Here is a 72,089-nt window from a genome sequence, read left to right on the forward strand (position 1 = left end):
TTATGTCGGTCAGGACTGGGTGAATGAGGGACAACCGAGTTTTGAGTGTCCGTTTCATGAGTAGCTCTGCGGGCGGGACCCCCGTGAGCGAGTGCGGTTGGGATCGATAGGCCAGCAGGAGACGCGATAGGCGGCATTGTAGGGAGGGTCCTTGAATCCTGAGCATACCTTGCTTAATGATTTGGACCGCACGTTCCACCTGGCCATTGGAGGCCGGCTTGAACGGCGCAGTCCTGACGTGGTTGATGCCATTGCCCGACATAAACTCTCGGAATTCGTAGCTTGTGAAACATGGGCCATTATCACTAATCAGGATGTCCGGCAAGCCATGGGTTGCAAAGATCGCACGTGGGCTTTCCACGGTGGTGGATGACGTGCATGAATTCAGAATGATGCACTCGATTCATTTTGAGTGCGCATCTACCACAATAAGGAACATCTTTCCTATGAACGGGCCCACGTAGTCAAAATGAATGTGTGACCATGGCCTGGTGGGCCAGAGCCATGGGCTGAGCGGGGCCTCCCTGGGGGTATTACCCAGCTGGGCACACGTCGTGCACCTGCGAACACAGTGTTCCAGGTCTAAATCAATTCCAGGCCACCAAACGTGTGACCGGGCAATGGCCTTCATCAGCACAATGCCTGGGTGCTTGCTGTGGAGTTCCCTGATGAATGCCTCCCTGCCCTTCTGGGGCATAACTACCCGGCTGCCCCATAGTAGGCAGTCGGCTTGGATGGAGAGCTCACCCATCCGTCTGTAGAACGGTCTGACCTCCTCAGGGCATGCTCTGTGTGCGGGTGCCCAATCCACAGTCAGGACACATTTCTTAATTAGGGATAGGAGAGGATCTCTGTCCAGATTTTGATCTGGCGGGCTGTGATGGGGGAGCCTGCGCTGTCAAAGGCATCGACAGCCATGACCATCTCGGCGCTTTGCTCCGCTGCCCCCTCAGTGGTGGCCAGTGGAAGCCTGCTGAGCACGTCAGCGCCATTTTCAGTGCCGAGCCGGTGCCGGATGGAGTAGTCAGAAGCAGCCAGTGTGAGAGCCCATCGCTGTATGCGAGCTGATGCGTTGGCATTGATATCCTTGCTGTCTGACAACAGGGATGTTAATGGCTTGTGGTCCGTCTCTAATTCCAACTTCCTACCAAAGAGGTACTGATGCATTTTTTTTACACCATAGACACATGCAAGCGCTTCCTTCTCGACCATCCCATATCCCCGTTCTGCTTGAGCCACAGGTTGTAGTTAACCCTCAGCATTGCCCTGCTGCAACATGCAACCAATCACATAGGACGATGCATCACATGTCAGAACCAATTTTTTACAGGGGTCGTACAGGGTCAACAACTTGTTTGAACAAAGTAGGTTTCGCGCCCGATCTAAGCCCATTCCTGACAGTCCCCCCAAAACCAATCGCAACCCTTATGCAGGAGCACATGTAGTGTCTCCAACAACGTGCTCAAGTTCGGCAGAAAGTTCCCGAAATAGTTCAACAATCCCAGGAATGAACGCAATTCCAATGTGCTGCAGGGCCTGGGTGCTCGTCGAATCGCCGCTGTTTTGGATTCGGTGGGCCGAATCCCATCTGCAGCTACCCTCCTTCCCGCTTTCCATGTTTCGTTGAAAAATCGCGGACGCTGATCGAATGCCAAACGGGCACCTGTTATAAACGAACAGTTCCTTGTGCGTGGTGATGGTGGTCAGTAGTTTAGATTCGTCGGCCAGTTCCTGGGTCATATAGGCTGAAGTGAGGTCCAACTTGGTGAACAGCTTGCCGCCTGCCAGCATGGCGAAGAGGTCCTCCGCTCTCGGGCGCGGGTATTGATCTTGTACGGACACCCGATTGATGGTGGCCACAGATCCTGACAGAGCTATCCGCTTTTAGGACGGGAACGATGGGGCTCGCCCAGTCGCTGAATTCAACAGGCGAGATGATGTCCTCTCTCAACAACTGGTCCAATTCGCTCTCGATCTTTTCCCGCATCACATACGCCACCGCTCTTGCTTTGTGGTGCACTGGCCTGGTGTCTGGGGTGATGTGTATCACTGCTTTAGTGCCTTCGAAAGTCCCGACGCCAGGATGGAATAGTGAATCGAATTGTTGTAGGACTTGTGAGCACGAACTTCGCTCCACAGATGACATTGCATGAACATCCCCCCATTTCCAGTTCATCTCGGCTAACCAGCTCCTCCCCAACAGTGCGGGACCATTGCCTGGGACAATCCAGATCAGTAGCCGATTCACTAACCCATTGTGTGTGACAGCCAACATTGCACTGCCAAGCACCAGAATGATTTCTTTAGTGTAAGTCCGTAATTGTGTCTCAATACGTGCTAATTTGGGTCTACTGGCTTTAAGTGGCCATAGCTTCTCAAATTGCTGAATGCTCATGAGTGACTGGCTGGTCCCAGTGTTCAGTTCCATGCGTACTGGGATACCATTTAATAAAACCCTGATCATCATTGGTGGCATTTTGGTGTATGAACTGTGAATGTTCGCCATGGACCCGCTGCACCTCGGCATCCATCGATTTGCCCCAAAAGTCATCCTGCCTCAAAGAACCCTCTTCTGGTCCATCTGTCTCATATATTAGTCTGGTTGCAGACTTCCTGCACATTCAAGCTAAGTGGCCATTGAGATTGCAGTTCCTGCAGACAAACTGTTGAAATCTGCAAGATCTAGCTGAGTGTTTTCCCCCACACCTCCAGCATGAGTTAAAGTTTCTATTGTTGGGAACAAAGGGACTATGACCAGGCATTCTGCGCTGACTGTCCCTTTGACTGCTCTTAAGTACCCTATTAGTGGGTGTCAATGGCCCCATCCTGGGCCGCATTGTCCACTGTGATGGTGTGAATGTCCGTTCAGCCTGCCATTGTTGAAGTCCTACTCTGGGGTCTATTGCTGCCTGGGGAGTGTCGGATTGCCCCTGCCTGCCTGCGGGGCTCTGAGTCGCATTGATGATGTTGACTCCCTGATCCATCGCCACGTTAGAGGCAGAATTGCGCACGTAAATCATTTTCGTCTCTTCCTCCCCCGCCATGAAAGTTTGAGCTATCAACGCCACCGCTTCCAAGTTCAAATCCTTGGTCTCAATTAATTTGCGGAAAATTCCCGCATGACCGATGCCCTCGATAAAGAAGTCCCTTAGCATCTCCCCCCTGCAGGCGTCTGTGAACTTACAGAGGCTGGCCAAACGCCGGAGGTCCACTACAAAGTCCGGTATGCTCTGTCCTTCACGACGTCGGTGGGTGTAGAATCTGTGTCGGGCCATGTGTATGCTACTCGCCGGTTTGAGGTGCTCCCCGATCAATTTGCTAAGTTCTTGAAAGGTTTTGTCCGCCGTCTTTTCGGGTGCTAGTAAGTCCTTCATGAGCGCGTAAGTCTTTGGTCCCCATCTGGTCAAAAGATGAGCCCTTTGCTTGTCGGCCGCTGCATCCCCCAGCCATTTTGTCGTAACGAAGCTTTGCTGAAGCCTCTCGACAAAATCGTCCCAGTCTTCCCCAACACAGTACCGTTCCTCTGTGCTACCGGTGGCCATTCTTGTGAGTCGTGAATTCCCGTTTCTCGTCGCCAATGTAAAGTCCTTACTCTACAGTATGAAACCACACGAGGCACATTCTGGGGACAAGGTCACTCTGTGACCTTAACTCTTTATTCACAGGACTCCAAAGACGATGACCCTGCATGGGACCTCCCTTTTTATACCTGTGTGATCACGTAAGAAGTGTCTCCCAAAAGTTCACCCCTTGTGGTCAAGGTGTGCATCTAGGTTGAGTGTATACAGTAATACAGTGGTGTTACATTGTGGTTACATACATGACAGCAGCCAAGGTCACTATGTTCAAGACCAGAGGATTGGTCTTTTCAGAGGTAAATAAAAGTCCTGTCAATCAACGATTGACACACCCTGGCTGTACATTACCAACACCATTTCTTCTTCATCCTGCTCCTCCTTTCTCTGCCAAGGCTAGAAGCTGCCCCTCTTGCTACACTTGCTGCATGGCAACATTGTGGCATATATACAGCATACACAGATCAATTTGAATTTGCTAGGACTATCGAGCACTACCCTTTGACACGTCCTAACCATGCAAACTCTAAATATGCTCATTGCATGTTTCACTGGAGCTTGGGAGGAGTCGTGGAGTTCATTGTATCTGCATTCTGCTTGTGTTCAGAGTTGCTCAATGGGAGGGGCGTTAGTTAGGGCTGCAATGAGTATACTTGGTTCTCTAGCCACCAGCTTGTCAGTCTACCTACTCTATCCAATAATTGTAGCATGGTAGATTGGCACAAAATGAGGGCAATGTGGCTGCTGCTAAGTATCAAGCATTTACTTGCATTACTCGCTTCCTGTGGTGCAACACTACCTGCACATTAAATAGAGCTTTACCTATTCATATAAGCCATGGGGCTCTGATGGCCACATGTGTGCCACCAATGATACCCTGTACATGTGGAAAGCCTAACACCTGGAAAATTTGCTGTGCCTTTTCATGCTGTTACCTCCTTTCCACAAGAAAGTTGATAAAATTGTTTATTCTGGCGAACAAGGCTCCTATCACCTGTTTTCTGCATCTGTGAACTGAAGACTAATTGATGTAACAAACGTCATTGGCAGTCACTTGAAAGGATCCAGTTGCATAAAAACATAATGCTGTGGTAACCTTCACAGCCACAGGCATTGCTGTCCTGTGGCAGATCTTGTCTAGAGATCAGGCTCAAGGAGACAGCATAACTGTGACAGCCTCCCTCATGAAAGCTCGGATGGTGATGGAAGGTCTCTTCAGATTTCCCTAAGTGGGTGTGCCTAGGTCTGAGGGCTCAGCTGAGGCCAGATGTGCACCAAATGCCTGAGATGCCATTACAGCTGCCTTTATTCCCTGTGCATGAATTTCTCTTCCTCCTCCAAATTCAGCACTGCCATTGGAATGCCCCATGGAATACCTCCTGCTCCACACTGCTTGCTGCTAATGCAGCAGCACTTTTCAGAGACAGTGCTCTGAGAAAAGGTATCCAAAAAAGGAGTCTTGCAATGCAAAAAGTGAGCTGAAAGTAGCAGCAGCAAGTAATGCACCAAAGATAATACATATTCAGCTATGTGACAAACACAACAAAAACCATCAATGTACACTGAACTATCAATGAGCCAGAGCAGGAAATCTCAGCTGTGTCTATTTAATATGGGCAAGCAGTACTTGAAAGATTGGGCTGGTGAAATAAGTCAGTAATTTCGCTATTGCACTAATTTCCAAAGGGTTGCCTAAAATTAAGAGATGGAGGAGAGCTTCTGCAAGAGCAATTGCAGTCTTCAGGGGAAGCAGGGTTAGAAGGAAGTGGAATGTGGGATCTTATATATATATATATATGTATGCATGTATTTAGTCCCCATTTTAAAATCGTAGAACAATATCAAAGAGATCATGCTAGAAGTTTATAGATCACTGGTTAGGTCTCAGCAAGAGTTTTGCAGACAATTCTGGGCACCAGGCGTCAGGAAAAATGTAAAGGCCTTAGAAAGGTTACAGAGGAGGTTTCCCAGGATGTTATCAGGGATGAGGGATTTCAGTTATAAAGAGAGGTTGGAAAAGTTAGTTTTATTTCTTTGGAACAGAGAAAGTTAAGAGCTGATCAAATAGAGGTTTTCAAGATGATGAAAGGTTTTGATAGAGTAGATAGAGAAAAATTATTCCCTCTGGCGAGTGGGTCAATAATCAAAGGTCATAGATTTAAAATCATTTGGAAAAGGATCTAGAGGGGAGATAGGGTGATTTTTTTTTCATTCATTGAGTTGTCGGGATCAGGAATACTCTACCTGAAAAAGGTGGTGGAAGCTGACTCCATTAATAATTTTAAAAGTGAGTTGGACAGGTACTTGAGGATGAGGAACTTACAGGGTTCCGAACAAAAAGCAGGGATGTGGGAATAAGCACAACTTCCTACTATAGACTGGGAAAATTACATTGTAAAGGGCAAAGAGGGGGAGAATTCATGAAATTTGTATAAGTGCACTTCCTTATTCAGTATGTTTCCAGCCCAATGACGAAGGAAGAAAAACTGACGAAAGGTCATTGACCTGAAACAATGGCCCTGAAATTCCGATGTCCCGGGTCTGTACGAAGTTTCTACGGTCCGGAAAGGCATTGGAGAAGCCGGGTTTCAGCGCGCAATGTACATGCACTGAAAACCGGATTTTCAGATCTGTCATGTTTCTGGCTTGACAGATTTCGCGCATATCGGGAGCGAGGGCACTTGCAGGGCAAGATTTCCGATATTTACGAATATCTTGCCCTGCAAATGTCCTTTAAAATCTTGCGCCTGAAAAGGCAAGCGTATAGCCTATTTTTACAGGCGCAAGTGTTTAAAAATACACAGAAACATTTAAAAATAAAGTTATAAAAACACATTTTATTTTACAAACCCTCCCTACTATGGTGTTTATTTTAAGGCTTAATTAAAAAAACTTAAAAAGTCGGGAAAATATTTTTCTTAGAAGAACTTTAATTTAAATGAATGTTAAATTTGTATTTTCTTTTCTTTTTTTTTTGTGTTTTGGGTGTTTGGGGCAGGGGAAGGTTCTCATTCATAGTAATAGGAGTTCCAGACTTACGGAACTCCTATTACTATGAATGAAAATCTATAAGTTACCTGATTGGCTGCTGTCTCCAGATCCCGGCCTGCACATGTTCCCACGTGCACGTACTGCGACGCGCAGTCACGGGAGGCCTTAGGCTCGGAAGTTCGAATGAGCGCAGCAGCAACAGATAAATGCGCATCTTTTTTCTCTTTTTCTGTCGTTTGCCTGCGGGAAGAGCTCAAATGGAATATCAGGGCCATTAACTCTGTTTCTCTCTCCACCGATACTTGCTCAGTATTTCCAGCATTTTCTTTTTTTATTTCAGATTTCTAGTATCTGCAATATTTGGCTTTGTATATGAAGGATACAATGCTGGATCTGGTTCTGAGGAATCAAGTGGAGCATGTTTCAATGGTGGAGCATTTGGGAAATAGTGATCAGAATATCATTAGGTTTAGAGTAGTTATGGAAAAGGACAAGGAACAATCAAAACTGAAAATTCGCAACTGGAGGAGAGTTATTTTCAGTGAGTTGAAAGGAGATCTGGCCAAGGTGGATTGGAATCAAAGATTGGTTGGTACAACATTAAATGAGCCTCTGAGGCCTTCAAGGTTAGATAGTTTGGTGCAGACTAGACACATCCCCACAAGGAAGACAGGAAGGGCATCTGAAGCTAAAGTTCCCTGGATGACTAAAGATATATAGAGATTGAAATTAAACTGAAAAAAAGAGGCTTATGATAAATGTTAGGCTCATAAGGCAGTAGAGAACCAAGCTGAATATAGAAAGTACAGAGGATAACTGAAAAAAAAAATGGGGCAAAGAGGGTGTATGGGACTAGATTAGTAGGTAACATAAAAGGGAACCCAAAATTATTTTATAAGGATATAACAAGTAAGAGGGTAGTCAAAGAAAGAGTGGGACTGATTAGGGTCCAAAAAGGAGAACTTCTTGTGGAGGCAGAGGGCATGGCTAAGGTACTAAATGAGTACTTTGCATCTGTCTTCGCTAAAGATGAGAAAGTCACAATAAAGGAGAAGATAGTAGAGATATTGGATAGGATCAACATAGATAAAGAGGAGTATTAAAAGGTTAACAGCACTCAAAATAGAAAAGTTACCTGGTCCAGATGGGATATATCCTAGGTTGCAGAGGGAAGTAAGGGTGGAGATAACAGATGCTCAGGCCACAATCTTCCAATCCTCCTTAATTATGGGGGTAGTGCTAGAGGACTGGGGGATTGTAAATGTTACATCCCTGTTCAAAAAAGTGGAGGTGGCTAAAGTTGGCAATGACAGACCAGTCAGTTAGGTGATGGGGAAACTTTTGGATGCAATAATCCGAGACAAAATTAATTGTCACTTGGAACAATATGGTTTTTTAAATGGCAGCCAGCACAAATTTGTTAAGGACATATTGGGTTTAATTAACTTTATTGAGTCCTTTGATGAAGTAACAGAGGGTTGATGTTGTGCATATGGACCTTCAAAAAGCATTTGATAAAGTACCACATATTAGGCTTGTTAGCAAAATTGAAGCCCATGGGATTAAAGGGGCAGTGATAGAATGGATACAAAATTGGCTATGGGACATAAAGCAGAGAGTAGTGATGAATGGTTGCTTTTCAAACTGGAAGTAAGTATTCAGTGGTATCCCTCAGGGGTCAGCATTAGGACCACTGTTCTTTTTGATGTATATTAATGACCTGGGTATACTGAGCATAATTTCAAAGTTTGCAGATGACACGAGACTCAGAAGAGTAGTAAACAGTAAGGATAGTAGCAGACTTCAAGAGGAAATAGACAGATTGGTGAAATGGCCAGACACGTGGCAGATGAAGTTTAACTTAGAGAAGTGTGAAACCATGCATTTTTTGGGAGGCAATATAAACTAAATGGTACAATTTTAAAGGGGGTGCAGGAACAGAGAGAGCTGGGGGTGTATGTACACAAATCTTTGAATATGGAAGGACAAGTTTTGAAGGCTGTTAAAAATGCAAACGGTATCCTTGGCTTTACAAACAGAGGCATACTGTACAAAAGCAAGGAAGTTATGCTAAACATTTATAAATCTCTGGTTCGGCTCCAGCTGGAGTATTGTATCTAATTCTGGGCACCACTCTTTAGGAAGGATGTCAGGGCCTAAGAGAGGGTGCATCGATTTACTAGAATGGTACCAGAGATGCGAGACTTCAGTTACACTGGGAGACTAGAGAAGCTGTGGCTGTTCTTCATAGAGCAGAGAAGAATAAGGGGTGAGTTAATATAGGCGTTTAAATTCATGAAGGGTTTTGATAGACTAAATAAGGATAAACATTTTTCAGTGGCAGATGGGTCGGTAAGCAGAGGACGCAGATTGAAGGTAATTGGCAGAAGAACCCAAGGCAAGATGAGAAGAATTTCTTTTATACAGTGAGTTTTTATGATCTGAAATGCATTGCCTGAAAGGGAGGTGGCTGCAGATTCAACAGTAATTTCCAAACAGAATTGGATAAATACTTGAAAAGGAAAAATTTGAGGAAGGAGCAGGGGAGTGGAACTAATTGGATGTCTCTTTCATAGAGCCAGCACCGACACAATGGGCCGAATGGCCTTCTGTGCTGTATCAATATATGATTCTGTATTCTTTCCTTATTTAAATATATTTGATTGTAATATTATTTATAGTAAATTGCAATCCTGGACAATTTGGTAGGAAGCAGAGTTGGATAGAATAACTCTGCAGTACAGGGAGGAACTGAGATGCAAAACTGAGATGCTACAGCACCACCACTGGTAGGAGAGTGTATTTACAACATGACAAATTGACATAGGAAGATTCCAGTCACAATGTGGATGTAGGAATTTATAATTGGTATGTTGACACAAAAGTTTTAGCAGAAATGTGACTGGAGGAAATACATTTTTGTAGGCAACAAAAGTACACACGTATACAATTTTAGTAAAATATATAACGGGAGATTTTCCTGGTTTTGCACCCAGGCACACTGGATCGACTGGGCTCAGTGAATTTGAGAATTGGGTCATTCAGAACATATGCCTGTAAAGGAACGAATCCACTTTTACTTCCATTAATTTGGCATAAACAAATTTGCTGCTTGTTGCTTATAAAAAATGGATGCAAACAGCCAGAGTAAGAGGCTGGCTGGTTGACAGGCAGGTAGGCCTTTGACACCAGGCCACAGCAAGGGAGCAGAGAGGATGGAGGTAGAGACAGGAAGTCAGGGTGGGGTGACCAGCGATGGGAGGCCAGGAGAGATCAGGGTTGGATGGGACATCGTTGGGAGGGCCAGAGATATTGGAGGTCAGGGATAACTTTGCTGAGGGTGGGGGGAGGGGGCAGAGAGATCAGGGAGGAGGGGAGAAGATAGTGGAAGGGGCCAGAGAGATAGGGGAGAAGGTGAGTAGATTATGGAAGCGGTTGGAGAGATCGAGAGGGAACAGGTGATGATTACAGAGGGCTGGGTGGATAAGGTGGAGGAGGGGATAAGATCATCGAAGGGGCCGGAGAGATTGGGGGGAGGAGTGATCGGGCGGGGCTGAGGAGATCAGGAGAGGAGAGATGAAGGTCACAAGAGCTTGTAGAGATCAGGGGAGGAGGGGTGAAGATCACAGAAGAGGTCAGCGCAATCGAGGGAAGAGGCGTGAAGATCACGAGGGGCTGGAGAGATTGAGGGAGGAGGGCAGAAGATCACAGGTGGGCCTGGAGAGATTGGGGGAGTGGGCAGGGGTGAAGATGGTGAGGAGCTGGAGAGGTCAGGGCAGATGGGGAAAAGATCGCAGAAGGGACCAAAGAGATCGGAGAGGAGGAGTGAAGATCATAGCGGGCCTATGGAGGATATGGGGGGGGTGAAAGGGAACAAATCATGGGGTGGTTACAGATTTGCTTGGTGGACTGGACGGAAGTACTCCTGCTCCTCCTGGCCTACAAGCAGTGCTGGAAAACCTGTTCCATGCAGCAATCCTCACCTCCCTTTAGCTGCCAGGTTTCCCAAGGCCCAGGAAACCTGGTCGGCCAGCTGGAACAGAGAAAAGAATCTGAGACATGGAGTCTCAGTAAAATATTTAAATGAGTGATCCGCCTCCTGGGAGTGGGTTGGTTGCCTTCCCCCAGTCTCATCTCCGTTAAAAACGTAAATGGACGGGTTTGAGACATTATAATTTTTACTTCCCACAAAACCCAAACCCACCCATTTTGGGAGGTTAAAATTCCCCCCTAAAAGTCAACCATATGATAAGGTCATGTGTAGAATCAAAAAATTGTACAGTGCAGAAGGAGGCCAATCAGCCCCTTTGAAAGTTAATATTGAATCTGTGGCCACCACCCTTTCAGGCAGGGCACTCCATATCATAACTACTCACTGTATAAAAAACATTCTCCTCATCTCACCTTTGGTTCTTTTATCAATTACCTTAAATCTGTGTCTTTTGGTTACCGACTCTCCTGCCATTGGAAACCAGGACTAGAAATTCGGTATCGCCCATTTTGAAGCAGTAGTCCTGACTGGTTGGAAAATGTAGGGCCTTGTGAAAGTTATTGCCATCTACCACAAAATGTGGTTTCAGCACCCCACGAGGGGAATGGATCGGTAAATCAGTTGTTGCAAATTCTCTTAGGGTGGTAAAGCAGAAAATCGTTGCGATAAATTCCCAGAGCGAATGTGGATGAGGCAATGGTCCTCAGACATTCCAGCACCAGCCTCTTCTTAAAGGGGATGTAAATGACTCTGTGCAGGTGCAGTTTGGTCAGAGCAGCAACATGGCTGAGGATGGAGCTCGGCAGCATGCCCACCGCTTTTCAAACGCGGCCCTGGAGGCTTTAATAGAGGCTGTGGAGAGGCAAAGGGATGTCCTGCAGGCGGAGAGTGGCAGGAGGCCACTGCCTAGAGTTTTTAGATGTCTGTGGAGGGAGGTGGCACAGGACGTGTCGGCAAGGAGCACAGTGCCCAGAATTACGACACAATGTCACAAGAAATTGAATGATCTCACTTGGCCATCAGGGTGAATATCCTTTCCATTGACTTTACAATGCCATAATGTGAACCTCACTGTCTCACATAATGTACAGTCTGCAGTACCCGCTCCTTCGGTATGTGTACCAGCCCATGGGTTTCGTGCTGAAGAGAGCTGGAAAGTTCTGCCTCAGTTCAGCAGCCACAGCCTGGGCCTTCATGCGTAGCTCTCTTTCTTGGTCCCTACTCAGCCCCACCACTCCTCTTATTACCTTTTCACTCTTTATATGCGTTTGCAAAACTTTAGCCTTACCCTTAATCTTAGCTGGTTGCCACCAAATCCCACCGTTCACACAACCACTCTGCACAGCAACTGAGAGTCAAATGGACATTGGCACATTTACATACAGTAGCAGCTATACAACTGTGCAAGGCACATGTGACAGACAATTAGCTGCACACTTACTCACACCTTCTTCTGTTTGTCATTGCAGACGAAACTTGCCCACAACAGGCGCCAACAAATGCAGACTAGAGGAGGGGAGCCTGACTTCCACACCCTCACAGAGGTGGAAGAGTGAGTGGCCGCCCTCATGGGGCACACAAGTGGGTGCGATAGCGGTTGGGGAAGCCGAGCCCCCTGGGGACAATGACGGTATGTTCACCTCTTTTCCCTCTTCTATGAGACCATTTACCCCTGAAACCACATGCCTTACCCACTTTACATATAAATGTCCTATGTCATCTCCTTCTTCCTTTCCTGCCCCTCCCCCTGCTGCCAACCACACTCTGTCACTCTGTGCTTACAGATAATGAGCCAGAACGCAACAGCCTCTCCATGAGGTCTCCACCTCTGATGACAGGGGAGACGAGGAGGAAGGTGATGACAGTTCTGTGCCACTCCGGCAGGATCCATCTGCTGCAGACAGTGGGGACAGGACCTCGGTGGACGAGCCGATCTTCCTGGGGTTTGACGAGCCTGAGATTCCTGGACCCAGTGGCCTGCAGCAACGGCCAGAACGAAGGGAAGGTCAGGGTCCAACTCCCTGGAGGGTGAGTCCCGTCTGAGTCCTGCTGAGCCTGATTCAGATGTGAACCTGGATTTGGAGGGTATGGTGAGAGAGTCTCAGCGGATGCACTGTGAGCTTATGGGTGCATTGGCAAGGGTCCCGCAGAGCATGGATGCACTTGCTGTGAGGTTGGGGGAGGCCGCTTCAAGCATTGCCCGTGCCTCAGAGCATTCCAGCGAGCCCATCCTTGGCAATAACCAAAGGATGTTGGAGTCGACGAGCGACTGTGGAGACCCAGAGGTGATGGCGCGTGCCATGGCTGACGTGGCAGCAACTATCGCAGCACAGGCCGAAGCCATGCAAGGCCTTTGTGATGTGATGCAGTCACTGGTTGTTGGCATCAACTCTCAGTCTGCTCTCATGCAAACACAGATTGATGCCATGCAAGCACTGACTACTGCCATTCTCTCTTGATTCCCCACAGTCCAACAGGGAAATAACAGTGCTGAAGCAGGCCAGCAATCTCTGCTCCAGCAGATTGCTCCGGATGCTGAGGCTCCGCCCCGGGGGAGTGGCAGTGTGTCGATGGAAATGAAAGGTGCTGTCCCCTCACAAGATGACAGCATCCAGCTCCTACCACTGCCACTCCACCTTTGCAGCTGTCGCGTAGTAGTCAGGGAAGCTGAAGCCCCTGGGATCTGCACCCCATCATCCCAGATGCTGCCGCCTATGCTGAGGTAGTGCAGTCCACAGCTGGGCCTTCCAGGCCCAGAGCTAGGCCAGGGCATCCTGCTGGGCCATCTGCAGTCTCTGGCTCACAGACACAGCAACTTTCAAGCAGCCTTGCTGCAGGCACTGCGGACATATTACGGAGGAGCACTAGGCGTGGGAGGGGGGAAAAGGGAGGGGTGAGAAATATGTGAGTAAGTCCCAATAAGAACTTTTTCAGCCAGATGGCCACATCTTGTAAATATAATTGCACATATTTTGTTGCTGATGTTTAACGCCTGTTATTTGTGGGAGGGTCTTGGCATAATATGGTTCGTGGGAGCTAGTCTTGCAATCAAGATGGGAGGGGCGTTTGTACATATAGTCATAAGGTTGCTTGTATGTTAAGCTGTTTCAAGGGGCATTTGTTGCATTCTTTATTAGTTGCTGGTGAAGGGTTATTGGTGTGCTGCTTGAGGGCACACCCTTATTAGCGATAACAAAATGTTGATTTGACCATTTACATTACCGTCATGTATATTAATTGAGAATTTCACGGAGCTGGGCTATGAGCCTTGCACATAGTGATGTGAATATGAGATCCAGTTGTCATTTGTTGGTTGATTAATCGGAATCGATGCAGGATGAGGCTCTGACATGCGGCCCTTGCAGCAGCAGCAACATTGCCACGATGCTTCCTCCGTGGCTGCTGATCCTCCTCCTCGTCTGCCTCGTCACGCTCCTCTTCCTCTTCCTCCTCCTAAGGTGGCACTGTAATCCCCAGTGGCAATGCCTGGGCCCTCGTTATGGCCAGGTTGTGCAGCATACAGCAGCCACAATGATGAGACTTGATGAGGGGAGTACTGAAGGCTGCCTCCAGGGCGGCCAAGGCAGTGGAAACGCTGCTTTAACACCCCGATTGTCTGCCCTATGATGTTCCGGATGGCCGCATGGCTGTTGTTGTAATGAAGCTCAGCACGGGTGTTGAGGTTGCGGAAGGTTGTCATGAGCCAGGTGGCTAGACCATAACCTTTGTCGCCGAGCAGCCTGCTGCAACCTTCATGTGGTGGCTCGAACAGTCGTGGCACAGTACTCTCTCGCGCTGCCAGGATAGCGGGCATTCACAGTGAGGATGTGCTGCATGTGGTCACACACTAACTGTACATTGAGAGAGTGGTAGCCCTTGTGGTTGCGATACAGCTCCGCATTCTGGTGTGGTGCTCGCATTGCTACATGGGTGCACTCAATGGCGCCCTGAACCATCGGAAAGCCCGCTATCCTGGCGAACCCACATGACCGTTCCTCCTGTGTCTCCCTCGTCATGGGAAAGATTATGTAGTCCATTCTCCTGCGGTAGAGAGCGTCTGTGACCTTGCGGATGCAACAATGAGCGGCAAATTGCGAGACGCTGCAGATGTCCCCTGCTGCAGCCTGGAAGGAGCCAGAGGCATAGAAACTGAGCACCACCGTGACCTTTACTGCGACATACAGTGAAGTCCTAGTCCCGATATCAGCCTGTAGGTCTGGCTGCAGGAGATGGCATAGCTCGGTGACGAACTCCTTACGGAACCACAGCCTTCTAACGCACTGCTCCTCAGACATGATGAATGCTCCCAATAAACCCATGGGCGGTAAGGCCTCATGCTCCGACATCCACGGGATCTCCTCATTCATGGCCCCACATTCCCAAGCTCCCTTTTCTGTAGCCGCCGCCTACCAATTGCTTGGAGGAGGCGAGGGCGGCGTTTTCGCACTGCACCCATCTAAATGCACATCTGAAATCACTACTTAACTGTAACTTTGAAGGCAATCTGCCGCAGCAATCCCAGAGATACACGCACTGTGCTATGTGGAAACATCGTACTCACTGTGACCTCTGAGTAACCCGGTTGCTCATCCCTTTAAATACCCTCCCGGCATCACCCAAAGAGCTGGGACTGCCTGCTTTCTCTGGAGTGTTCAGCGGCTGTCGGTAAGTGAGGTGCACAAACCGAAGTTCGAGTCTGCGGTGCCAGCTGGGCATTGCATGCATACTGACATCATGATTTGGCTGCCGTTAGACGGCGAGGCGATAACTGTCAGCACCGCCGGTAAAAGTCAACCGAAGTTTCTGGCACCGCTAAGATCTCCGCGGCCAGACGTTAAGCCATGAGCGATGCTTTATCACCATGCTGGGGAGCTAACGGGAGGCAATGCCCAACCAAATTTCACGCCCTTTCTCTTTATTTAATCTATAAAAAACCCTCATAATTTTATCCATCTCTATTAAATCTCCTCTTAACCTTTTCTGCTGTAAGAACAACAATCCCAGCTTCTCTATTGTCTCCACATAACCAAAGTTATAGCTCAGACCGGTTAGGGGTGTCAGATTCCTTTTTCCTGAAGGACATTCATGTACCTTTTGGGTTTTTACAACAATCCAAGTGTTTTCAGTGTCATTTATTTCCAGCCAACCAATTACGAGATTTATTGAATTCAATTTTGCAACTTGCCATGGGGGGAATTTGAACTCATGACCTCTTGGTTTCTTGTCCTCTACCATATCCACTTGGCTAGCATGCCCAGAATGAGCCTGAATGGCCCACTGGCGCGTCAGCACTGATGTTGTTGGGCACTATAGTTGGAATGCACAGAGGCCTAAAAACTATTGGAAGGGAAAGCCCAGTCAAAGGAAACAAGCTTCAGGAAAGAAGTGAAACTTAGGCCCCAGGCCCCCGAGAAAGGGTAGATCCAGCACCAAAACTTATTGGACAATGGAAATATTATAGTTACACTTCCAGTATTTTTTGGTATTTTTTAAGTTGTATTTGTTTGTTGGGCTAGAAATTCTGATGTAGGTAATTGCCTGGTTGAGTAATAACATGGTAGCAAATTAAATCTGGAAGAAATGTTTGAAAAACTTGATTGGATGGTTCAATGGTAGTTGCTGCTTTAGCTTTAAATATAATGTAATTTTATGGGGATTGCTGGTTCTGGATGGTAGTGGAAGTGTCTTTTGCCCAGTGAGAATGTATTGTGGGTGTAAATCAGCATAGTTAACTTAACAGATAGTAAATATTTAAGCCAACCTTGATTTTTGAGGTGTTTTATGCTGATTATACTTTTAAAATGTGATAGGTGATGTCATAAAGAAGTGCTCCAGGTACAAAGGGATTGAATTTTCTCAGCTGTTCTGGGAGACCTCTGCTGTAACTCCAGTGCGAGCGGGGCCAACAGCTCAGAACCAGGCCAAGAGCTGGATACCTTGGGTCCTGAGATAAGCTGGAATTTCTCGCTCAGTCTTGTAAGTTCACCACGCCCACCCGCGCCCCTTACAAGGTTACTGATGCGGAGTGAGTGGGGTGTAGCAGAGGCTCTGCTCCTTTCAAAGCTCAGCCAAGCGATCTGTGCAAGGCCGGGACCCGACGAATCCAGCTTTCAGCTTATTTGGTATTTCTTTTGCTACACTGATATGGAAGGTGGCATCATCAGAACAGATGTGACAGAGACAGAGAAATTGAAATAGAATCCTTACAGGAAGCAGTGTGGGAGGAGGGGGGTAGATGCGGGAGTCGGTGGGCTCATAGTAGATATTTGTTGATAGCCTATCCTTAGAAATGGAGATAGAGAAGTCGAGGAAGAGAAGGGAAGAGCTGGAGATGGACCAAGTGACGGCAAGGGAGGGCTAGAACTTGGAAGCAAAGTTGATAACATTTTCCAGCTTGGGGCGAGAGCAGGAAGCAGCATCAATATGTGAGTTGGTGCTGCTGAAGAGAGGTTGAGAGTGTGCATGTACCAGGGCATGGCATTAAGATGGATCCCAGGAAAGGATGTGAGCAATGGTTTGAGGAACACTGAATATCATGAAGTATCTGTAATCATGAGTGGATCTGAAACATGAAGGGTTGAATTTAAGTTGGAATCCATGTGGAATAAGTCAGAGTCTGAGACAGTTGCTGAGGAAAGAGATGTGGCTGTGAAAGCAAGAACTGTTGAATCTTTAACTTCTCCCAGGACTGAGGAAAAGACAGCGACTTCTTAAAAAGTTATCTCTGTTTCTGTCTCCACAGATGCTGCCTGAGTGCTGAGTATTTCCAGCATTTTCTGATTTACATTTAAATTTTGATTGCCCAACCTCTCGCATTTGTAGGATGTGATTGTATTGGTGTTCCTTATTGAGCATTGCCAGCACTCATAATTGTGTTCACACTCTATCAATTGTGCACTTTGTTTTAATTGCACAGGACCAGCAGCAATGGATAGCGACAAAGTATTTTCCCCTTTCACATCCATGTCTGTGAATGGCTGGATTAAAACAATAAATCGTTCATGAATTTATAAGTGTTGGCAACACTACTTAATACAAATTAAATAAGCGAATCACTGTGCTATTAATGGGGCTTTATTTTCTTACACATGTTGTTTAACAAACATCTGGAGAGCCTCGACTCTCTGCACTTACTTTTATCTCGATGAATAAATGGAATGTATTTACCCTGTATTTCATATAGTGCTCTATGTGATTCTATGTGATAGGGTGGTTTATATTGAGATGATTGTGGAGCCAGATGTTTAAATCACCACAAGACCATCTTCATTCAACTAGTAGGGATGAAAAAGTGTTTTAGTCAATAAGACACATGTTCTGGTCGTGCCACTGAGGAACCCCAATAGAAATTCTGATACACCCCTCCTCCAGCGTGTCAAACAACCAATAAAAGTTATTTTACTTTTTTAATAGTAACAAAACAAAAACACAGATGGCTATCACAGCTTGTGTAAGGTAAGTTAAATAATAGTGTGCGAGCATGAGAGGGATGATTGTGCTTCTGTATGCGGTGCCAACAAGTTTTTTTGAAGGAAAGGTATATCTAAGCTGGGACAAATTTAATGATTCATCAAAGTAACATGAAATGATCCAGTTTGGGCTCTGAAGACACTCCATCTCAGTCACCTACCAGCTGGTACAATGTGTCGAAGAGGCTAATAATTATGTTAGCATATTATATTTTTTTGATTCCACCTCTGCGAAGTGCCTTGGGCTGATAGTCCATGTTATAGGTGCTAAATAATGCAAGTTGTTGTTGAGAAAAGTTACGAGAGACGCCATCACATTTCAAAGTGGCCACAAGCTATAGATCTGCACAATGTCAAGTAATAGTGGGGGTAATTTTTAACTTTGGCCCAAAAACAAGCGCACGATCAGCGGTGCATCCATGGTGCCCGAAGCAACCGTCAGGAGGCTCGAACCATTTTCAGGCAAGTGTCTATATGGAGCCGACAGGCTGGTCAGGCCTGTTGGGAGGGGGCCAGCCAGGGAGGGGAGCGAAAATAGGCTGTAGTTTTGTGGGGCTCACAAACATTACCCCCACAAAAATTTCCCAACCCATTGTTGTAACAGTCGCCAGCAGTCCCTTAAAGCTTTTTTAGGCTGCTCAACGCCTGGTACATGAAAATGGCAATCAGGGTACTACAACTGGTGGAGGACCCAGATTTGCATATTTAAACAACCTTTCACTTGTTTTGGGCAGGTGTTCTGGACACACATTTAAAGGCCCATCTGAAATAGGAATCAGATATACCTTGAACATTAAAGGGATGTCCACCTGATTTTCCAGGTGAGAGGGAGCGAGTGGTATTCGAAATGGCTGCTAATTGGCTTTCTATCACTATGCCCCCTCTTTAATTGGGAGGGACGGGCAGCCTAGTCTGTAAGATTCTCTTCTGTTACTATCAGTATGAGTCTGATCATCTGGCAGGCTGGACAGCTTTAAGAACAGCCATGATCTTATTGAATGGTGGAGCAGGCTCGAGGGGCAAATGGCTTACTCCTGCTCCTATTTCTTATGTTCTTAAGTCAACACATCCCATACACAGATTCACACACTTATTTCACATACACACAATTACTAGATGGATACACACACACATTTTATAACACACCTATATACATATACTGCAACACATTTATTACACATACATAGAATCTCACACATATAGAAGTAGAATTACATAGAATGAACAGCACAGAAACAGGCCATTCGGCACAACTGCTCTATGCTGATGTTTAAGCTACACACGAGCCTCCTCCCACCTAACTTCAGCTAACCCAATCAGCATAACCTTCTATTTCTTTCCCCCTCATGTACTTATTTAGCTTTCCCTTAAATGCATCTATGCTATTCGCCTCAACTATTCATTGTGGTAGCACATTCCACATTCTAACCACGCCCTGGGTAAAGAAGTTTCTCCTGAATTCCTTATTAGATTTATTGGTGACTATCTTATTTATATGACACCTAGGCCTAGAAATTCGATGTTGCAGCGCCAGCCGTTAACGCTGTTTTGTGGAAAAAATGGCGGCCACCTCGCGCCTGCTTTTAGCGCAGGATGCGGCAGCCGGCATTTTGTTAAGGACCATGGTGCTGCCGTTGTCAGTCCTGATCTCTCAAATTTAAATAAGCAGATTGTGAAGTCAATCAGCGTGCAATGCCTGATTTGACATTGGGGCTGATAATTTGGACATTATCACTCTACATAATGTGCTGTGCTGAATATGCACAGAAAAGCCTGTGAAGAGCAGTTTTACAGAGACGCTGACAGCGCTTCTTAAAGGAGCACACATCTTTAAGTTAAGTTTGGATTTCAGCTTTTGGACTGTATTTTTTATATTTTATTGAAATAGTGGCTTGGTGCAAAAGATTTTTAAAATTGTTAAAGTGAAAGGCTTCGGATGGTAAAGGAAGGATTCTGATCAGACAGAAAATGCTGGAAATAGCAGTTCAGGTAACATCCAGGGCAAGAGAAACAGATTGAACGGCTCTGGTCGAGATGATGTCTGACCTGCTGAGTATTTCCAGCATTTTCTGCTTTTATTTCAGATTCCCAGTGCAAAGTCCTTACTCTACAGTATGAAACCACACGAGGCACATTCTGGGGACAAGGTCATTCTGTGACCATAACTCTTTATTCTAAGGACTCCAAAGACCTTGACCCTGCATGGGACCTCCCTTCTTATACTTGTGTGATCAGGTAAGGAGTGTCACCCACAAGTTCACCCCTTGTGGTCAAGGTGTGCATCTAGGTTGAGTGTATACAGTAATACAGTGGTGTTACATTGTGGTCACATATATGACATCACCTCGCCACCCCCCCACCCCAAAGTCTTATTGCGATCATAGGTTTAGTCTTTCAGGTGGTCTACACTCCCTCGTGGAGCGCCGCAGTTGGGGCTCTGGTTGTTGGACACTGACGTGAGTGTCTGTCACCTGTGGTGATTCCGGCCTGTCCGGGCTGACCGCAGGGACTGTGCATTCTTCTCATTGCTTTTGTTGCTCGTTCACTGGCGGTGTTGTGAGCTCCATCTCATGGTCTTCTTCAGGTTCCTCCGTGTCGATGCTGAACCTTTTTTTTACTTGGTCCAGATGCTTACGGCATATCTGACCATTGTTGAGTTTTACCACGATGACCCTATTCCCCTCTTTGTCAATTACAGTGCCCTCAAGCCATTTGGGCCCCATGGCGTGATTGAGGACGAATACAGGATCATTTATTTCTATACATCTCCCCTTCGAATTACGGTCATGGTACTCGTTTTGTGACTTGCGCTTGCCCTCAACTATGTCAGTTAGAACTGGGTGAGTGAGGGACAACCGAGTTTTGAGTGTCTATTTCATTAGTAGCTCTGCGGGCGGGACCCCCATGAGCGAGTGCAGTTGGGGTCTATAGGCCAGCAGGAGACGCGATAGGTGGCATTGTAGGGAGGGTCCTTGAATCCTGAGCATACCGTGCTTAATGATTTGGACCACACGTTTCACCTGGCCATTGGAGGCCGGCTTGAACGGTGCAGTCCTGACATGGTTGATGCCATTGCCCGGCATAAACTCTCGGAAATCGTAGCTCGTGAAACATGGGCCATTATCACTAACCAGGATGTCCAGCAAGCCATGGGTTGCAAAGATCACACGTAGGCTTTCCACGGTGGTGGATGACGTGCATAAATTCAGAATGATGCACTCGATCCATTTAGAGTACGCATCAACCGCAATAAGGAACATCTTACCCATGAACGGGCCCACGTAGTCAACATGAATGCATGACCATGGCCTGGTGGGCCAGGGCCATGGGTTGAGCGGGGCCTCCCTGGAGGCATTACCCAGCTGGGCACACGTCGTGCACCTGCGAACACAGTGTTCCAGGTCTGAATCAATTCCAGGCCACCAAACATGTGACCGGGCAATGGCCTTCATCAGCACAATGCCTGGGTGCTTGCTGTGGAGTTCCCTGATGAATGCCTCCCTGCCCTTCTGGGGCATAACTACCCGGCTGCCCCATATTAGGCAGTCGGCTTGGATGGAGAGCTCACCCATCCGTCTGTGGAACGGTCTGACCTCCTCAGGGCATGCTCTGTGTGCGGGCGCCCAATCCACAGTCAGGACACATTTCTTAATCAGGGATAGGAGGGGATCTCTGTTTGTCCAGATTTTGATCTGACGGGCTGTGATGGGGGAGCCTGCGCTGTCAAAGGCATCGACAGCCATGACCATCTCGGCGCTTTGCTCCGCTGCCCCCTCAGTGGTGGCCAGTGGAAGCCTACTGAGCGCGTCAGCGCAATTTTCAGTGCCGGGCCGGCGCCGGATGGAGTAGTCATAAGCAGCCAGTGTGAGAGCCCATCACTGTATGCGAGCTGATGCGTTGGCATTGATAGCCTTGCTGTCTGGCAACAGGGATGTTAATGGCTTGTGGTCCGACTCTAATTCAATCTTCCTACCAAAGAGGTACTGAGGCATTTTTTTACACCATAGGCCCGTGCAAGCGCTTCCTTCTCGACCATCCCATATCCCCGTTCTGCTTGAGAGAGCGACCTGGAGACATAAGCCACAGGTTGTAGTTGACCCTCAGCATTGCCCTGCTGCAACACGCACCCAACCCCATAGGACGATGCATCACATGTCAGAACCAATTTTTTGCAGGGGTCGTACAGGGTCAACAACTTGTTTGAACAAAGTAGGTTTCGCGCCCGATCGAAAGCCCATTCCTGACAGTCCCCCCAAAACCAATCGCAACCCTTACGCAGGAGCACGTGTAGCGGCTCTAACAACGTGCTCAAGTTCAGCAGAAAGTTCCCGAAAAAGTTCAACAATCCCAGGAATGAACGCAACTCCAATGTGTTGCAGTGCCTGAGTGCTCGTCGAATCACCTCTGTTTTGGATTTGGTGGGCCGAATCCCATCTGCAGCAACCCTCCTGCCCAGAAATTCAACCTCAGGAGCTAAGAACACACATTTAGACTTCTTGAGTCACAGGCCTACCCGGTCCAGTCAGCGTAGTACCTCCTCCAGGTTGTGGAGGTGTTCCTCAGTGTCTCGACCTGTGATGAGGATGTTGTCCTGGAATACGATCGTTCCAGGAATGGATTTAAGCAGGCTTTCCATGTTTTGTTGAAAAATCGTGGCCGCTGATCGAATGCCAAACGGCACCTGTTATACACGAACAGTCCCTTGTGCGTCGTGATGGTGGTCAGTAGCTTAGATTCGTCAGCCAGATCCTGGGTCATATAGGCTGAAGTGAGGTCCAACTTGCCGCCTGCCAGCGTGGCGAAGAGGTCCTCTGCTCTCGGGCACGGGTATTGATCTTGTAGGGACACCCGATTGATGGTGGCCTTGTAGTCCCCACAGATCCTGACAGAGCCATCCGCTTTTAGGACTGGAACGATGGGGCTCGTAAAGTCGCTAAATTCAACAGGCGAGATGATGCCCTCTCTCAACAGCCGGTCCAATTCACTCTCAATCTTTTCCCGCATCACATAGGCACCGCTCTGGCTTTGTGGTGCACCAGCCTAGCGTCCGGGGTGATGTGTATCACCACTTTAGTACCTTTGAAAGACCCGAAGCCAGGTTGGAATAGTGAATCGAATTGTTGTAGGACTTGTGAGCACGAACTTCGCTCTACAGATGACATTGCGTGAACATCCCCCCATTTCCAGTTCATCTCGGCTAACCAGCTCCTCCCCAACAGTGCGGGACCATTGCCCGGGACAATCCAGAGGCAGCCGATTCACTAACCCATTGTGTGTGACAGCCATCATTGCACTGCCTAGCACCGGAATGATTTCTTTAGTGTAAGTCCGTAATTGTGTCTCAATACGTGCTAATTTGGGTCTATTGGCTTTAAGTAGCCATAGCTTTTCAAATTGCTGAATGCCCATGAGTGACTGGCTGGCCCCAGTGTCCAGCTCCATGTGCACAGGGATACCGTTTAATAAAACCCTCTTCATCACTGGTGGCGTTTTGGTGTATGAACTGTTAATATACCGGCATCTTGTATTTTTTCAGTCCCACTGCTGGCCAAGGGATCAGCCAAGCCCCTGCCAACAATGGCTAGCACCATCTCTTCCAATTTGGTGAGGTGAAGCTAGGAACATGAGCTTTATCCACATATGCATCCAATATGACATTAAGAAATCAACTAATCACCCTTGTGCATTCCCTTAGTGACTGTCTTGTGTGTGCCTTTGCCTATCCTACTGGTGGAAGGCAGGTGGAAGGCTGCTGACTTTCAGTGCGGGGGACACTGCAGATGGCCTTGCAGGACAACCTCGAAGAGCTAGTGACTGGGAGTGTCAAGGCGGTGATGATGTTTCTTCATCTTCTTCTTCACTCTCCCCTCCCTCTTCTTGGTCAACCACTATTTGGGCAGGGTGGATTTCTTGGGTGTGTGAAATGAGGAAGGCATAAGGATAGAGCTGTGGTGACGGGAGGGTGGGAAAGCAAGAGCAGCAAACTTATACTATGCGCACCGTGTAAATCAGAAGAGATTGTGGGTTGAGGGGGAAGTGGGATGTGAGAAGGAGGATATGGCATGAGGATGCCAGCATATTGTATTCTTCCAGTCATGCCCCTGCCAAGAATGGCCAGGAGGGTGAGGTGAAGCTGGGAATGTGGGCTGCGCCTTGTATTTGGTAGAGATTATTGGTAGATTAAGAAGTTGGCAGACGACATTAAAATTGACTGCATGGTTGATAATGAAGAGGAAAGTCATGGGCTGCAGGAGGATATCAATCTACTGGTCAGGTGGGCAGAGCAGTGGCAAATGGAATTTAATTCAGAGAAATGTGAGGTGATGCAATTTGAGAGGGCTAATAAAGAAAGGGTATACACATTGGGCAGTAGGCCACTTAATAGTGTAGATGAACAAAGGGACCTTGGAGTGCTTGTCCACAGATCCCTGAAAGTATCAGGCCAGGTGGATAAGGTGGTTAAGAAGGCATATGGAATGCTTGGCTTTATTGGCCGAGGCATAGAATATAAGAGCAGGGAGGTTATGCTTACATTGTATGTTACTTTGGTTAGGCCACAGCTGGAGTACTGCGTGCAGTTCTGGTAGCGTATTATAGGAAGGACGTGATTGCACTAGAGAGAGTGCAGAGGAGATGTACTAGGATGCTGCCTGGAATGGAGAACCGTAGTTATGAGGACAGATTGGATAGGCTGGGTTTGTTATCATTGGAACAGAGGAGGTTGAGAGCATTGAGGTGTACCAAAATATTGAGGGGCCTGGACATAGTGGATAGTAAGGGCCTATTTCCATTGGTGAAGGGGTCTATAATGAGGGGGCATAGTTTTAAGGTGGTTGGTGGAAGGTTTAGAGGGGGGTGGGGGCTTCTTTATGCAGAGGGTTGCAGAGACCCTCACCACTTTTAAGAGATGGTTGGATGGGCACTTAAAGTGCAATAACCTGCAGGGTTACGAACCTAGAGCTGGTAATTGGGATTAGACTGGATGACCTTTTGTTGGCGCAGATATAATTGTAAGTACTGCAGGGAATAGAATACGGCCAGCATGATCTCCTGGACTAGTTTCGATCGTCTGGATGGGTCGGAGAGGAATTTTCCCAGACTTTTTTCTCCTTAAATTGGCCTGGGTTTTTATCTGTTTTTTGCCTCTCCCAGGAGATCACATGGCTCCAGTTGAGGTGGAGTATAGATGTTTTTAGTATAAGGGGTGTCGCAGTTGTGTGAGGCGGACTGGTTGGGCTGGGTGCTCTTTGCCTTTCCGTCATTGTTCATAGGTTTATATGTAACCTTTAGGGCTGCTGACCAAGGACCGTGTGGCTCTTTGTCAGCTGGCGTGACACGATGGGCCTAAATGGCTGCCTTCTGCGCTGTAAATTTCTATGTTTCTATGTTTCTATGAGTGATGAGGGGGTGGGGGGGGGGGGCATTATGCATTGAACAGTGTGTGTGAGGCTAGTGCAGTTGGTAGGAGACGGCTTTTGAAGATGCATTTACTGACCTTGACCACTGGTCTGAGGTCAAGAAACTTCTTTGAGCGCTGGAGCTATGTCCTGCGAGTGATACTGCTGGCAGTGACGGCCTCAGTGATCTAATCCCACATCGTTCATTCTGGAGGGCCTCCTGGCCCCTGTGGGTAGAGGACCCTCTTGCTGTTTTGATCCCCTGCACAAAGCTGGAGTACTGAATGCAAGACCCTGTGTGCCACTTCCCTGGCTTGTTGAGCCATTTGTGTTAGTGCTAATGCTCTTTTACCATTTTTTTACGTGCGGAAGGCAGTTCAGCTTTAAGAGCTGAAGACTGTCATCTCGGAATTTTTTTTTTGCAGAAGGCAATTGAGCTCTAAGGGCTAAAGATTTGTAAATTGTTTATATTTTTTTTAATTTTAGAAAGCAGTTCCCCTTTAAGGGCTCAACTCTGCTTTCTAAAATGACAGACCAGCTTTAAGAGAACACTGCCTTGATCTGGGGATGTTACAGCCACGCTACATTGGGTCTCCTGCTGAGACTACCACCCGAAAACAGCGCGTTACACAGTATGTTTCATGCTCTGATCATTTAAATCAGCAGACAGCACCAAAATACCAGTGCAGCCTGCATTCCTTTTGCGGGCGGCTGTTAACTTTGGTCCGTGGTGGCACCACCCATTTACGGGTTTAACTGAATCTCTAGTTGTGGATTCCCCCACCAATGGAAGCATTTTATCTTCATCTACCTTTATCACCATCAAACCCCTCAACCTTTTCTTTTTTAAAGAAAACAGCCCCAGCGCGTTCAGTCTTTCCTGATAATTTGTATAACCTCCCAAGTTCTGGTATTATTCTTGTGTTATTCTTTTGCCCCTTCTACAGCGCCTCTATATCTTATTTAGTAATATGGAGACCAGAAATGTGCACAGTACTCCACATGCAGTCTAACCAAGGTTTAATTCAAGTTTAACATAACTGCTCTGCTTTCAATTCTATTCCTTTAGAAATGAATCCCAGTGCTTTGATTCCTTTTTTAAACCATTCATATATTTAATGTGTGCACCCCACACCATGTAATATAGACCTCCACCTAGTGGCCTACAGCTCCACCTACTGGACTACTGTGGTAATGCAGCTAACAATGTTTACAATAAAAGGAAGTTCCAGATTGGAGCCATCATGAATGTGTGTGCTTTAGTGATGTGGTAAAAAGATATTGGCCCTGAAATTCCGGCCTCCCCGGGTCCATACGGAGTTCCTACGGACCCGGGAAGACATCGGAAATGCCGGTTTCCAGCGCGCAATGTGCATGCGCTGGAAACCGGCATTTCCGATCTGTCAAGTTTCTGGCCTACTTTTACAGGCACAAGTGTTTTCAAAAAATACAAAAACATCGAAAAATAAAGTTATTAAAACATATATTATCATTAAAAACCCTCCCCACAATGGTAAGTTTATTTTTAAAAACTTTTTAAAAAATCGGGAAATTATTTTTCTTTACGACATTAATAACTTTAATTTAAATGAATGTAGTGTCATTATTTTCTATTTTTTATTCGTGTTTTGGGTGTTTGGGGCTGTGTTTTGGGTGTTTCGGACTTTCACAATCATAGTATTAGGAGTTTAGGACCCTGCGGAACTCCTATTACTGTGATACCTTACCTGATTGGCTGCCCAAAGTCATGTGACGTCAGTTCCAGCACTGCACACGTCCCCACGTGCACGCGCTGCGACTGGCAGTCAGCTCAGGCCACAGGCTCGGAAGTTGGCAGCAGCTTAAGGTAAGTGCGGATTTTTTTCTCTAAAATGCCCGCGGAAAGGCCAAATCGGAATTTCAGGGCATTACATTGACGATGTAGGACAGGATAATCGGATTCCCTAGCTGAAATTTTTGTTGCTGGATGAATCAGCCAACTGACAGAGAGGCTTTGAGATCTTCTTTGTTTAGCAGAACAGATAAAAATCCAAAGTAAATTGCAAGCACACTTAGCTGAACTGTCAGAGTCCAGATGGATGCGCCTATGGGAATAATAGGGCGCATGGGTGAATTCCAGTGCAACTGCGAGACTTTCGGAACATATGTGGAGTGGCTAGAAATGTTTTTCACCATAAATAGTATCGTCGACATCCCCGATATTGAAAACCGTAACTGGATGGTGCTAAAAAGAAAACCGACTATTTTCTTGACTGAAGGAGGTCCCTAAGTATATAAAACCCTGAAAAATGTGCTTGTTCCCGTCAATTCGAAGGACAGGCCACTGATGGAGATTCCAACAGCACTTCAGTCCTGAGCCACTGGAAATTGATGAAAGTTAAATTGCTTAAATTTAAAGGGCCCACGCAGGAAAAAAATATGAGAGGCAACATTGCTTCACACATGTATACACTTTACAAACGCACAAGTTCACTCATACACTTTCACACACAAATTCTTAAACATACAGACACTCTCACATATATATATACTCCAGGCGCATGCACACAAATTCTTTCACCTGTTCTGCTGATACATCTTTCTACAAAAGCATATAAAATAATAATATTGGCCAAAATAGCTTTGAGATAGAAATCAAATGTTTCTAATAAGGTTCCACAGGGCTCAGTAGTAGGTCCCATGGTTTTTGTGGTATACATCAATGATTTAGACTTCAATGTGGGGCATGATTAAGAAGTTTGCACGTGATATAAAAAATGGCCGTGTGGTTGATAGTGAGCAGAGATAGTGGATGCATTGGTTGTAATTTACCAAAATTCCCTGGATTCTGCGGCGGTCACAATGGATTGCAAAACCGCAAATGTAGCTGTGGTGTCCCTGCACCGTACTACAAACTCACACGAGGCATGCACTGCAGACACAGTCACTACGTGATGTTAACCTTTATTCCCCAGGACCAAGGAGTACTGACCCTGGGTGGGACCTCCCCTTTTATACCTGGAAACCCAGGTGAGGAGTGTCTCCCACAAGTTCACCCCCTGTGGTCAGGGTGTGCATTTCTAGGGTATAAGTACAGTGTACAGGGGTTGCATGAAGGTTACAGTTACATGAACCATTGCATGATGGTTACATACATGACATCACCTCCCCCTTACATCTTTTTGTGTCAAAGGTTAAGTCTTTCAGGTGGTCGACGCTTTCTCGTGGAGCGCCGCAGTTGTGGCTCTGGTGACTGAGCCTCAGCACGCGTCTCTGTCACCTGAGGTGATTCCGGCCTGTCCGGGCTGACCGCAGGGACTGTGCATGCTGTGGATTGTCCTCGTTGCTCATCCGCTGGCAGTGGTGTGGGTGACATCTCATGCTCTTCTTCAGGTTCCTCCGTGTCTATGCTGAACCTTCTTAATGTTTGCGGCATATCTGCCCATTGTTTAGTCTGACGACTATGACCCTATTCCCTTCTTTGCCAATTACTGTGCCCTCAAGCCACTTGGGTCCCAAAGCATGGTTAAGAACAAATACCGGGTCATCCATTTCTATACACCTCCCCCTTGAGTTTTGATCATGGAACTCGGTTTGGGACTGGCGCTTGTCCTCAGCAATGTCTGTCAGGGCTGGGTGAATGAGGGACGGCCGTGTTTTAAGTGTGCGTTTCACGAGGAGGTCCGCTGGCAGGACTCGCATGAGCGAGTGCGGGCGGGACCTGTAGGCCAGTAGGAGGCACGATAGGCCGTACTGAAAGAAAGGTCCTTGGATGCGTAGCATGCCCTGTTTTATAACTTGGACCGCACGTTCCGCCTGGCCATTGGAAGCTGGCTTGAACGGCGCTGTCCGGACGTGTTTGATACCTGGTGAAACACGGGCTATTGTCGCTGACCAGGATGTCCGGCAAGCCGTGGGTCACGAAAACTGTACGCAGACTCTCCACGGTGATGGATGTCGTGCACGAGTTTAATATGATGCATTCAATCCATTTCGAGTATGCATCGACAACGATCAGGAACATTTTCCCCATTTACGGCCCCGCATAGTCTACGTGAATACGTGACCATGGCCTGGTGGGCCAGGGCTATGGGCTGAGTGGGGCCTCCCTGGGGGATTTGCCCAGCTGGGCACACGTCGTGCACTTGCGAATCCAGTGTTCCAGGCCTGAGTCAATCCCCGGCCGCCATACATGTGACCGGGCAATGGCCTTCATTAACACGATGCCAGGGTGCTCGCTGTGGAGTTCCCTGATGAACGCTTCCCTGCCTTTCTGGGGCATGACTACCCGGCTGCCCCATAGCAGGCAATCGGCTTGGATGGAGAGCTCATCCATCCGTCTCTGAAACGGTCTGACCTCCTCGGGGCACGCCCTGTGTGCGGACGCCCAATCCCCAGTCAGGACACATTTCTTTATCATGGATAGGAGGAGGTCTCTGTTGGTCCAGAGTTTGATCTGGTGGACTGTGATGGGGGAGCCTGCAGTGTCAAACGCCTCAACGGCCATGACCATCTCAGCGCTTTGCTCCGCTGCCCCCTCGGTGATGGCCAGTGGGAGCCTGCTGAGCACGTCAGCGCAATTTTTGGTGCCTGGCCGGTACCGTATGGTATAGTCATACACAGCCAGCGTGAGAGCCCATCGCTGTATGCGAGCTGACGCATTGGCATTGACAGCCTGCTGTCGGACAACAGGGATGTTAATGGCTTGTGGTCCATCTCTAGCTCGAACTGTCTACCGAAAAGTTACTGGTGCATCTTTTTCACACCGTAAACACAAGCGAGTGCTTCCTTTTCGACCATGCCGTATCCACTCTCTGCCTGGGCGAGCGACCTGGAGGCATAAGCCACTGATTGAAGTCGGCCGTTGTCATTACCCTCCTACAACACACACCCAACCCCGTAGGACAATGCATCGCATGTTAAAACCAGTTTTTTACAGGGGTCATACAAAGTCAACAGTTTGTTAGAACACAGCAGGTTCCTCGCCTTATTGAAAGCCCGTTCTTGACAGTCCCCCCAAAGCCATTCACATCCTTTACGCAGGAGCATGTGTGATGGCTCCAACAATGTGCTTAAGTTCGGCAGAAAGTTCCCAAAATAGTTCCAAAGTCCCAGGAATGATCGCAACTCTGACGTGTTGTCAGGTCTGGCCGCCCGGCGGATCACCTCCGTTTTTGATTCAGTGGGCCGGATCCCGTCTGCGGCAACCCTCCTGCCTAAAAACTCGACCTCTGGGGCCAATAACACACACTTGGCCTTTTTCAGCCGCAAGCCTACCCGGTCCAGTCAGCATAGCACCTCCTCCAGGTTGTGGAGGTGTTCCTTGGTGTCTCGATCCATTATAGGGTTGTCGTCTTGGAATACGATTGTTCCAGGAATGGATTTGAACAAGCTTTCCATGTTCCGCTGAAAGATAGCTGCCGTCGAACGAATGCCAAATGGACATATGTTGCAGTTAAATAATCCCTTGTGCGTCGTGATGGTGGTCAGAAGCTTAGATTCTTCAGCCAGTTCCTGAATCATGTAGGCCGAAGTGAACAGCTTGCCACCTACCAGCGTGGCAAAAAGGTCCTCCACTCTCGGGAGCGGGTATTGGTCTTGCAACGACACTTAGTTGATGGTGGCTTTGTAGTCGCCACAAATCCTGACCGAGCCATCTGCTTTAAGGACAGGAACAATGGGATTTGCCCAGTCGCTGAATTCAATGGCCGAAATTATGCCCTCTCTGAGCAGCCTGTCCAATTCACTCAATTTTCTCACGCATCACATACGGCACCGCTCTGGCTTTGTGGTGCACTGGTCTGGTGTCCGGAGTGATGGATATCACTTCTTTAGTGCCCTTGAACGTTCCGACACCGGGTTGAAACAGTGACCCGAATTTTTGCAGGACCTGTGAGCATGAACTTCGCTCCACAGATAAAATGGTGTGCACATCCCCCCATTTCCAATTCATCTCAGCTAGCCAACTCCTCCCCATGAGTGCGGGGCCATTTCCCGGGACGATCCAGAGTAGCAGCCGGTTCTGTAATCCATTATGTGTTGCCTCCAAGTTTGCACTGCCTAGCACTGGGATGATCTCTTTGGTGTACGTCCGTAGCTGCATGTCAATACGCTCCAGTTTGGGTCTGCTAGCTCTGTGTGGCCATAGTCGCTCAAATTGTTGGGCTAGCTCCCGTATTCAGCTCCATGTGCACTGGGATGCCATTCAATAAAACTTTCATCATCATGGGTGGCATTTTAGTGTAGGAACTGTAGACGTCAGCCACGTGAACCCGCTGAACTTCAGCATCCATGGCTTTTCCCCAGGCATCCTCCTGCATTGCAGACCCCTCGTCTGGTTCTTCTGTCTCGCAGATTAGCCTCGCCACAGCCTTTTTGCACATCCTGGCCAAGTGTCCACTGACGTTACAAATCCTACAGGTATATTGCTGGAACCTGCAGCTTCTCACAGTATGTCTACCCCCGCATCTCCAGCATGAGCTGAGATTGTTGTTAACGAAGGGACTGTTACCAGGCATTCCTCTCTGATTGCCCAATTGGTTGTTTCTAAGCACTCTGATGGTGGGTGTTAATGGTCCCATTGCGGGACACATTGTTCCTCGTGATGGCGTGAATTGCCGATCCCCTTTCCATTGTCCCTGTTGCGGGCCCACCCTAGAGTCTGTTGCTGCCTGATGGTTTTGAACTGCCCTTGCCTGCCTGCGGGGTCCCTAGCCGCGTTCACAATGTTAACTCCCTGGTCCATCGCCATGTTGGGACCAGGGCTGCATGCGTAAATTAGATAGGGCTCCTCTTCCCCTGCCATGAAGGTCTGAGCTATCAACGATGCTCCTTCTAAAGTCAAGTCCTTGGCCTCTATGAGCTTCCTGAAAATCCCGGCATGATTAATGCCCTCAATGAAAAAATGCCCTCTGTGAACTTACAGAGACTGGCCAAGCGCCGCAGGTCTGCAACGAAGTCCGAGATGTTTTGTCCCTCCCGACACCGGTGTGTGTAGAACCGGTGCCGGGCCATGTGTACGCTACTCGCTGGATTGAGATGCTCATTCATCAGCTGGCTGAGCTGTTCAAAGGACTTGTCCGCTGGCTTTTGGGGTGCGCGCAGGTCTTTCGTCAGCGCATACGTCTGTGGTCCGCAGCTGGTCAGTAGATGCGCCCTCTGCTTGTCAGCCGCTGTCGCTCCCAGCCAGTCCTTCGTGACAAAGCTCTGCTGGAGTCTTTCACGAAGTCGTCCCAGTCCTCACCCACACAGTAACATCCCTCTGTGCTACTGGTGGCCATCCTCGTGGTTCGGTGATTCCCGTTTCTCGTCGCCAAATGTGGTGTCCCTGCACCGTACTACAAACTCATACGAGGCATGTACTGCAGACACAGTCACTACATGACGTTAACCTTTATTCTCAGGACCAAGGAGTGCTGACCCTGGGTAGGACCTCCCCTTTTATACCTGGAAACCCAGGTGAGGAGTGTCTCCCACATGTTCACCCCCTGTGGTCAGGGTGTGCATTTCTAGGGTATAAGTACAGTGTACAGGAGTTGCATGAAGGTTACAGTTACATGAAGATTATAGTTGCATGATGGTTACATATATGACAGTAACACCCCTATTTAAAAAATGAGACAAACAAAAAGCAGGGAACTATAGACCAATTAGCCTAACATCTGTCATTGGGAAAATGCTGGAGTCCATTATTAAGGAAGCAGTAGCAGGACAGTTGGAAAAGCATAAGTCAATCAAGCAGAGTCAGCATGGTTTTATGAAAGGAAAATCAAGTTTGACAAATTTGCTGGAGTTCTTTGAGGATGTAATGAGGGGGAACCAGTGGATGTGGTGTATTTGGATTTCCAGAAGGCATTCAATAAGGTGCTACATAAAAGGCTATTGCACAAGCTAAAAGTTCACGGTGTTGGGGGTAATAGATTAGCATGGATAGAGGATTGGCTAACTAACAGAAAACAGAGTCACGATAAATGGGTCATTTTCCGATTGGCAAATAGTGTCTAGTGGGCTGCCGCAGGGATCGGTGCTGGGTCCTCAACTATTTACAATCTACATTAATGACTTGGATGAAGGGACCGAGTGTAATGTCGCCAAGTTTGCTGATGATACAAAGATGGGTGGGAAAGCAAATTGTGAGGAGGACACACAAAATCTGCAAAGGGATATAGACAGGCTAAGTGAGTGGGCACAAATTTGGCAGATGGAGTATAATGTGGAAAAATGTGAGGTTATCCACTTTGGCAGAAATAATAGAAAAGCAAATTATAATTTAAATGTAGAAAAATTGCAAAGTGCTGCAATACATAGAGACGTGGGGGCCCTTGTGCATGAAACACAAAAAGTTAGTATGCAAGTACAGCAAATAATCATGAATAATGGAATGTTGGCCTTTATTGTAAGGGGGGTGGAGTATAAAAGCAGAGAAGTCCTGTACAGGGTATTGGTGAGGCCATACTTGGAGTACTGCATATAGTTTTGGTCTCTGTATTTAAGGAAGGATATACTTGCATTGGAGGCTGTTCAGAGAAGGTTCACTCGGTTGATTCCGGAAATGAGGGGGTTGACTTTTGAAAATACGTTGAGTAGTTTGGGCCTATACCAATTGGAGTTAAGAAGAATGAAAAGTGATCTTATCGAAACAGATAAGATAATGAGGGAGCTCAACAAGGTGGATGCAGAGAGGATATTTCCACTCATAGGTGAAACTAAAACTAGGGGACATAGTCTCAGAATAAGGGGCCATCCATTTAAAACTGAGATGAGGAGAAATTTCTTCTCTCAGTGGGTTGTAAATCAATGGAATTCTCTGCCCCAGAGAGCTGTGGAGGCTGGGTCATTGAATATATTTAAGGCGGTGATAGACAGATTTTTGAGCGATAAGGGAATAAAGGGTTGTGGAGAGCGGGCAGGGAAGTGGAGCTGAGTTCATGATCAGATCAGCCATGATCTTATTAAATGGCAGAGCAGGCTCGAGGGGTCAGGTGGCCTATTTCTGCTCCTATTTCTTATGTTCTTATATTCTTAAGCTGTAGACTGCATTTTGGCAGGACTAACAAGGCAAGGGAATACACAATAAATCATAGAAATCTGAGAAGTGAAGAGGAACAGAGGGACCTTAGAGTGCATGTCCACAGATCTCTGAAGGTAGCAGGTCAGATAGATAAGGTGGTTAAGATGGCATACAGAATACTTTTCTTTATTAGCCGAGGCATAGAATATAAGAGCTGGGAGGTTATGCTAGAACTGTATACAACACTAGTTAGGCCATAGCTCTTTTTCAGCCGGCACAGACACAATGGGACGAATGGCCTCCTTCTGTATACCTCTAACCTCTATGATTCTATGAAATGACTATTTAAACATCTAAGTGGCACAATACAATGCTGCACTACAGCACTCAGGACTCGCAGTGAAATGCTGGCCTTATTGACACTCGGGCTTTATCACGACTGGGACCTTACTGGAGTGGCTGAATCGTTGGGTAGTTGGAAGTGAAATGCATGCCAGTGAGCGGGAGGCAAGCCTTGCAAGAGTTCTGCTCTTGGTTACACGATAGCAAAGATGAGGATCTGTCCAGAGTGTGGCCTTCATGAAAGCCAAGGAGGGCTCTGTCATTTATCTACAATCTCAGCATGGATGTGTGGCCCAGGCTGGGAATCAGGGATCAAAATAGATAACAAAGAAGCAGCCTGGAATCGGGTTTGAGCAAGTGTAACATTAACACTCCCAGTGTGTTGCTATAACAACATGCTACAGCACCGAGTGATTGGATGCAGATTTGAATCCATGTTGTGAGCTTCTGATGTCAGCTGGGCTGTTTGGAAGGGGGTCTGGAGCACAGACACTGTATTTCCCCACAGGTCGAGAAGGTGGGGGAGGGTAAACAGAGGATGAGTCAATCCTCACTGCTCTCGCACACCTCCCAGCAGTCAGTAACAGAGCGGTATTGGCACAGGCCCAGGAACAGGTCACCTAGCTGCATTTCCTTTGGGGAATGGTGCACAACACCAAGGAGGGGCGAGAGACAGCCAAACAATATAACAGGTTTTGGGTTCGGTTAGCAAGATACATAGAAGACTGCGGAAATTACCTAAAATGGAGGGTCGAGGAGGGGGCAGAAAGAGAGAGATTCTCCACGATACACATGGTGTCTCCAGAAGCTGTGCCAGGCTGTTTACGACTGAGAGCTTGTCATTGCACAGCTCTGGCCACAAATGGTGCAATTTAGATGCTATTCCCTTCCACTATTAAAACCTGCTTCATTTTCATATGGATCATTAGTACTTGCTATTAGAACACACTGCTTCTATTAACAGACTGGTTTTAATTTATAAATTTATTTAAGCAATGCAGATGCCACTAACATTAGATTGCCAAACCAGGGGAGGAAAAAAAAACAATGGTTTTCAAAGTGATTCCATTATTTTACTACTCTGCAAATTCAGGGCCTTTAAATCTAGTTATAAGCATTAAGGGCTTTGAATGCAATTTCACTTTACTGTAACACTAGGCTACTGGGTGCAATTTAATTCCAATAATCTCAGATGAAGTTCTTTACTAAATTTTGGAGCAGAGTTCAATGATCATTTCATTAACAAAAAAACCCCTACTTTTGAAGGATATCGAGAAAGCTTTTACACCGCACGTCAGTGTGTGGTTCAGTGTAAAGTTTGAGGCTCAAAGCAGTCACGTTAGTCCGACACCATTCTAATCCTTTGATTTTCTTCATTCTACAAACTGCTGCTCTTAATCCTTTGTTTTTTTCCCCAGAGCACTTCCGGTTTCACAGGCAGTAAAATAAAGTGTTCCATTTTTCACAAGTAAATTCAAATGAATCTGACTGGAGCTACGGGCCTAGCGCTGTACAGCCCACTGTGCCCTGAGGCATCACTGACCCCACCAAAGTTCATGGGGTTGGGGGCGGAAGGACCAGCCAGAATGGGCCTCCGGTGGATTGCGAATCTATCTGTGGTGTCCCAAAGACCTGTAAAGATCGGTGGTAACTGGTTGGTCCAGGGCGGTGGGTCTCGGATTCTCTCATCAAGAAGGCATGTGAGTGGCCTCATTACAGAGAGGGCAGCTTCAAACCTCCCTGCAAGGAAAATGTTGCATCCTTTTCTTTGGTGGTCATTGCCCCAACCCCTACTTTGTTTGTTGCTTCACTAACATGGCTCGATTCAGCTTGAGAAATGTATTTATTTCACTCAGTAATTATTCATTCCTGCATCTGGAGCATCTGAGGATGTATTTACACTATAACTGTAGCATTGGTTTGACGGGGTTTCACTTCATATTTGACGCTAAAGTTGTGTGGGTAAACCTTTGCTTTTAACATTCGTGGCACAGAGATTTGGTACAAAACAGGACATCAGGGCTGATTCCGTGCTGCCCTGCTGTCAGCAGGGGGCGGCACTTCCTGGAAATGCACGGTGGGATATCGTGGATATCTGTGATCTCCTGCCATTCTCCTCACTGGAGGTGGAGAAGCACAGAATCAGCCCTATCAGGAATTGGGGTGTATATCCAAGTTCCTGCTATGCGCTTCTACCATGCAAAGCTCTCTCACTGGGAGCATTAAATGTATACATTTACCCTAAAAGCATGAATGCAGCCTAAATCCTAAATCAGAGGCTGTCTACATCAAACAAAGCAAGGTGAGGCTCCTCAAGGGTGGGAATCTCACTCCACTTCACTCCAAAACCAGATCAGGGCTTAACATTGGATTTACACTCCACAAACTTAACATCAGTATAAAACTAAACTAGCAGTGTAAACACTGACATTGCTGTATTTATTACTTACTTATATTATTTTTATGTCCTTCATTCATATTTCGAAAATAGTTTACCTGCTCCAGAAATGTGACCCGGGGTATTTTAATTCCCAGGTCTTAATTAAATCCCACAGGAAGACAGCGCGAAGTAGTGGGAAATTGCACAGCCTGGAGGGCACCATGTAAGTGATGCGATTGGTTGCCCGAGCTATCCAGTGGCGGTCTTGTGATCAGGAAAGGGATTGGCGGGGGTCAGGGGCGACACTACAACAGAGTGGCCCAAACTTTCCTTTTAGGACCTGGAGGAGCACACAAGAGAAATATTTTAAAAATGTACATTTTTAGGCCTCGTCTGGCCCTGAACCACTTCACCCTGGGTTGGCCTGGCAGGAAACGCACTGCGGCTTCCTACACAAAATGAGCCAAATTAAAATTGCAGTCGGGTCCCGATTTTAATTGCCCACCCGCCCAATTTCCGCCAGGCAAGAGTTTCTTACAAATGGCTTGTGTTGTTGAAAATTGCCACGGAAATGCATTCCAGCAGATTTGCTCTACAGATTGTGTTATGAAGCTCTAACCCGTTTATAAAGATCTGGTTTGATTTTGTCACACGTAGTAAACACAGGACTCTTCTAAGTTTCCAGTTACACCACATCTATAGCATATAGCTGTGTTGATATTGTGGAGCATATTCAAACAGGAAATATTAATTGAGTGAGTGAATGCCTTTTTACACTGTCAAAGTCCATTCTTTTTAAGGAGGTTGAAGTGCTACTTGCTTCAATCAGAATTGTAGTCCTGGATCTGAAGTTGAGTGTACAACTAGCTAGAGATGCATCTCCAGTAGCTTGCTGGCATTCATGCTATTACCTCTCTAGTGTAGGGTTGACAACTCTGGTTAGATATATTCCTAGAGGTTTCATCACGTCACCTCCCGCCCCCAACTGCCTCGCCCATCAAACAGCGTTTTTCCCATCTCCAATATTTTGATCATTAATAAACAAAGGTGTTAAAAAATGCATAATTTTCTCCTGGGTTGCTAGCAGCAGTGTCCAGGAGATTAATCAAAGTTCCCGGAGACTCTAGGGCAATATTGGAGGGTTGGCAACCCCACCCCAGTGAGATACTGAGCAAGATATCTTTAACTCAATGCAAACTCGTAGATCCTCCTTCCTCACTGTAGAAACTTCTACCTGAACATCCTCCCCGTTTCCTCAAAGAAATCACTTTGAATTGGACGACAAATAATCAGAATTGAAAGAGCACTGACACACTATAACTGAGGAAGCACACAACAGTCACACATAAACTGAAAAAGTTTAACAGCTAGAAAAGAGCAGTCAATTGCAGACAGGCAGATTGTAATATATTCCTCTGCACCTGATATTCCTTCCTAAGGTTCATGATCATAATTCAAAATGTTTAAAAGAAAAGTAATCAAATACTCCTGCAGAATACCCAATTATTTTTGACCCATATAATAATGAATATATTAACCTACATAACACTAACACAATCATCACTTTCTTGGTGGAATTTTATCAGACTTTTAGTTTTCCTCCTGAACTATCACATTCCTGATTGTCCGATACCTCCTAAGACATGGGAGAAGACACACAGATTTTCTGTCTTTTTTTAGATGCAGAGAAGACTTAAGTCATTAGGAAGCAGATCAAACCTACTGGTTTCAAGAATCACTTCAAACATCATGTTGAAGCTGTGCTTTCTATTGCTTGCGTTAGTTTGGTTCAACCAGTTAGTAGCACTCACAGGTTTCAGACAGAAAGTTCTGCTTTAATTTTTCTAATACAGACTTGAGCACATAATCTAGGCTGACACCAGTACAATATCGAGTGAGTCTTGCAGTGTCAAGTTGTCCTTCGGATGAGATATTAAACCTACCTGTTCAAGTTGATGTAAAATATCATGTTTTTGAAGGAGAACAGAGGAGTTCTGCTGTCCTGGCCAACATTCCTCCTTCAAAAAACACCACCAAAATAAGTAATTTGTCTCATTTCTTTTTATGGGATCTTGTTGTTTGAAAATTGAGTGCCATGTTTACCTACATAACAACAGTAATGACACTTCTCAATTAATTAATTGTCTATGAAGCACATTGGAATATCCTGAACATGTGAAAGGCACTATATAAATGCAAGTTTGTTCTTTCTTAAGTTCTTGGATTCTACTTTGAGGTTCCTTATAATGTGTTTGATATTAACAATTTTTTCTTTACTTTGGCTAGCAACATGCATAAATGTTCAGACTGAGTCTTGAATGCTTTGCCCACATGTATATTAAAGAGTTTTCTTACTGCTAGATATCAGTAAATGAAGGACACGGGTGATTTTAGAAGAGACAATGGTGCTGAAATGTTGTGGCCCTTCCAGTGTGCACTGGCTGTAAATTCACCAGGGGTGCGGCAGAAGATCCAAAAATTACATTAGGACCAGTTCTGGCTTTTCCCAGCCATTATTGTGGGGCCTTGTTAGGGAGGCAGCCTTTGTCCACCCCAAACAAGGACAGCAGTGTAAGAGTAATGTAAGTATAAGTGTAACAGTGTAGTCAGGGAGCTCCCAGGCTGAAAAGCCCCTTGTCCCCAGCCTGGCAGAAGACCAGTGGTCCAGTACCCTGAGTGAGAGTAGGAATTCTCCAATGTCCAGCAGAAGTGTGACCCACCTGGGAGTCTAGGACACGATGGGCCAGAATGGTCTCCTTCTGCGCTGTAAATTTCTATGTTTCTATGTTTCTAGGCCTGGATCGTGACCTGCACTCCTGCGGATGTCAAAGAATTTGCCTGTATCATTCGGGCCACATATTGCAGGTATCCCCCAATGATGAGCACCTGCCCAGATTATAATAGGGTGGTCTTCCCAGACCCCGTTTACTTTAATGGAGTCAATGCTGGTGGTCATCGGTACATAAATCCAGGCATTGATGGGTTTTCAGGCCCTATATATTTGGTTCAATGCTTGTTTGAAGTTTCAATCTTACCACTATAGTGTCACATAAATTTACTTACAGTAGAAATACTAGGAACATAGGAACAGGAGTAGGCCTGTTTCGCCATTCAATGGAATCATAGCTGATCTGTAGTCTAGCTCCATCCCCTCACCTTGGTTCCATATCCCTTAATCCCCTTGGCTAGCAAAAATCTATTGCGGTCGTTTTTAAGTTATTAACTGAGCTAGCATCTACTGCTTGTTGTGGGAGAGAGTTCCACATTCCTACCACCCTTTTGCATGAATAAATGTTTCCTAACTTCTCTCCTGAATGCCCTGGCTCTGAATTTAATGTTATGTCTCCTTGTCCTAGACTCCCATATTACCTATGCAATATAAGATGCCACATTGAAAGCGAGAACACCTAAAAATAATTGACTTCAGCAGAAGGAGTGCAAAACCCAGCAGTGATCTTTGAATCTCCATAACACAATGGATTGCTATTTCCCAACAGAATACACCATTATTACCCCCCCCCCCCACCCCCATTGGTAAATTGTACATGATTCATTTATAAATACATTTAAATATTTCACACTAAATCATTTTAAGATGGTTTCTAAATTTATTTCCATTCCCATGCAGTTCGCCAATTTACCATCTAGGTCATGATTTACAGTAATTTTTTTTTATAAATCTGTCATAATTTTGTGCAAAAATGACGAGTGCAATCCAATTACAGCATTAAACGTGAGGATGTGCTGCTGCCTCATATTTCAGCACCTCAGATCTGATTTAGCACTAGACTTCATCATGTGTCAAACTGAATCTTGACATATCAGAATTTATTATAATGACATCCTGTCTCATTTCATTGTAGTTATCAAAGAGAAACTACTTTTCGATAAATTCAGAAGCAAGTAACTCAAAATGATGTTTCCTTGTAAATGAGCATCGCCCAATCCCCATTGACTATAATTTAGCAATTAGCAGGGATTGATCTATGTTCATATTTACTAAGCATCAAGTTCGAATGCTTCAGATATGCTTTGGGTTGCCACATGTTAGGTCCGTGGTTTCAGCACACCTTTTGAGTGCATGTCATTCTGCAATGATTAAGCCCAAAGAAAAACTTGGAAACTGCGTAGCAGGATCTGTTTCCACGTGCCAATGAATTCATTCTACTTCAACAAGACCTGCAGCTGAAGCAGGCAACCTGGTGAGGATCGCTGCATTTGCATTAGAAAACATTTGAAACACAGGATGTCCATTCAACATCCTAAATGTAAGACTTCCGTGTTCATTTGCCTATTCTGCAGAATGAATAAAGAGGTTTTGCTATTCGGTTAAATGTGCGAATATACAAGCATTCAGTATCAGCCTGGAGCATAGCAAACTCGCCTTTTTGGAAGCTGATAATGTGATAATTAAATTGCTAACAGACACCTTGTTGATGGCATTTGCTGAAGATTTGAAAACCCTTTTACAATTATACCTTCCTGCAGGGGAATCATCACTGGAAGCACAATGATCAGATTGGAGTTATTTTTGAAGGCATGTATTAAAATTTTATGTGGAGTGAAATGGGACAAGACCCGTTTCCTTTCTACTGCACAATGATTTATTACTCCAAAAGACCACAGAACTAATTAGCAGAGTAATTAATTAATATAAATTTGCATATTTGCATTCGCAATTAGTGCAGTCAACTGATTAGTCTGAAATGGGAAGTTTGACTCATCAGATGTTAGTGTCTGCTGGACCGGAAAAATGCTGCCAGATGAGGCAGATAAATAAACAGAGCGCATGTGCAAAAGTCTTCTTTGTTGTAAAAAGCAACTCACTTAAGTAATGAGGTCCTTATACCAAAGCAGATCATAAAATGCCACGTGATTATTATAAAGACCACAAAATTATTAAACTGCACTGAGTGATGCCTGTGAAGGAAGCATCTCAAACATTGTGGTCTTAAAATAAGAAAATTATCAACATCTTATTTTTAAAAACATCAAAGGCTAAAATGGCAACACATGTACTCTGTAAATCACCATTTAAACTGTGTGTGTGGTTTTGTTTCATATGAATCCATGAAACATTTTGTGCACGTCCTCTTCAATGCTGCTAAATTAAAAGCCCGCCTAAATCACTAATGATCTGTCCACATCTTCCCCTCCAGCATCCTCTTAAGCCTCACCCATGGCCTGCCAGTCTCTAATTCTGTCATGCATCCTTCCCAGTGCCAAATTTTGTTCAGATTCACATAGAATCATGAAATCACACAGCACGGGAGGTCATTCAACCCATCGTGCCTGTGCCGGCTCTATGAAAGAGCTCTCCAATTAGTCCCACTCCCCTTCACTTTTTCCATAGCCCTGCAAATTTCTCCTTTTCAAGTATTTATCCAATTCCTTTTTGAAAGTTACTATTGAAACTGCTTCCACCACCCTTTCAGGCACTGCATTCCAGATCATAACAACTCACTGCGTAAAAAAGATTTATTTCAGGAACATAGCAACATAGGAACAGGAGTAGGCCATTGAGCCCCTCGAGCCTGTTTCACCATTCAATGAGATCATGGCTGATCTGTGAACGAACTCCATGTACCAACCTTTGCCCCATATCCCTTAATACCTTTGGTTAAAAAAATCTATCAATCTCCGATTTAAAATTAACAATTGATCTAACATCAATTGCCATTTGTGGAAGAGAGTTTCAAACTTCTACCATGATTTGTGTGTAGAAGTGCTTCCTAACTTCACTCTGAAAGGCCTGGCTCTAAACTTAGACTATTCCCCAAGGCCGAGACTCCTCAATCATTGGAAATAGTTTCTCTCTATCTACTCTATCATTTCCCACTAATATCTTGAAAACTTCAATCAAATCACCGCTTATCCCTCTGAATTCTAAGAAATACAACCCTAATTTGTGTAATCTCACCTCATAATCTAACCCTAAGAACCCAGGTATCATTCTGGTAAATCTACACAGCACTTCCTCCCAGGCCAATATATCCTTCCTGTGGTGCCCAGAACTGCTCACAGTACTCCATGTGTGGTCTAACCAGGGCTTTGTATAGCTGTAGCATAACTTCTACCCTGTTGTATTCTAGTCCTCTAGATATAAAGGTCAGCATTCTATTAGCCTTTTTGATTATTTACTGAACCTGTCCATGACATGGACCTACACTTTTTCTAGTTTTTCACCATTTAGGGCCAAAGTGGATGACCTCACTTTTGTCTACATTGAAATCCATTTGCCACAGTTTTGCCCATTCACTTAATCTATCAATACCTCTTTGTAATTTTATACTTCCATCTACACTGCTTAAAATGCTGCCTATCTTTGTATCATCAGCAAACTTGGATATGTGGCTATCCATGCCATCATCTAAGTAATTAATAAATATGGTGAATAATTAAGGCCTCAACACAGATCCTTGAGGGACACCACTAGTTACATCCTGCCAATTAGAGTACCAGCCCATTATCCCTACTCTCAGCCTCCTGCCACTCAGCCAAGTTCCTAACCAGGTCAATAAGTTGCCTTCAATTCCATGAGCTTCAACTTTAGTTAACTGTCTCTTATGAGGAACTTTATCAAATGCCTTCTGGAAGTTCATATAAATAACATCCTGAGACATTCCCCTGTGTCATCTGCTCAAAAAATATATAATCAGGATCATCAGGTATGACCTATCCATTTCAAATTCACACTGGCTCTCTCTGATCAGCTAAAAAATTTCAAGGTGTTCAGTCACTCTATCCCTAATTATAGACACTAGGGGGCCGAAATTAGTTATTGCTCCAGTTGGGGGCAGTAACCTTTCTGGGACTGGACATTCTGCACTTGGTGCAGAAGTCGCACCCTGGAAGTGAAAGTGAGGTCACTGCCCCTGAGAGGAAGTGGAGCGCAGTGTCGTGCGCTCCACTTCCTCTTTGGTGGTATTGGGGATGCGGCCTCTCTGCTAAAGGGGGGGGGGGGGGGGGGCTGCTGCGGTCTTTTGATGGGTCTCTACTCGACCACCAAGGATGCGGGATGCCATGGCCACAACCCGGCACCAGAAAGGACCCTGCGACACCGTTGAGCAATGGCCCAACCGGTGAGTTGGAGAAGAGAATAAAATGGCGGCACATGACACAGCGCACCTTCCCTGTAACTTTCGTCCCGCGAGCGAAGTGCGGCCCGGTTCACAACCACAAGGCTGGCTCTGACATTGCCCGGAGGCATTAATGGGAGATGCACAACAGGGGAATTTCACCCCCTAGCAAATTCGCAACAACAGATGTTAGGCTAACTGGTCTATAATTCCCTGATTTCTTTCTCTCGCATTTCTTAAATAGCGGATTTTCCAATCTGAAGAATTATTTATTGAATTGAGAGAACTTTGGTAGATTATAGTTCGGGCATCTGCAATGTTCTCTGGGATGGTAACTATCTGATCCTGGGAATTTGTCACTCTTTAGTGCTATTATTGTCTTCATTACTGTTATTTTGCTTACGTTCATTTTGGTGAGTCTTATCTTACCTAAATCAAGAATCTTAGTGGCTGTTTCGTGTTTCACCCTTTCAAAAACTATGTTGAACTCAATTATGATTCCTATAGATAAATGTTCACGCACCATAAGGCAGTTGACTAAATCTAATATAGTCTGCCCCGTTCTTGGTTCTAGGACTTGTTGCAGAAAACTATCCTGAACACACTCAAGAAATTCACTGCCTTTGTGACATGAGCTAGTCTGCTTTTCCCAATCTACATGAAAGTTAAAATCATCCATTATAACCACTCTGCCTTTACTACATGCTTGCCTAATCTCTGCATTTATACAATCTAGCATTTCACAGCTACTACCAGGAGACCTATACATAGCTCCTACTACAGCCTTAAATCCTTTTCTATTTCTTACTTCCACCCATAAAGTCTCCACTGCCGACTTGCCTCCCATTATATTCTCTAGTATCCACACCATAGCTTTTATGCCAACTATCTTAAATCTGCATTCTCTGGATACTGCCCCTCCTGCCAATGGAGACAGTTTCTCCCGATCTACTCTATCAAAACTCCTAATACATCTCCCCTTAACGATCTCTGCTCTAAAGAGAACAATCCCAGCTTCTCTAGTCTCTTCATAAAACTGAAGTTTGGTAAAAGAAAATTACTTTCGTGGCTGATTATATTTTATAGACTTGCCAAACAATTCCTCAAATACTAATCAATGCACTCCAAAATTGGACAGGAAGCAACTCTGATGTTTATGTGGGCTTATAAATTCAACACTGTAATGCCGGCCATTAAGGCCAGTTTTGTAGAAAAACTGGCAGCCACCTCGCTTCCGGCATGGGACACAGCAGCTGTCATTTTGGTAAAGGTCATAGCGCTGCCGTTGACAGCGCTGGCCTCACAAATTTAAACAGATCATGATATCAATCGACGTGCAATGCCTGATTAAATGCCACATCTGCTAATTTGGATGATCTCATGCTCCAGAATGCGCTGTCCTAAATATGCACAGAAAAGCATGCATGAAGCAGCCCTGCAGATGCTGTTAGCGCTTCTTAAAGTGACTCACACAGCTTTCAGGTAAGTGTGGATTTCAGCTTTTGAACTGTATTTTTTACATTTTATTGAAGTAGTGATTTGGTGCAATTGATTTTAAAAGTTGTTAAAGTGTGCAGGGAATGCAGGGAGTGCTGCTGGATGCTGCAAGACTTCGGATGGTAAAGGAAGGCCTCTCAGCAGAGAGAAAATGCTGGAAATACATAGCATGTCAGGCAGCATCTGTGGAGATAGCAACAGATTTAACCGCTCTAGTCTATATGCTGCCTGACGTGCCAAGCATTTCCAGCATTTTCTGCTTTTATTTCAGATTTCCAGCATCCGCAGTATTTGGCCTCTGAGAAAACCACTTGCTCACAGTTCTGGGGGGGGCACATGGAGATGAAGCAGAGGCAGAAAATGGGAGAAGGTGTTCACAGAGGGAAGCAGAAGAAGCGGAAGAGAAGGAAGCAGAAGAGGAAGAAGCAGAAAAGGAGGAAGCAGAAGGAAGGATATAAACGGGACAGCCCCTTTGTGGCCGGGATATCCAGGATGGAATCATCCGCCTGCAGTCCCAGTGACCGCAACCCCAATTCCCCTTTCATCATTTGTCCCACACCTTAGCTTCCCTCTATTACTGACCATCTCAGTGTCCTCTTGGCCACAATGCTGAAATAAATGCCACCATGAGGAAATCTTTCCAACCCAGCTTTATCCATATATGTATCCAATATGACATCAAGAAATCAACTAATCACCCTTGTGCATTCCCTCAGTGACTGTCTTGTGTGTGCCTTTGTCTATCCTAGTGATGTCACGCAGTGCTACCCCAGTGGCTGCAGCATGGCTGGTGGAAAGCTGCTGACTATCAGTGGGGGGGACACTGCAGATGGCCTTGCAGGACAACCTCAAGGAGGTGGTGACTGGGAGTGTCAAGGCTGTGATGGCGTTTCTTCATCTTCTTCTTCACTCTCCCCTCCCTCTTCTTGATCAACCACTATTTGGACAGAGTGGATTTCTTGGTTGTGTGAAATGATGAAGGCACAAGGGTGGAGTTGTGGTGAGGGGAAGGTGGGAAGTAAGAGTTGCATGCTTTCCGGCCCTCCCCTCACCAAGGGGTTGGCCATTTGAGACTGAGATGAGAAGGAATTTCTTCACTCAAAGGGCTGTGGATGCTCAGTCATTAATATGTTCATGGATGAGATAGGTAGATTTTTGGACTCTAGGGGAATCAAAGGGATGATGAAGATCGCGTGGGAAAGTAAAGTTGAGGTCGAAGATCAGCCATGATCTAATGAAATGGAGGAGCAGGCTTGATGGGCTTACTCCTGTTCCTAATTCGTATATTTTTTTTATTCATTTGTGGGATATGGGCACTGCTGGCACAGCCAGCATTTATTGCCCTTGAGAAGGTGGTGGTGAGCTGCTTACATTATGCACAACTTGTAAATCAGAAGCAATTGTGGGATGAGGGAAAAGTGGGATGTGAGAAGGAGGATAATGTATGAAGATACCAGCATCTTGTATCCTTTCAACCCCACCGCTGGCCAAGGGCTCAGCCATGTCCCTGCCAACAATGGCCAGCACAATCTCTTCCAAGGGGGTGAGGTGAAGCTCAGAATGTGAAGTGTGCCTTATGTTTGGTACAAGTTATTGGCAAGTGAATGATGGGCTGCAGGGGCAGTGGTCATGCAATGAGCAGTGTGTGAGGCTAGTGGTGCAGTTGGTAGGCTTTTGAAGATGTTTTCACTGACCTTGACCACTGGTCTGAGGTTATAAAGCTTCTTTGGGCACGGAAGCCAAGTGGTGGGGGCAACACTGCTGGCAGTGATGGCCTTGGTGATCTGGTCCCACATCGTTATTTCTGGATGGCTTCCTGGCCCCTGTGGGTGCAGGATCTGTCTTTCAGTATTGACCCCTTGCACAAAGCTGGAGTACTACGTATAAGACCCTAGGTGCTCCTTCCCTGGCTTGTTGAGCCATTTGTGTTAGTGCTGAAGTATTTTTACTATTGTTTTACATGCAGGAGGCAGTTCAGCTTTAAGTGCTGAAGATTGCTATTTTGGAATTATATATATTCCACCTGTGCAGCTTCCATTGCAGCACAGGCAGAAGCGACACAACGTTTTAGTGCTGTAATGCAGTCTGTGCTTGGTGGCATCCAATCTCAGATTGCTCTCATGAAGTCTCAGCTTGATCCCATGAAAGCTCTAACTGCTGCCAAATTGGCTGGGTCTACCACCGTCCACCAGGGCTTTCAATGTGTCACAGCAGGCCAGCAATCTGTGCTCCAACAGATTGCTAGGGATGATGAGGTGCTGCCCCGGGGGAGTGGCAGTGGGTCAGTGGAGCAAGAACCTGCTGTCCTCTCTCAGGATGACAGCATTCCTGCTCCCACCATAGCCACTCCGCCATTGTCCCTCTCGTATTCTGGCATCTAGCCAGCCCAGACCGCTGCTGCCCATGCAGGGTTGGTGCTGTCTACAGCCAGGACTTCCAGGTCCAGAGCTGGTGGAGGGCATCCTGTAAGGCCATCTGAAGTCTCCCGCATGGACACTTAGCAGCCTTCCACCAGCCCTGCTGCAGCCACTGGGCCAACACTTCATAGGAGCACTAGAGTAGGCAAAGGCACAGTAACGTCAGACACTGAGGGATTGCACAAGGGTGAAGAGTTAATATTTTTGTTGTAATTATGTATTCACAGATTTTTGATACATTTATTAATTCAGTTGGGATTCTTTTGTGGTGTGTCTCATTTCAGCTTTGTGCTGTGATATGGGGCTAGCTGTTACACTTTTGTTCAGATTGCCAAAAAATGGTCGTTATTTCCGGTGTGGGCGGTAGATATGGGTTTTCCGATCGCCGGCTTGTCGCCCACTTTCAAACCCCCTAGTTTCCATTTTATAAAATGGGCGTTACCGCGAGCAATCTGAAATGGGCGGTAGCGTTAAATCTCTCTGACCTCCTGCCGTAAAGTGCGCTGTCCTTATCAACGGGATGGCAACGCTTGATTCCCGCGATTCAGGAGGTCAAGGGTCATCATTACATGCGCATAAGAGGAGACAGAGAAAGAGGGAGTTGAGAGGGAGTGAAGTCGTGTGTGGGTGTGGTGCAGCTGCTTTGGGAGGAACAAGGGAGAGTTTCGAGCTTTCTAGCAAATTGTGCCAAAAAAACTTAGCTGTTACCAGTCAGATATTTTCCCGAATTTGGTGCCTATAATTGAGGGAGAGGAGGAGGCGACACAGTACACTGTGGAGACTGACGCTGGCGAGAGCACTGAGGTGGGAGAGGAGCAAATTGGAGGACGGAAAAGAATGAGGAGGTTCTCCAACGAGGCTAATGCCTCCCTCATGCAGAAGGTCGAGTCTCGCTGGGGTGATTTGACACAGGGAGGGCGTGGGAAGCCCACCTCAAAGGCATAGCAGAGGATATGGGCCGAGATAGCAGAGGTGGTCTCGTCGGTGACCAATGAAGTGCGTCGTGAGGGGAACCAATGCCGAAAGCAATGGAACGACCTTGTCGGATCCGCATGTACTTATTGTGTATCTGTAAAGCATGCACTCCCATGTTCCGCCACCAGGGGGTGCATCCCCTGAATTCCCAAGGGATGCCAGCATCCATTGGGAGCACTGTATATAAGCCGGCCCCTAAGGCCTGTTCCTCACTCTGGAGTGTCTTAATAAAGACTGAGGTCACTGTTACTTTAACCTCCCTGTGTTCAGTCTCATCTGTGTTAGGAACACAGTAACTGGCGACGAGAATACGAATCCAATGCAAAGATGCAGCAAACTGTGGGCATCCTGGAGAAGTTCTCGGAGGGTGAGGACTGGGAAGCCTATGTCGAACGGCTAGACCAGTACTTTGTAGCCAACGAGCTGGACGGAGAAGGAAGCGCTGCAAAAAGGAGAGCGGTCCTCCTCACAGTCTGCGGGGCACCGACCTACAGCCTCATGAAGATTCTTCTGGCTCCAGTGAAACCCACAGATAAGTCGCATGAGGAGCTGTTCAGGAGCATCTTAACCCGAGGAGGGAGAGCATGCTGATGGCGAGGTATCAGTTCTACACATGCCAGCGATCTGAAGGTCAGGAAGTGGCGAGCTACGTCGCCGAGCTAAGGTGATTTGCAGGACAATGTGAGTTTGATGGCTACCTGGAGCAAATGCGCAGAGACTTTTTCTACTGGGCATTGGCCATGAGACCATCCGACGAAAACGTTTGACTGTAGAGACACCGACCCTCAGTAAGGCCATTGCGATAGCACAGGTGTTTATGTCCACCAGTAATAACACCAAACAAATCTCTCAGCATACAAGTGCTAGCAATGTTCACAAATTAACTGGAACTGTGTTTGCGAGCAGAAATGTACAGGGCAGAAACCACGTCTGCAACTGCCAGCAGCCCTCCGGTGACCCAGATGATTCAAAGTCCACAACAAAGGATGAATGCTAGGCAATTCACACCGTGATGACATTGTGGAGGCTTCCATTCAGCCTATTCATGCCGCTTCAAAGGTTATGTTTGCAAGAGCTGTGGAACAATGGGGCACCTCCAACGAGCTTGCAGATGAGCTGCAAGCTCTGTAAAACCTGCTAACCACCACGTGGCAGAGGAAGATAGGTCCATGGTGGATCAAAGCAATTTCGAGCCTCAGAGAGGAGGCAGATGCTGAAGTACATGGGGTGCACACATTTTCGATGAAATTTCCACCTATAATGCTAAATGTAAAATTGAATGGCTTACCCATAGCCATGGAACTGGACACTGGCGCTAGCCAATCCATCATGAGTAAAAAGATATTTGAGAGACTGTGGTGCAACAAGTCACTCAGACCAGCCCTGAGCCCCATACACACGAAACTGAGAACGTACACCAAAGAGCTTATCACTGTCCTGGGCAACGCCATGGTCAAGGTCACCTACGAGGGCACGGTGCATGAACTGCCACTCTGGATTGCTCCGGGCGATGGCCCCACATTGCTTGGAAGGAGCTGGCTGGGCAAAATCCGCTGGAACTGGGATGACATCCGAGCGCTATCACATGTCGATGAGGCCTCATGTACCCAGGTTCTCAACAAATTTCCTTCCCTTTTTGAGCCAGGCATTGGAAACTTTTCCGGGGTGAAGGTGCGGATCCACTTGGTCCCAGAGACACAACCCATTCACCACAAGGCACAAGCGGTACCTCACATGATGAGGGAGAGAGTGGAAATCGAACGGGACAGGCTGCAGCACGAAGGCATCATCTCCCCAGTGAAATTCAGTGAGTGGGCCAGCCCGATTGTTCCAGTACTCAAAAGTGACAGCACGGTCAGGATTTGCAGCGATTATAAAGTAACTATTAATCGTTTCTCGCTAAAGGACCAATACCCGCTACCTAAGACAGACGACCTATTTGCGACGCTGGCAGGAGGCAAGACGTTCACCAAGCTCGACCTGACTTCGGCCTACATGATGCAGGAGCTGGAAGAGTCTGCGAAGGGCCTCACCTGCATCAACACGCACAAGGGACTGTTCATCTACAACAGATGCCCGTTTGGAATTCGGTCAGCTGCAGCGATCTTCCAGAAAAACATGGAGAGCATACTCAAGTCGGTGCCATGCATGGTGGTTTTTCAGGATGACATATTGGTCACAGGTCGGGACACCGTCGACTACCTACAAAACCTGGAGGAGGTCCTCCAGCGACTGGATCACGTAGTGTTGCAGCTGTAGAGGTTAAAATACATCTTCGTAGCAACAGAAGTGGAGTTTTTGGGAAGAACATACATAAGAACATAAGAACATAAGAACAAGGAACAGGAGTAGACCATCTAGCCCCTTGAGCCTGCTCCGCCATTCAACAAGATCATGGCTGATCTGGCCGTGGACTCAGCTCCACTTACCTGCCCGCTCCCCGTAACACTTAATTCCCTTATTGGTTAAAAATCTATCTATCTGTGATTTGAATACATTCAATGAGCTTGCCTCAACTGCTTCCTTGGGCAGAGAATTCCACAGATTCACAACCCTCTGGGAGAAGAAATTCCTTTTCAACTTGGTTTTAAATTGGCTCCCCCGTATTTTGAGGCTGTGCCCCCTAGTTCTAGTCCCCCCGACCAGTGGAAACAACCTCTCTGCCTCTATCTTGTCTATCCCTTTCATTATTTTAAATGTTTCTATAAGATCACCCCTCATCCTTCTGAACTCCAACGAGTAAAGACCCAGTCTACTCAATCTATCATCATAAGGTATCCCCCTCATCTCCGGAATCAGCCTCGTGAATCGTCTCTGTACCCCCTCCAAAGCTAGTATATTTCTTCCTTAAGGAAGGTGACCAAAACTGCACGCAGAACTCCAGGTGCGGCCTCACCAATACCCTATACAGTTGCAGCAGGACCTCCCTGCTTTTGTACTCCATCTCTCGCGCAGTGAAGGCCAACATTCAATTCACCTTCCTGATTACCTGCTGCACCTGCAAACTAACTTTTTGGGATTCATGCACAAGGAGTTGACGGGACTGGCTCTGCAAGGGCCGGGCGTGGAGGTCGTCCTCTCGGCTTACGCCGATGACGTGCTCCTCGCGGTAGAGGATCCCGCTGACCTGCGGAGGATGCGTGAGTGCCAGGAGATTTACTCGGCCGCGTCCTCCGCCAGGATCAACTGGGAGAAATGTTCCGGACTCCTGGTGGGTCAGTGGCGGGTGGACTCCCCGCTCGCCTAGGGCGCTGGACTGGACTGCTCCGAGTGCTGTCCTACAGGGGTCGAGCGTTAGTCATAAACCAGCTGGTGGCCGCAATGTTGTGGTACCGGCTGGTCACTTTGACCTCTCCCCCTGCGTTTGTCGCCAAGATACAGAAGAAGCTGGTGGACTTCTTCTGGAACAACAGGAAGCACTGGGTCTCTGCCGCGGTCTTGAGTCTCCCGCTTGAGGAGGGCGGTCAGTCGTTGGTGTGCGTCAGCGCCCAGCTCGCGACTTTCCGTCTTCAGACCCTGCAGAGATACCTTTACGTCGAGCCCCCTCCTAGGTGGTGTGCTCTGGCGAGGTATTTCTTCCGCCAGCAGCGCGACCTCAATTATGACACGCAGCTCCTGTTTGTGAACTTGGGGGGGTGCCAGGACCGCCCTCCGGGAGCTGCCTGTCTTTTACAGGGAACTCATCAGGGTCTGGAACAAAGTCTCCACCAAGCGCAGCTCTCCGCCGGCTGGAGTGGCGGCCGTCCTGCAGGAGCCGCTGCTCGGGAATCCGTACCTCCACGGCCGAGGTTTCATGTGGCGGTCGGAAGAGAGGGCTGTGGCTGGTGAGGTGACCAGGGTCAGGGACCTGCTCGATGGCGGAGGAGTGGGCTGGATGGCGCCAGACACGCTGGCGCGGCGCCTAAACTCTGCCAACGTCCGCCACGCGGCCGATGCCATCTAGTCGCTAAAAACAGCTCTGGGCCCTGACTCCGTTAGGTGCATCGAGGAGGCTCAAGCACGTGGGGAGATCCCGTCCGAACTGACCCCCGTCCGGACGGAATTCCTCATTGGCGCCAAACCCCGGAACCTCCCTCGGGGGCCGGCGCCTCACAACTTGAGCCGCCTCGGGGAAATCCCCTCCGTGCCTTTCAGTTCCGCGCGGAGGGGTTTCCTGTACGGGCTGCTCCTGCACACCCTCAACTTTGCCATCCTCGCCGGCCGTCCGGACACGCCATGGCGTACCATCTTGCCGTCCGGAGGAGGCGGGGGTCCCCGATGGAGGGCACTCTACGCAGGGGTCCTCCCACTATTCATCGGGGACTTGGCCTGGGGGGTGGTGCACGGAGCAGTGCCGTGCAACAAATTTTTAAGCCGGTTCACGGACTCCCAGGCCGCCTGCAATTTCTGCGGTCTGGAGGAGTCCGTGTTCCATGTTTTTATTGAGTGCACGCGGTTGCAGCCCCTGTTCCATTATTTGAAGGGGCTGCTCCTGAAATTCTGGCTGCACTTCAGTCCCACCCTCCTGATCTTTGGGCACCCTGTGCGGAGGGGAGCGGGTAGGTCCGAAGGCCTCCTCGTAGGACTGCTCCTGGGCACGGCCAAGGGTGCCATCAGCCGGTCCAGGCAGCGGGCGGTCGAGGGGGTCGTTCAACCTGACTGCCTGCCTCTCTTCCGCTCTTACATCCGGTCCAGGGTGTCCTTGGAGATGGAGCACGCGGTGTCCACCGGTACGCTTGCGGCCTTCCGCGAGAGGTGGGCACCGGAGGGACTGGAGTGCTTCATCACGCCCGGCAACCAAATTTTAATTTGATTTTACGTTTTTAAGTTTAATTTGTTTTAATTGCCGGTGCTTTTAGTGTCCCCCTTCCCTTTTATAGGGGGCACTGGGGAAAATTGTGATTTTAGTGCCCAAAAGAAAAACACAAAAAAAACAAAAAAAAGGGGGAAAAAAAAAAAGGGCCTTGTAAATGTCTGGAGTGTCACCCAGAGGGTGGCACCGTTTAATGTTTTATGTTTTGCAGGTGAACTCCAAAAAGAGTTTCATGCACAAGACCCCCAGGTCCCTCTGCACCACAGCATGTTGTAATTTCTCCCCATTCAAATAATATTCCCTTTTGCTGTTTTTCTTTCCAAGGTGGATGAACTCACATTTTCCGACATTGTATTCCAGCTGCCAAACCTTAGCCCATTCGCTTAACCTATCTAAATCTCTTTGCAGCCTCTCTCTGTCCTCTACACAACCCGCTTTCCCACTAATCTTTGTGTCATCTGCAAATTTTGTTACACTACACTCTGTCCCCTCTTCCAGGTCATCTATGTATATTGTAAACAGTTGCGGTCCCAGCATTGATCCCTGTGGCACACCACTAACCACCGATTTCCAACCCGAAAAGGACCCATTTATCCCGACTCTCTGCTTTCTGTTAGCTAGCCAATTCTCTATCCATGCTAATACATTTCCTCTGACTCTGCATACCTTTATCTTCTGCTGTAACCTTTTGTGTGGCACCTTATCAAATGCCTTTTGGAAATCTAAATACACCACATCCATCGGTACACTTCTATCCACCATGCTTGTTATATCCTCAAAGAATTCCAGTAAATTAGTTAAACATGATTTCCCCTTCATGAATCCATGTTGCGTCTGCTTGATTGCACTATTCCTATCTAGATGTCCCGCTATTTCTTCCTTAATGATAGCTTCAAGCATTTTCCCCACTACAGATGTTAAACTAACCGGCCTATAGTTAGCTGCCTTTTGTCTGCCCCCTTTTTTAAACAGAGGCGTTACATTAGCTGCTTTCCAATCCGCTGGTACCTCCCCAGAGTCCAGAGAATTTTGGTAGATTATAACGAATGCATCTGCTACAACTTCCGCCATCTCTTTTAATACCCTAGGATGCTTTCCATCAGGACCAGGGGACTTGTCTACCTTGAGTCCCATTAATCTGTCCTAGTGATAGTGATTTTCTCAAGGTCCTCCCTTCGCACATTCCCGTGACCAGTAATTCTTTGCATGGTTTGTGTGTCTTCCACTGTGAAGACCGAAGCAAAATAATTGTGTAAGGTCTCAGCCATTTCCACATTTCCCATTATTAAATCCCCCTTCTCATCTTCTAAGGGACCAACATTTACTTTAGTCACTCTCTTCCGTTTTATATATCTGTAAAAGCTTTTACTATCTGTTTTTATGTTTTGCGCAAGTTTACTTTCGTAATCTATCTTTCCTTTCTTAATTGCTTTCTTAGTCATTCTTTGCTGTCGTTTAAAATTTTCCCAATCTTCTTGTTTCCCACGAACCTTGGCCACCTTATACGCATTGGTTTTTAATTTGATAATCTCCTTTATTTCCTTGGTTATCCACGGCTGGTTATCCCTTCTCTTACCGCCCTTCTTTTTCACTGGAATATATTTTTGTTGAGCACTATGAAAGAGCTCCTCAACTGTGCCACCGTTTAGTCTGTGTTTCCAGTCTACTTTAGCCAACTCTGCCCTCATCCCACTGTAGTCCCCTTTGTTTCAGCATAGTACGCTCCTTTGAGACATTACTTCCTCACCCTCAATCTGTATTACAAATTCAACCATACTGTGATCACTCATTCCGAGAGGATCTTTTACTCGGAGACCGATTATTATTCCTGTCTCATTACACAGGACCAGTTCTAAGATTGCTTGCTCCCTTATAGGTTTTGTAACATACTGTTCGAAGAAACAATCCCGTATGCATTCTATGAATTCCTCCTCAAGACTACCCCGTGCGATTTGATTTGACCAATCGATATGTAGGTTAAAATCCCCCATGATTACTGCCGTTCCTTTTTCACATGCCTCCATTATTCCCTTGATTATTGCCTGCCCCGCCGTGAAGTTATTATTTGGGGGCCTATAAACTACGCCCACCAGTGACTTTTTCCCCTTACTATCTCTAATCTCCACCCACAATGATTCAACATTTTGTTCATTCGAGCCAATATTGTCTCTCACAACTGCCCTGATATCTTCCTTTATTAACAGAGCTACCCCACCTCCTTTCCCTTCTTGTCTATCTTTCCGAATTGTCAGATACCCCTGTAAGTTTAATTCCCAGTCTTGACCACCCTGCAACCACGTTTCTGTAATGGCCACCAAATCATACCCATTTGTAATGATTTGTGCCGTCAACTCATTTACTTTATTTCGAATGCTGCGTGCGTTTAGGTAGAGTGTTTTAATATCACGGCAGATGGCATTTGGCCCACAGACGCCAAGACAGAGGCTAGCAGGAACACGCCCAGGCCACAGAACGTCACAGATCTGCGTTCGTTCCTGGGACTCCTCAACTATTTTGGTAACTTCGTACCGGGGTTAAGCACCCTCTTAGAGCCCCGACATGTGTTACTGCATAAAGATGAGAACTGGGTATGGGGAAAAAACCAAGTAATTGAGAAAGCCAAAAACATTTTATGCTCCAACAAGCTGCTTGTATTGTATAACCCGTGTAAAAGACTTGTGCTAGCATGTGGTGCGTCGTCGTACGGAGTTGGGTGTGTATTACAACAAGCTAACATTGCGGGGAAGCTGCAACCTGTCGTCGATGCCTCCAGGAGATTGTCTAAGGCCGAGAGGGCCTACAGCATGATTGAGAAAGAGGCATTAGTGTGTGTGTTCAGGGTAAAGAAAATGCATCAGTACCTGTTTGGCCTCAAATTTGAGCTGGAAACCGATCACAAGCCCCTCATATCCCTGTTCGCTGAAAACAAGGGGATAAATACTGATGTCTCAGCCCGCATACAAAGGTGGGCACTCGCGCTATCAGCATATAACTATACCATCCGCCACATGCCAGGCACTGAGAACTGTGCAGATGCTCTCAGTCGGTTACCATTGCCCACCACGAGGGTGGAAATGGCGCAGCCTGCAAACCTGTTGATGGTGGCGCAGCCCGCAGACTTGTTGATGGTCATGGAAGCATTTGAAAATTATAAATCACCTGTCATGGCCCGTCAGATTAGGACTTGGACCAGCCAAGATCTTCTGTTGTGCCGAGTAAAAAACTGTATACTGCATGGGAGCTGGGCCAGCATCCCCGTTGAAATGCAAGAGCTAATCAAGCCATTCCAGCGGTGAAAGGACGAGCTGTCCATTCAGGCAGACTGCCTGTTGTGGAGTAACCACATAGTGCTACCCAGAAATGGTAGGGAGACGTTCATCTCGGATCTCCACGGCACACACCCGGGTACAGTAAAGATGAAAGCGACACCCAGATCCCACATGTGGTGGCCCGGTTTCGACTCTGACTTAGAGTCCAGTTTAAGGCAATGCAGTGTATGTGCTCAGTTGAGCAACGTGCCCAGAGAGGCACCACTAAGTTTGTGGTCCTGGCCCTCCAGACCATGGTCGAGGATCCATGTCGACTATGCAGGCTCGTTTCTCGGTAAAATGTTCCTGGAATGGTGGATGGTTTTTCAAAATGGATTGAATGTGAAATAATGTCGGGAAGCACCGCCACGCCACCATTGAAAGCCTGAGGGCCATGTTTGCCACCCACGGCCTGCCTGACATACTGGTCAGTGACAACGGGCCATGTTTCACCGAATTTATGACCAGCAATGGGATTAAACATGTCACCTCGGCCCCGTTTAAACCAGCCTTCAATGGGCAGACAGAGCGGGCAGTACAAACCATCAAACAGACCCTTAAACGAGTCACAGAAGGCTCTCTCCAAACCCGACTGCCCCGAGTATTGCTCAGCTAACGCACGTGACCCCACTCGCTCACAGGGGTGCCCCTGGCTCAGCTATTCATTAAAACTGGACTCTCGCTGGTTCAACCCAACCTGCATGATCAGGTAGAGAGCAGGCGGCAGCAACAAAATGTAAACGATGGTCGTGCCACTGTGTCACAGAAAATTGATCTGAATGACCCTGTGTATGTGCTAAACTATGGACATGGTCCCAAGTGGATCGCGGGCAAGGTGATAGCTAAAGAAGGGAATCAGGTGTTTGTAGTCAAACTAGACAATGGACAAATTTGCAGAAAGCACCTGGACCAAACGAGGCTGCGGTTCACAGACTGCCCTGAACAACCCACAGCAGACACCACCGTTTATCGAGCCCACAACACACACCCAAAGGATCAACGACACCACCCCGGACCAGGAAATCAAACCCATCACGCCCAACAGCCCAGCAAGGCCAGGCTCACCTAGCAGCCCTGCAGGGCCAACAACATGCCAGCCCAGCGAGGGCACAGCCAACACACCAGAACAGACATAGAAACATAGACATAGAAAATAGGTGCAGGCGTAGGCCATTCGGCCCTTCTAGCCTGCACCGCCATTCAATGAGTTCATGGCTGAACATGCAACTTCAGTACCCCATTCCTGCTTTCTCGCCATACCCCTTGATCCCCCTAGTAGTAAGGACTTCATCTAACTCCTTTTTGAATATATTTAGTGAATTGGCCTCAACAACTTTCTGTGGTAGAGAATTCCACAGGTTCACCACTCTCTGGGTGAAGAAGTTTCTCCTCATCTCGGTCCTAAATGGCTTACCCCTTATCCTTAGACTGTGACCCCTGGTTCTGGACTTCCCCAACATTGGGAACATTCTTCCTGCATCTAACCTGTCCAAACCCATTAGAATTTTAAACGTTTCTATGAGATCCGCTCTCATTCTTCTGAACTCCAGTGAATACAAGCCCAGTTGATCCATTCTTTCTTGATAGTTCAGTCCCGCCATCCCGGGAATCAGTTTTGTGAACCTTCGCTGCACTCCCTCAATAGCAAGAATGTCCTTCCTCAGGTTAGGAGACCAAAACTGTCCACAGTACTCCAGGTGTGGCCTCACCAAGGCCCTGTAGCAACACCTCCCTGCCCCTGTACTCAAATCCCCTCGCTATGAAGGCCAACATGCCATTTGCTTTCTTCACCGCCTGCTGTACCTGCATGCCAACCTTCAACGACTGATGTACCATGACAGCCAGGTCTCGTTGCACCTCCCCTTTTCCTAATCTGTCACCATTCAGATAATAATCTGTCTCTCTGTTTTTACCACCAAAGTGGATAACCTCACATTTATCCACATTATACTTCATCTGCCATGCATTTGCCCACTCACCTAACCTATCCAAGTCGCTCTGCAGCCTCATAGCATCCTCTTCGCAGCTCACACTGCCACCCAACTTAGTGTCATTCGCAAATTTGGAGATACTACATTTAATCCCTTCGTCTAAATCATTAATGTACAGTATAAACAGCTGGGGCTCCAGCACAGAACCTTGCGGTACCCCACTAGTCACTGCCTGCCATTCTGAAAAGTACCCATTTACTCCTACACTTGGCTTCCTGTCTGCCAACCAGTTCTCAATCCACGTCAGCACACTACCCCCAATCCCATGTGCTTTAACTTTGCACAATAATTTCTTGTGTGGGACCTTGTCGAAAGCCTTCTGAAAGTCCAAATATACCACATCAACTGGTTCTCCCTTGTCCACTCTACTGGAAACATCCTCAAAAAATTCCAGAAGATTTGTCAAGCATGGTTTCCCTTTCACAAATCCATGCTGACTTGGACCTATCATGTCACCTCTTTCCAAATGCGCTGCTATGACATCCTTAATAATTGATTCCATCATTTTACCCACTACCGATGTCAGGCTGACTGGTCTATAATTCCCTGTTTTCTCTCTCCCTCCTTTTTTAAAAAGTGGGGTTACATTGGTTATCCTCCACTCGATAGGAACTGATCCAGAGTCAATGGAATGTTGGAAAATGACTGTCAATGCATCTGCTATTTCCAAGGCCATCTCCTTAAGTACTCTGGGATGCAGTCCATCAGGCCCTGGGGATTTATCGGCCTTCAATCCCATCAATTTCCCCAACACAATTTCCCGACTAATAAGGATTTCCCTCAGTTCCTCCTCCTTACTAGACCCTCAACCCTTTTATATCCAGAAGGTTGTTTGTGTCCTCCTTAGTGAATACCGAACCAAAGTACTTGTTCAATTGGTCTGCCATTTCTTTGTTCCCAGTTATGACTTCCCCTGATTCTGACTGCAGGGGACCTACGTTTGTCTTTACTAACCTTTTTCTCTTTACATATCTATAGAAACTTTTGCAATCCGTCTTAATGTTCCCTGCAAGCTTCTTCTCGTACTCCATTTTCCCTGCCCTAATCAAACCCTTTGTCCTCCTCTGCTGAGTTCTAAATTTCTCCCAGTCCCCAGGTTCGCTGCTATTTCTGGCCAATTTGTATGCCACTTCCTTGGCTTTAATCCTATCCCTGATTTCCCTTGATAGCCACGGTTGAGCCACCTTCCCTTTTTTATTTTTACGCCAGACAGGAATGTACAATTGTTGTTGTTCATCCATGCGATCTCTAAATGTCTGCCATTGCCCATCCACAGTCAACCCTTGAAGTATCATTCGCTAATCTATCCTAGCCAATTCACGCCTCATATCTTCAAAGTTAACCTTCTTTAAGTTCTGGACCATGGTCTCTGAATTAACTGTTTCATTCTCCATCCGAATGCAGAATTCCACCATATTATGGTCACTCTTACCCAAGGGGCCTCGCACAACGAGATTGCTAATTAATCCTCTCTCATTACACAACACCCAGTCTAAAATGGCCTCCCCCCTAGTTGGGGTTCCTCAATACATTGGTCTGGAAAACCATCCCTTATGCACTCCAGGAAATCCTCCTCCACCGTATTGCTTCCAGTTTGGTTAGCCCAATCTATGTGCATATTAAAGTCACCCATGATAACTGCTGCACCTTTATTGCATGCACCCCTAATTTCCTGTTTGATGCCCTCCCCAACATCACTACTACTGTTTGGAGGTCTGTACACAACTCCCACAAATGTTTTTTGCCCTTTGGTGTTCTGCAGCTCTATCCATATAGATTCCACATCATCCAAACTAATGTCCTTCCTAACTATTGCATTAATCTCCTCTTTAACCAGCAATGCTACCCCACCTCCTTTTCCTTTTATTCTATCCTTCCTGAATGTTGAATACCCCTGGATGTTGAGTTCCCAGCCCTGATCATCCTGGAGCCACGTCTCTGTAATCCCAATCACATCATATTTGTTAACATCTATTTGCACAGTTAATTCATCCACCTTATTACGGATACTCCTTGCATTAAGACACAAAGCCTTCAGGCTTGTTTTTTTAACACCCTTTGTCCTTTTAGAATTTAGACATTTGTACCGAGGCGGTCTACCAGGGAAAGAAAGGCTCCCGACCGCCTCACCTTGTAAATAGTTTTCACTTTGACTTTGCGGGGGAATGATGTTGTGTATCTGTAAAGCATGCACTCCCATGTTCCGCCACCGGGGAGTGCATCCCCTGAAGTCCTAAAGGATCCCAGCATCCCTTGAGAGCACTGTATATAAGCCGGCCCCTAAGGCCTGTTCCTCACTCTGGAGTGTCTTAATAAAGACTGAGATCACTGTTACTTTAACCTCCCTGTGTGCAGTCACATCTGTGTTAGGAACACAATACTTATTTATTTATATTATTTGATTTGTAAGAGTCATGAGTGACTCTCATCAGATGTGAGGTCTTTCACTTTTACCAGGAATGTTGTACTCAAATCCTGTGGTCACGGTGCACGTGTTTAGGTAAAGAATGACAATTATCATAATAATCATGATTACATCTGTCAGTTATGTGTTGCATCAGTCTCTGTGACAGTACCTAGCAATGATATCACGCAATTATCTCATGCCATGTCATCCTGTTACCTTTTACAGAAGAAGCTATCAACGATGAGATCCGAGCAGAGGCGAACGGGTGGAGGGCCACCAGTCACCAGCGACCTCACTGACATTGAGGAGCGGGTGCTCACACTAGTGGGGAGCAACCCCCGAACGGCCATGCAGACAGCTGCAGACCCTGAAGTGATGCCACGTGAGTAAAGTATACACCATTGCATGATGTAAAGTCAATAGATGCCACACCCACTCATATCCAAACAATAATATATGATAGATAATTTCTAAAAGTGTCCTATAAATAATGCTGGCCTCATGAGAATCATTGCAATGCAGAATGTGTTGATGGTCATGAAATGTGATGTCTTTGATGATTTTGATAGCAGTGGTGCTTTTGTCGTACATATGCTGTGTGTAGCGCTGGACTCACCTTGTGACCCTAGCACCCCCTTCTCCTCTAATAACCTCATTTGTGTTTTGCAGCTCAGCCAGCAGCACGTCTCAAGGCAAGACCACAGAGGCCAGAAGGTGGGGGCGCGGGGCCGGATTTGGCGGACGATCCTACATCTGGTGCTGAGGAGCTCCGATTCTCACCCGTCAATCAGCTGGGTGAGTTCTGTACAGCCTTTGAGCAGCTTGCATCGCCAGGCTGCAGAAGGCATTCCAACCCAAGGCCATCTAGTGCTCCTCCGGCCATTCCCACCTCCATCCTGGAGATACCAGGTCCAAGCACCTCGCCACAGGGCACCCCAGGTGTCTTCAGGACAGCGCCGACCCCACGGAGGTTTCGTGGACGCGACAGGTCTGCTCCATGAGTGCCATACGAGAGTGGAGAGATGGGAAAGTTGTGCACAAGGACTGTTGACATAGGTGACCAGATCAGAGAGGCATTGGGTGGCGTATCCCGAGAGCTGGCCAGCATCTCCGGCACCATGACCGAGTCCGTACCGTGGGTGGCTGAGGCCCTGGAGGCGAAAGCCAGGAACACTGGTGGCACAGGCCTCCCAGTGGTCCCGGAGTGTGGCACTCCACCCCTAAGGCTCTGCACCCCCAGCGCCAATGACACATGAGAGACAGGAGCAAGATCCTGCTTTTGCAACCGATAATGTTGCCACCTCGGTACCCCAGGTCCCGGATCCGTGCGACCACCAGCTCTGCCTTCACCCCAATGAGGTACCACCTGAGGAGCTCCTCGGCCAGGCGGCATGGAGTGAGGGGGGGAAGGTGTAGAGGTGGGAAGAAGAAGGGGAGGGGGGAAGGAAAGTGAGGTGCATGTCCGCAGTGATGGCTTTGTTGTATCTCCATCTGGGTGTATGCAATTTGTTGTAATGTATGAGGGGAGGGATCCACCCTCCTGCTTTGCATTTGTCTTCTGTGTTGCTGGACATGTTGACCATTTGATTGATGTCAATATTCTAAAAAGTGGGATGGGGATGGGGTGTTTTTGCCCGTGATACTTATGATTTCAGACCAATGGTCGTATTAAATGTTTGTTATTCAACAAAACCTTGTTGCGCATTGTCTCAGATGGCTTAACTGTTACACACTGGTGATTCCTTAACATGAAAAGGTATAATTACACGTAACTCGAATCAAATTAAACATTAACTGGCACCAAGGTGATGCCCACCATTGATGTCTGAGCTGCACACACACAGCAGTGTGTCAGCTTTGTCAATAACAGCAACGTTCTTTCAGGCAAATCGTTCATTTATGAGCTCCTGGCGTAAGAGTCTTGCAGCTATGTAGCCACCACGGGCCCTTTCCTGCAGTCTGGAGGGGGCGTGGGCATGGTTGCATAGTCAGCCTGATTGTCTGGCCCGAGGTCAGTGTCCAACTCCTCTTCCTCTCTCTCCTGAGGTGGACCATCAGTCCCTTCTGGCAATTCTTGTCCCCTCCTGATAGCCAGGTTGTGCAGCATGGAACACACGACCACGAATTTAGTTACTTGCTCAGGGTTGTATTGTAGCTCCCCTCCTGAGTGCTCCAGGCATCTGAAGCACTGCTTAAGCACACCAATGGTTTTCTGGACCATATTGCGTGTGGCTCTGTGGCTCTCCTTGTATCGCTTCTCTGCCTCAGTGTGGGTGTCACACAGGGGGTCATCAGCCAGGTCATATCGTTTGTCACCAAGCATCCAGCATTGACCTTGTGGATGACTGGTAAACATGTCAGAGACAGCGCTCTCACACAGGATGTGAGCCTCATCGAGGCTGCCTGGATATTTGACATTCACTGCCATAATTATCTGGTTGTGGTCGACATCTAGTTGGACCTTCAGGGAGTGAAATCCTTTTCTGTTGTGAAAAACCTCTGGATCCTGAGAAGGTGCCCACATGGCGATGTGTGTACAGTGTATTGCTCCCTGCACCTTGGGGAACTTAGCAATTCGGTAGAAAGCGACAGCCCTGTCAGTCTGAGCCTCCATGGTCATAGGGAAGCTGATAAAGTCCATCCTACATGCGTATAAGGCTTCCGTGACCTGTCTAATGCAGCAATGTGTGACAGGCTGAGACACAGAGGAAATGTCAACTGCGGAGGCGTGAAAGGAACCGGACGCATAGAACGACAGTGCCGCAGTGACCTTGACCTTACCGGACAGTGATGTCCTAAAGGTGCTGGCAGGCTGCAGATCTGTTCTGATGAGCTGGCATATAAAAACTTAGAAACATAGAAACATAGAAACTAGTTGCAGGAGTAGGCTATTCGGCCCTTCGAACCTGCACCACCATTCAATAAGATCATGGCTGATCATCCCCTCAGTAAGCCTTTCATGATTTCTCTCCATACCTCTTGATCCCTTTAGCCGTAAGGGTCATATCTAACTCCCTCTGGAATATATCCAATGAACTGGCATCAACAACTCTCTGCGGCAGGGAATTCCACAGGGTAACAACTCTCTGAGTGAAGAAGTTTATCCTCATCTCAGTCCTAAATGGCCTACCCCTTATCCTAAGACTGTCCACTGGTCCTGGACTTCCCCAACATTGGGAACATTCTTCCTGCATCTAACCTGTCCAGTCCCGTCAGAATCTTATACGTTTCTATGAGATGACCTCTCATCCTTCTAAACTCCAGTGTATAAAGGCCCAGTTGATCCAGTCTCTCCTCATATGTCAGTCCAGCCATTCCTGGAATCAGTCTGGTGAACCTTCGCTGCAATCCCTCAATAGCAAGAACATCCTTCCTCAGATTATTCCGGGTGAGGTCTCACCAAGGCCCTGTACAACTGCAGCAAGACCTCCCTGCTCCTATACTCAAATCCCCTAGCTATGAAGGCCAACATACCATTTGCCTTTTCACCGCCTGCTGTACCTGAATGCCAACTTTCAATGACTGATGAACCATGACACCCAGGTCTCGTTGCACCTCCCCTTTTCCTAATCTGCCGCCATTCAGATAATATTCTGCCTTTGTGTTTTTGCCCTCAAAGTGGATAACCTCACATTTATCCACATTATACTGCATCTGCCATGCATTTGCCCACTCTCCTAACCTGTCCAAGTCACCCTGCAGCCTCTTAGCGTCCTCCTCACAGCTCACACCACCACCCAGTTTAATGTCATCTGCAAACTTGTAGATATTACACTCAATTCCTTCATCTAAATCATTAATATATATAGTAAAGAGCTGGGGTCCGAGCACTGAGCCCTGCGGTACTCCACTAGTCACTGCCTGCCATTCCGAAAAGGACCCGTTTATCCCGACTCTCTGCTTCCTGTCTGCCAACCAGTTCTCTATCCATGCCAGTACATTACCCCCAATACCATGTGCTTTGATTTTTCACACGAATCTCTTGTGTGCTACCTTGTCCAAAGCCTTTTGAAAGTCCAAATATACCACATCCACTGGTTCTCCCTTGTCCACTCTGCTATTTACATCCTCAAAAAATTCCAGAAGATTCGTCAAGCATGATTTCCCTTTCATAAATCCATGCTGACTTGGACCGATCCTGTCACTGCTTTCCAAATGCGCTGCTATTTCATCCTTAATGATCGATTCCAACATTTTCCCCACTACTGATGTCAGGCTAACCGGTCTATAATTACCTGTTTTCTCTCTCCCTCCTTTTTTAAAAAGTAGTGTTACATTAGCTACCCTCCAGTCCATTGGAACTGATCCAGAGTCGATAGACTGTTGGAAAATGATCACCAATGCATCCACTATTTCTAGGGCCACTTCCTTAAGTACTCTGGGATGCAGACTATCAGGCCGCGGGGATTTATCGGCCTTCAATCCCATCAATTTCCCGAACACAATTTCCCGCCGAATAAGGATATCCTTCAATTCCTCCTTCTCACTAGACCCTCGGTCCCCTAGTACATCCGGTTATTTGTGACTTGCTTCATGAAGACAGAACCAAAGTATTTGTTCAATTGGTCTGCCATTTCTTTGTTCCCCATTATAAAGTCACCTGAATCCGACTGCAAGGGAACTACATTTGTCTTCATTTATCTTTTTCTCTTCATATATCTATAGAAGCTTTTGCAGTCAGTTTTTATGTTCCCGGCAAGCTTCCTCTCGTACTCTATTTTCCCCCTCTTAATTAAACCCTTTTTCCTCCTCTGCTGAATTCAAAATTTCTCCCAGTCCTCAGGTTTGCTGCTTTTTCTGGCCAATTTATATGCCTCTTCCTTGGATTTAACACTATCCTTAATTTCCCTTGTTAGCCATGGTAGAGCCACCTTCTCCGTTTTACTTTTACTCCAGACAGGGATGTACAATTGTTCATCCATGTGATCTTTAAATGTTTGCCATTGCCTATCCACCGTCAACCCTTTAAGTATCTTTTGCAATTCTATTCTAGTCAATTCACGCCTCATAACGTCGAAGTTACCTATCCTTAAGTTCAGGACCCTAGTTTCTGAATTAACTGTGTCACTCTCCATCTTAATAAAGAATTCTACTATATTATGGTCACTCTTCCCCAAGGGGCCTCGCACAGCAAGATTGCTAATTAGTCCCTTCTCATTACACATCACCCAGTCTAGAATGGCCAGCTCTCTAGTTGGTTCCTCGACATATTGGTCTTGAAAACCATCCCTAATAGACTCCAGGAAATCCTCCTCCACCGCATTGCTACCAGTTTGGTTAGCCCAATCAATATGTAGGTTAAAGTCGCCCATGATAACTGCTGTACCTTTATTGCACACATCCCTTATTTCTGGTTTGATGCTGTCCCCAACCTCACTACTACTGTTTGGTGGTCTGTACACAACTCCCACTAGCGTTTTCTGCCCTTTGAAATTCCGCAGCTCCACCCATAACGATTCCACATCATCCAAACTAATGTCCCTCCTTACTATTGCATTAATTTCCTCTTTAACCAGCAATGCCAACCCGCCTCATTCTCCTTTCTGTCTATCCTTCCTAAATGTTGAATACCCCTGAGTTTCCAGCCTTGGTCACCCTGGAGCCATGTCTCCGTGATGCCAATTACATCATATCCGTTAACTGCTATCTGCGCAGTTAATTCGTCCACCTTATTCAGAATACTCCTCGCATTGAGGCACAGAGCCTTCAGGCTTGTCTTTTTAACACACTTTTTCCCTTTAGAATTTTGCTGTAACGTGGCCCTTTTTGTTTTTTGCCTTGGGTTTCTCAGCCCTCCACTTTTACTATTCTCCTTTTTATCTTTTGCTTCTGCCTCCATTTTATTCCCCTCTGTCTCTCTGCATAGGTTCCCATCCCCATGCCATATTAGTTTAACTCCTCCCCAACAGCACTAGCAAACACTCCCCCTAGGACATTGTTTCCGGTCCTGGCCAGGTACAGACTGTCCGGTTTGTACGAGTCCCACCTCCCCCAGAACCGGTTCCAATGTCCCAGGAATTTGAATCCCTCCCTTCTGCACCACTCCTCAAGCCACGTATTCATCTGAGCTATGCTGCGATTCCTACTCTGAAAGACGGCACCTCTGATAACCACTTTGTGGAAGCGCAGTCTCTGAAGGCAGGTGTTCTCAGATAAGTCGCGGTAAGGCCGCTTCTCTCTAAGTGCGGGGGGTTTTATGGTCTGGACCTCCTCCTCAGTCTAGCACATCTTAGATTGGCACATAATGCTGTGGATTAGACGTTGTGCCATTTGCACTCTGCAACACCTGCGTTGTAATCGATGCAGACTGAGAAATGGCTGGCCCCATTCCAATAAAAGTATAATGCCGGTTGTTCACAAGCAATAAATTTTCCCACTAAGACACCTACAGTAAAACCCAATCGTCCACAGTATGAAAAGATGTCTGTTCAGATGGTCACATCACCTGAGTCAATACAACCTTACCCGAAGTTGAAGCAGCCTTTTCAATGAAGCGACTTGCGATTTACAAAATGGCGTCCACACAAATGTGATTCGTTCAGAACAGTTCAACTTTATCAGAGCGGTGTTTTCGGCAAGCGATATTGTGGGCGAGATGTGTGCGAGGTGCTGAAAGTGACGCCAGGCAATGTACTGTGTAACTGGTGGTTTGCAGGGGGTCAGCTTTCTCTTCTGACCTTATATGAGCAGTTCCAAATCGCTCCCACACCCTTGGTTCTAGACACTGGAATTATGAAGGGACTGTGACAGGCTTGGACAGACAATTGGTTTCAAGGTAGGAAGCAGGTATGGCTTTATTGTGTTTAAAAAGAAGTAAAAGGCACACCTTTAATAACACACAGACCAATACACACTGAGGGGTACAACACATTGAATAAAATGTCAAATTGCAGCCTGTGGGGAAAAGAATACAGCTTAAGCTCTAAATGGAGTAAAGAGGAGAATGCAGATACATTTACACAAGTTATCCCAGCCTCCCCCCTCCTAATTCCCCTAACTAACTAAGTTATAGCTCTGTGGGTTCAGGGGCCATGCTCACCAATCCCCTTTTTGACAGTTGCCGGTGAATCGCGGTTTTGGGGTTTGCTGCACTTGGCCTTCTAGGCGAGCCGTACCCCGGTCGGAGGAGAGGACTTCGGACTGCGTAGTCTTCGGTTGGGGTGCGTCCGTTGATGCGGTAAGTTGCGTTTTGGATGTATGGGGTAAGTACCCACTTTCTTTGGTTAGGAATAGTTTAGTTAGGCCCTTTTGGTAATTTCTTACCCATTGGTCGTTCCGAAGTAGATTGTAGAGTGGAAATAAATGTTGATTCTTTGTTTTTTGCTGAGTTGGTTTTGGTTGGTCGTTTTGCTGGTTGTGGTGGCCAGGGTTGTCAATTCGGTTGCTGACAATCTTCCATTTCGTGGGCCTCGTGCTCGGTCGGTCCTTGATGATTTCTTGTAGTTTCCTTCACTACTCCATTTCTTCACTCCCCACCTCCAGCTGCTTGTGTCTGTCTCTGTTCCAGTCTGTGTTCTGCTGTTCGAGTCTGTGTCCTGCTTTCTGTGTTCTGTTCCTTGGTAAAACTGGGAATAGATATACCCACCAAAGGCTTCCTTATCTCCCACCAAATCTAGCCCAGCTAACTGAAACTTGATTAAGTGGTTTTAATCTGCCGTTAATAGGCTTTTCGAAGTTGATGAGCTCTCCATTGTGCTAGTCTGGCCTGAGCCAGATATTTCTATGCCTGTTGAAAAGGTGTTGGAATATGTATGTGGCATTGTTTAAATGCTAATATTTTCAAGGGGCAAGTTTCGAGGGTATACAGTTCCCAGACAATTTGATTAGTTCCAATGTCCAAACTGGCTCTTTAGATAGTGACCCCACCCCTTTTCTAGCAGACCCAACATACACCTTTTAAAAATCCCAAATTCGATTAAAGTTCGTAGTTTCTTCCATGTGCACTTTAGGATTTCAAACTTTCTGGTAGATAGTTCTAAATTAAATTCCATTTCCTTTGAGTCCAAACACTGGGGGGGGGGGGGGTCTCCATGAATGCACCCCCTTTTATCCCCTGAAGGCCTCATCTGCCCCTTTAAAATTCATTTGTGTCCCAAAGTTTTCCTTCCATTTTAAAAGTCCAGAAAGGGATTCTTCTCCTCTGCAGGGGAAAGGTACCTGGAATCTTTGCGAGATATTGGTAAATTCTACATTCCCCCCTGTATACCATATCACTTATGGTATCATTCTTCAAGGTGAGCAAAGTTCCTGACTCCCAAGAGATAACCTTCCCCGTAAATTAGCTAAACTAATACCCAAAATGCATTACACTTATGCAACATCACCATTGATGCACACTTTTCCCTTTACAGGTACAAACTTTTTACATTTATACCCTCCCAGCTTGGAGGGGGTTCAATTACTACAATTGCATTTCAGCACAGTTACATTTCATTTCAGTTACATTGTATTCACCAGCATATAGGCAACGTACAACCACATTACAGAAGGAAAAAAAACATAGATTAAAACTAAACATCATCAATTGGTCTCCTGAGGTTTGTCCATCACCCGGTAATGCCTAGATCCTGCCCTTGAGAACTGCTCTCAGGCTGGCTAACACACAAGACAAACTCAAAATAATCACCTAAACATTACTGCAACATTAACCTCAATTCGAAACTAAACCTTAAAATGTAAAATGGTGCAGTCAGCTGCCTTAAACTAAAATTAGAGCTATGTACAACCGCCACCCGTCTCCGGGTGACCTGGTTAGTCCCTGTCAGGCCCATGCCTTGTGCGGCCTGATAGCCGCCTGGATGCTAGGGTTTCCCCGCAGCTGGTGCGCTGGAGACCCTTGTCTCTGGGACAGCTCGTTGCTACTGCTCCTGTGAGACCCTCACCGCTGGAGGCGGCTGGCTGGTGGTCCCTACTCTGAGCGGCCTCTGTACTTCTGACCTTCGGCCTTTCCTGTCGGGCTGCCCTTCTCCTAGGGTAGAATCGCTGAGGCTCAGATGGCGGTGACCACGGTATCTTTGGCCGTGGTGTACGGAGGGTCCTTCTCAGGGCTTGGGTTACTGGGGGTGCGTCCGAATCCCAAACGATGGGTGAGATAGCCCCTCCAGTACTGCAATTCACCGCCCCTATAGGCACAGTTTCTGAGCCTGCCACATTCCCTGTGGGCCCTCCACCGTCGGGGGCGGCCAACGGAGGTCCCTGTCCTGAGGACGGTTCACCCCTCCCGGCTGCCCTCTGTGGTTGGCTGACCCTGGGTTGTACAGCTTGCACTGGTTGATGTGGAACCACTTAGTACGGCGGGGCAGCTTTATGGCATAGACCATCGGGCTTGCCTTGTCCACAATGCTGTATGGCCCCATATATAATGCTTCAAAAACCCCGACCTGAGCATAGTTCCTCACCATGACCTGGTCCCCTATCTCCCATTTGTGGTGTTTGCTGGGTTCTAGCAGCAATCGGTTACTCTGATGCTGTCTGCCCATGTTACTAGCAGCCTGCCAGTGAATCTGTTTGAGGTGTTCAAACAGGTTCCTGACAAACCGGTCCCGGTTCACCTCTCTGAGCTGACCTTCTGTGAGCACCGGGGTGAGGACATGGGTGGGTGTCCGCATGATCCGGCCAGTCATGAGCTCATATGGGGAATACCCGGTGCTCTTTGGCTAGCTCGGATCCCCATTAGGACCAATGGTAAGACCTCCACCCACTTTTGGGGTGAGTCTCCCGTTTCCTTCTGCAGCCTTTCTTTAATGGTGCGGTTTAAACGCTCCACAATATCCGATGACTGTGGATTGTGGGCAACCTGCCATTTCCCCTCAATGCCGAGCACCTTAAGGGTTGTCTGCATTATCTGCCCGGTGAAATGGCTCCCCTGGTCCGACTCCACATACTGTGGGAGTCCCCACCAGGAGAACACTTCCCTCACTAGAATCTTAGCTGTCCCTAGTGTGGTGGCTGTTCGGCAGGGGACGGCTTCAACCCATTTTGAGAACACGTCCACCAGGACTGGGCAGTATTTGTAGCCTCCCTGGGCGGTGGGTAGGGGCCCGTTGTAGTCAATTTGGATTGACTGCCATGGTCCCTCTACCCTCCTGACATGTCTTAGGGACACCTTCCTTTTCTGGGGGTCAGGGTTGTTCGCAGCACACACCAGGCAGTTCGCACAGAACTCGCGGACGTCCTCCCTGAGTCCCAGCCACCATCCTGCCTGTTCCACCCGTTGCCAGGTGGTCTCAGGCCCGGGGTGTCCCGCTCCTGGACCCTCATGGGCCAGTTTTAGGAATTCCCTCTGGTGCTGCTGTGGCACGACCCATTGTCCCTCTTTAAACAGCATGCCTTCCTTAACGGTAATGGCTGCTGTGCCGTATGGACCTTCTACTCTCTCTCCTCTAGCTAGCGTGTTCAGGACAGCTTTCAGGACTGGGTCCTGTAGCTGAACTGTATTTAAGTCCGGGGCCAAAGCTATCCCTGTACTCTCTGCTGCCCTGTTCTTATT

This window comes from Pristiophorus japonicus, chromosome 1 (genome assembly GCF_044704955.1).
Source record: "Pristiophorus japonicus isolate sPriJap1 chromosome 1, sPriJap1.hap1, whole genome shotgun sequence".
Taxonomy (NCBI): domain Eukaryota; kingdom Metazoa; phylum Chordata; class Chondrichthyes; family Pristiophoridae; genus Pristiophorus; species Pristiophorus japonicus.